Source organism: Typopeltis vanoorti, chromosome 6, assembly GCF_054136105.1.
Source record: "Typopeltis vanoorti isolate ZY-2024b chromosome 6, IOZ_Tvanoo_1.0, whole genome shotgun sequence".
In the NCBI taxonomy this organism is placed as follows: domain Eukaryota; kingdom Metazoa; phylum Arthropoda; class Arachnida; order Uropygi; family Thelyphonidae; genus Typopeltis; species Typopeltis vanoorti.
In genome coordinates this window covers 141,652,513-141,724,601 of record NC_143554.1, presented here as the reverse complement: position 1 = coordinate 141,724,601, position 72,089 = coordinate 141,652,513, and the positions used below count along the sequence as shown (strand labels likewise).

The window sequence follows — 72,089 nt, the reverse complement described above, 5'->3', positions numbered from 1 at the left end:
ATGTGTAATACATGCCATTTTACCTCATTATGGATGACTAACACTTCGGGTGATTATCGCGTTCAATTGTGTGTTGGCGATAATCAAAACAGAATCAAAAGCAATACTTATTTATTCTTTCCCTCCCTCCCTCTCTAACGCCCATCCCTGGATGGTTTGTTGGATTCATCTTCTCTTCATCATAGATCCCATCCAATATTATCTGCTGAGTGATTTTTCTAAGCTGGTACAACTGTATTTTCTAAAATAAAGAGCCAGAAGGCTTCAGTTCGGCGAAGCAAAATAATATCAGTAAAATAGATTTTACATCTAGCATTATTTCCAAGCCGAATGTACGAATTATGAAAGTTTCGTAAAGTAAATTGACCAGATAGCTTACGGTAATACACCCACGGCATTCACGAGTTGCCTTAGCGAGTACTAATTAAAGACATAGGCGAAACCTCAGTGTCTAGATATTCCAGATATTTTTGGAAAGTTTCCATGTTACTTCTCTACATAAATATTAATTTTATGGCTATTTGTTCTATGTTTTGTTTAGGAGTGTCCCTTTTATGATGTCATTGGCTTTTTAATCAATTTTAGGGCATTACTCATGTTGTAAAGATATAGATACATGAAGAATATAGGGAAGAAATAAACAACAAAAATATAAGGAAGGAATCATTTGGACATACACGCCTTTGTGGAATATTCCTGGTTGTCATCTTATTGAACGGCATCGGGCGTATTGGGATATTACTGAAGTATAAATGAAAGGAGTGGGGGTTGGAAATGTGGAAATAGAGAGATGTCGGGGAACTGCAGGTAAGACAAAAGGCATGTGAGATTTGAATACGGGTTTTATTGGTGAGTATGAATTATTTGGTAAGAAGGTGAAAGAAAGTTTTTTTGGGGAAAAGGAGAAGGGTAGAATACGATGAAACAAAATTAAGGATGGAAGTAACGGGCTGTGAGCTGTTTCGACTTTTGTCGTCGTTCGGAACTGGTAGAAAAAGTAGAGAGTGTGCCATGTCAGTTTGGTGTTCTTGGCTTGGGGGTATCTGTGTGGTTTCCTATTGGTCGGAGTCGTGATGTACTTTTTATGTTTTGGAACTTCCAACGCTCGGAGATTACATAGGGAGAGTGAATGTTTATTGCGCTTTTGTCACATTTTATTCCTATCGTTTTCGAAATTCTGAGCGTTGTTTCTTTATCTTGTATATCTATTATTATGGCTTCGTCGATTTGCGCAGTATGCTCTGTTCAAGAGCATACTGCGCCAATATATCAAACTTAAAAAACGTATCTAAAAGCATCATTTGAATGCATATGAAACATAATTAATTACGTTGCAAGTAAGCGATTAAAGGGTACCATCACTGCAAAAGTTTTTATTTTTATTAAACAAATAATGGTGTCAATTTCCGATTTGCTGTGGGCAAATGAAAGGGTATGTCAACGTTCTCCCGCCGATGCGCCCATATATCTGCCCACAGCAACTTTTATATGTCAACGTCTTCCCGCCGATGCGCCCATATATCTGCCCACAGCAACTTTTATATATTATATGCTATCCCCATTCATTAAGCTTACCACACAACAACGTTTTCAGCGCTGTTGGTACCATAGGCAAATGAATGGAAAGTTAGCGCTGTCCCACTGAAATCCTCATTCATCTGTCCTCAACGATGTTTATCTTTAATCCGCATTCATCTACTGACAGCAACTTTCATATTTTATATGAAATCCCCATTCATCTGCCCATAGTCATAAAGCTGGTCCCACAGCAACTTTTATCTTCACGCACTCTCTGATTCGATCTGCGATATGTAAACAGTTCGATTCGCTAATTCCGTTGTGAGACGAGAAAAAATGTTGATCTTATCTTACTCCAATCATCACAGTACTGAATACGAACGTGACATCCATGGATATCATCATGGATGATATCTCTTGTCCTGTCCAAACCATCCCTTGCAAATACCCAAAAATTTCACTCAAAACATTCCAAAGCCATTAATGACCCCCATCTATCCATCCATTCACACACACACACACACACACACACACACACACACACACACACACACACACACACACACACACACACACACACGCTTTCGGCCGATATGAATCCCCTTATTTTTCTGTCGAGTTTTTCATGACCAACAAAAACCAATTTAAGACATTGTGTTATGTGAGGTCCTTACTGGTATCTATAATCTATATACAGTCCAACCCGTGTGTCAATCACAAAGTACTATCCACGTGGTCGTGCGCGTTTTATCGCCCGTGAAAGTATGCCGTATATACCGACACATGCAATTTGTACTAATCGTGTTATGATGGTGGTATAATTATATCCGTCCTGTTTTATCCAGAGGCAGAACAGCGCTCATCGTAAATCTGGCAGATTTATTAATGTTGTGGTGGTTTTATTTATGTCCGTCCTGTATACTGCATGTATTCGTTACGTTATGATGTGTGTTTATATATAATCCATGACCGAATGGATGTTGTTTTCTGCATGCAACGGATTCGGTGTGATCATCAGCATATTCCCTCATGTGACTGTACTAGACACAGAACTTCGCCAAACGGGACGCGGGAAGCTATCCTCCTTGCCAACACAGCTGAGCCTCACCTTGACGTCACTTTGCATAACTTTCGTTTCATCCCCGATTTTGTCCGATTTTGGAAATAGATTAATTCCAACACCAGTAATGAGAATAATCGGAAACTGCAGTCCAATTAAATAATACAATATAGTTACGTTACTTTTATTGACATGGATCAGCTTCTCAGCCTTTGCAGAGTTGCTGAACTGGCTCAATATTTGTCAACTTCAGTGGAATATCGGCACACACACTAGGACGATATTTCTGTATTTTGTTTTTATTTGAAGAAGCGATGAAAATCTTTTCTCGAGAAAATAGGTTGCTTCTTCTGATAATTCGGGATATTCACTTCTCACTGAAGGCGAGATCCAGAATCGAGCCAAACCAAGATCACGGAATTGCATTTTAAGCCCACTGTCACTGGAAAGCTCAATTACCTGTGCTTTTTTCGATAACGAAAGGTCATTCTCTAACTAAACGACGGAAATAGATCGCTAACCCACAGACATTTCTTATAAAAGTTATTCGGAAAATATGTTTCAAAATTCTGTTTCACAGTTTTGAGGTGATCACAAACCCTTTCCAGAAACTCAGAATCAAGAAAAAGATCATTTTGCACCAAAAAGGATTCCAATATTGGAAACGGTGCAAATTATCTGTCTTTTATAAACAAATGCAGGACACCATTTTTTTTTTCAAATGTCTTTATTTTGTCGTAGGCGTCAAAAACAGTTAAAGAATTCCCTTAAAGGGGGAGGCTTACTTCATTTAATTTTTAAAAAATGTAATAAAGTGAGGATAGCGTTGATAGCCATGCTTCATCAACAAGGAGTAACATAAAAAGAGAATTTCATTCAATTTCCAAACTTCGTGTCTTAATTGAAATAAACTTATTTGTACTTTGCCCCTGGACATCCAGCGTATTTCGGAATGAAGCAAAAGATTTATATATTCACTACCCATTTCAGCACAAAGTACTGAAAATAACCTGTTAATTAACGGTCGAGCCTTATTAAAATTAAGGAGCTTTACAGCATTGTATAGCAAACGTTTATATTCTGGTGGCATTCCTTTGGAGGCTAACCTTTCCCTATGTATGGAGCAATATTCCGCTTGCCTGTAAGGGCGCGAGCTCCATCCGAACAGAAGCTCATGCATTTTTTCCACTGGATCCCGTTGTGTATTATGTAATTATTAAGAGTGTGAAATATTTCTTCTCCAGTTGTTTTGGATGACAAAGTTCTACAAAACAGAGTATCGTTATGAGTGTTGTTATCATGCGAATATATTACGTTGTATATTAACTGGGCATCATCTGTATCCAATCATTCAGATTCTACATCACCTGCGATATCATTAATTCTGCGACCTACAGTGTCATCGAAAGAGAAGGCAAATCAACATCTTTTAGTATCTTGTTGCGAAAATATTTTTTACCACATCTTTTATAGCTGGAAGTAATACATTTTCCCTGATAGAATGACGTTTCCCTGTTTTTGCTACGCGTAAATTTAAGAGATAAATGCATCCAGTGCCTTGCTATTAATCGAACCCATTGCCGAATAAACTACATCTTTCCCATGATTTAATGTCGCTAAGCGTCTAGCATGAATCCCGCTTTAAAACAGCATTGCCGATTCCTCTATACAGGAATACATTTACACATTTACTACACATTTACATTTACACCTGGAATGTATATAACAAAGGGAGAGAAAGCCACATCTGGGCTCTGCCAAACATTTCTCCTTAATCACGTGTTACCTGTTGCTTCATAGCTAACTCACAGTTAAAATACCAAATATGGCGATAGTTTTATATATATTTGTAATGTCAGTAGTTTGTTATACCCAAACAAATAAGCGATACAAAATTTCTGGAATAATTTCAGATAAAAGTTTATTCAATTACCGTATTATTCTTCAATAATGCAATACGAGATTTAATAAGATGAATGCGAATTGATACACCTGATATCCGTAGCTCCTTTAATAAGAAATATAGTTCATTAATATTCAGTACAAGTACTACACATCTGGAGAGTAAGAGATCACGTGACTCTATGCAAGCTTACCGACATATTCTTATCATTACATGAGATGAACTGATTTCTGTTATTTTACACTTGACATTTATAGTCTATGTATAGCATATTTATAGCATATAGCACATACTGTATATAGCATATTTTTTTAAACACTAATTTCAGCATTTTAATAAAAAATATTTCAAGGAAGACAGACATTTGGAAATTTTATCAAGAAAACTCACTTATTTGTATTTTGCCTTTCTGTACATTCTCTGTACTTTTTGTGAACAAAATATGTTGAAGAGAAAATCAGAATGATTCGGTTTATTAATTTATTCAAAACTGGCATATTGTCTAAACGTTAAGAACGTTACGTCATTGAAATCCGATATATTTCCCGTATTTTAATGCAGCGAAGAAACGAGCAAGCAAAAGAATAACACAGTTAAAAATTACTTCGATATCAGAGGACGCAATTTATGTCAATGTGATCCGTCTGCAAGTACTATTTCAACAGATATATTCTAGGTGGTGCCTTCTTTCCTTTTCGTGAATTGCACTAAAATAATCATTAAATCCAGGAATGCCCTTTAATTACGTAAAGGAGGTAAACAGACCTTTCTTGAAAATGCGATACGAACTGCATTTTCGACAAAAGAGTGATAAACACACGAGTATTTTCAGTAGTACTTCATTGTGGATTTTTCCGAATGGTACATCCCGCACACAAATTATGTCGATTCTTATTTCTTATTCATTGGACAACATTTGTTTGCTATTATATGACGCTTACTAAAACCTGAAATGACGTGATTTTGTTTGAATTTATAACTAATTTTTAATTTTACAACGAATATTGTGGGATGCAATATTTAATTCGGTATCTGAATAAATCATGTTAGCATTATTTGTAATTTATGGGAATAGTATAGATGTTATTCTTTTAAAAGTATTCAATTAAAAGAGACATGTTTTCAATTATAATAAATTGCTCACACAGAAAGGTGCAATACGTGATATGAAAATAGAAGAAACACCAAAATAGTCAACTGTTCTTCTGTGTCACTGTCAGGCACATCTGAACAAATTCTAAATATATTCTACCATGGGACAGTTATAAAACCCCTTACTATATAAAAGTAAATCTGTAGAGAACAGAGATAAATATTGAATCGTTGTTGTAAAAAATAAATTCTGCAAATTGAGAGGAACATCGGCAGAGCAATCCCTTAAGATCGCAATTAATATAATTGATCACTTTTTTTTTGAGGTATTTGTTTATTTTCACTTCAGATTTAGCAAACAAGTAGCATTTTTCTTCTTTTCATAAAAAATATTATGTTTTATTCATGTCACTTAATTTTTTTAAAGAAATCCGGCATGCATCCTACGTATCTCAGTCGGATTTGACGAAACTGTTCGAATGGACAGAACTGGGTTCGAATTACGAAGTCTCAAGGAACCGTTCTATGGTCTTTTCCACTGAAGGAGAGTTAGGGCTACCCTCTTAAGGAAGTGAAAGCACTTATCTTTCAGCAAACGTAGGTTTTTCTTCTGACAACAAGGGAAAGTTCACAGTCCGTGTGGGACTGTAGCTTCTTCTTCTTCTTCCTATTATTATTATTATTATTATTATTATTATTATTATTATTATTATTATTATTATTATATCTACACAAGACATGACTGCACTTATAGAAAAGTCCTATTATTATGTATTAAATCATTCATCCTTTGCACGAAGAAGAAGAAATTAGAAACCACTCAGTAAAAGAAACTGTACCTAACTGAATGAAGTGTCAGGTTCAGCTTTATGACAGATGAGCTTCCTGGAATGATCGAAATTTAGCATTATATTTTAGATCACGTCTAATTTTTCAGTAATAACGGTTCATTTTTTTCAAATAAAGTGAACAGTTTATTACCAGGTTAGTCCATAGTAATTAAGGCATTTCCTAATTTGATTGAGGATTGATCCCACAAAGGAGCAATTCATAACTGAAAAGACAAAGTAGATTATGCGGTGTTTCAGAAAGGATGATGGTATCTACCCTAAATAAATGGCAGTTTCTCATTCCCAGATTAACCTTATTCTTTTCTTTTTTTTTAGGCCAAGTCTTTTTAGGATGATGCGCTGTTGTTCAAATCTTCAGCTTAACGAAGAAAAGATTAGCAAAATTATTTAATAGGGAAGTGATACACAAACAAAATGCTGAGAGATTATTCACTCGACAACCTTTATGTAATAGGAGGGAAAAAATCCAATTTGCTTCAAAGACTGTCTGAATCTCGAAATATTTTTTCTGGAATCATCATATGCTCGGCGGAGTACTCCTAATTTAAAGAAGTATTTAATTCATATGAAATCATGTTTATAAACCCTTAGAAGACATTCTGATAAAATATTTAAAATACTAAATATTTCATTATTATTAATCGATTTTATTATTATTGATATCAATCTAATCCTAGAAAAATTTATAGCCTACATTGCATGTTTTAGGTAACCTGTACCGATATGAAATCACATTTTGTTGAAAGAAAATACTGCAATAATTCAAATACTGAAACTTATTCCTAATAAACCTTAATGTCTGTTTGAAAGTAAGATTCGGATTTTTGTTTTATTCTAGAAGTATTTACACTTATTATCGTGATCAATAAAATTTTGGAGATAACAAAACTGATCACAGTTGAAGAGCTACTTATTGGATGACATCAGTCATGTTTAGTGGATTTCTCTGAAAGAATGGCGAAATATTTAGGTTAGTGAGGTCAAGCAGTGAATTATATCCGCAAACTGATTATTTTCTTCTGTCAATGTGTACATTTTCTTCAAAGAAATACGAAGTTTATTCAAGGAAAATCTTTGCTATCTTAGTATAAGGCATATTGAATATCTGCCTAATAATAAGAGAGAAAGAGTAAAAAAAGGAAGACTGAAAGAGTAAGACTTTTTCAGTCTTCCTAAACAACATTTGAATCTTGGCTTATAGAAATTAATAATTCTTTTCTGTTCAGTATATTAGAAGATTATTCTCAAGAATATATTGAATTGAAGAATAAAACCATGTCCGATTTCAGTAATAAAGAATATCTATTTAATTAATAGTTATAGTTATATGAATTGCTGATTTCATCTCAAAATCATTAAATATTAAAAACAAATTCACTTATGTTATTTAGGGACATTCTAATATACAAATATAAAAATTTTACTAATTTAAATATCAATTATAATCACATAAATAGTTTTACATTTAAAATAAAGAAAATTACTAAAAATATACATATAAGATATAAAATACTAAATTTAGTTTAAATCTAAAATACTAAATAGCTTTAAGTATAAAACTAAAGTAGTTTATTTATTTTGGTATTTTTGGTCTTTAGAAGAAATTTTACATTTCACTAAAAGGATTCTAATTTAGAAAAAATTGATCGGAAGTTTCTGAAATGTTAGCTGTAAGTTATTTCATATTTACATAATGGGATGAAAACATTTTTTAATATTTATTACAAAAATATATTTTTTTATATTTTAAAAAATTAAACTTGACGGAAAGCGTATGATAAAAGGAGTTCGTGATTTATCTAAAGGCATGTATTTGTCTTGTAAACAGTATTGTACACATTAGATATTTAACTGCTTTATTATCAATAAAGCCTCGTAATATGGTGTAGTATGAAGGACCGTCATAATGAGCATTATGTTTGAAAAATATCATCGAATATTTATGTACTTTGCTCTTTTATACTGTGTAAATATTCTAATATCGAGAAAAAAAAAGTTTTTTTTAAATTTTTTAGCTGTAATTTAAAATTTATCTAAATTATGTAATAAATCCATTTACAGAATTTATTCAAACATAGCTTTTATTAAATAATTTACATATTAACGCAAACTGACAGTACAAATTTTAAAAAGTTTCTGACACCAATATGTATTTTTAATAATTTTCAAAACCTCTATTTCCATGATAAAAAATTGGTACCAGAACAACGAAACATTTTGCTACCGATACCCATCCTGGGAGGGTAATGGATTGCAATGCTGTAGCCAATGAACTTCTAACTGAGTCTCGGCTATTGCTGTTAACCTCCTGCGTGATCAGAGCTTTATATTGCTCAATGACACTTTATCCCTACACTGACCTCTACAGATGACGGGGAATATGAAAAGCATTCTTGCTTCTTCCCATTAAACCAGTCCTTTTAAGGACGAAACATTTTCAACTGTGCTATCTGTTCTTGATTCAGAATACATCTTCTTGTGTTACCTGCTATTAAACGATGTTACTCACGTTGAGTGAGTTTATATGTGGGTAGTAAGTACAGTTAAGTTATTACTTCTTTTAATTTTTTTACTGATTGCCAATCTCTTGAGGATGCTAGAATTTTGTAAATAAGCAAAATCCATTGAAGTATCAACATCTGCCGTTAAGTGAAAAACATTACTGAATTTCAGAATGGCGATGTCATATATCATAGGAAAGGTATTCTTCGAATCCAAGATCTCGTCCTTGGGTCTAAATTCCAGTATAAGGTGTGCACTATAAAGAAAACAAAATCTTAAATAAAAATAAAACAATAGAAAACTTAAACAGGTTTCAGATTTTTTTAACATCGGGTAAAATATAATGTAAAATGTATCCCAGGAGGAGACACTTCATCTCCTCTACATATATAAAACATATATAAAGCTCCCTTCTGCAAAGTCCAACGCAGAATTATTTCATGGACTCAGCGTTTTCTCATCATAGACTGATCGCATCCAACATTATCTGCTTGGTGATTTTTTTCAAGCTTAGAATTGTATTTGTTTATTCTTATTAATCTGATTACAATATTTAAATTATTATATATTTATTAAAGATGTGGATTAAAATTTCCTGTAGGCCACTAATAAATTTATAAAAGGTTTACAACTGAATATGAGCTAGCCGATCCTATACGAAGTGAGTGGGATCAATTTCTGGGTTTATCCCACACGCTATACAAACAACGTGTCAAAGAATATTCGCAGTTGAGACGCATAGCAGACGATGGAGATCGCATTCATCACTTTACTGAATGCTGTCGTTGTGTACATTAAGTGTCAAACAACTAAGTTATGAAGTGAATAACATATCTGAAAGGGTTAGATATGTGGTTTTGATTATTCATAATCGATCCTGTAACAGGATACACAAGACTGAGAAAAGTATGTCAAACCTCGGAGTACTCATAAACGACCCTTCGAACAATTTCCACTCATGTGCTTACCATTTTTCCAATCCTTTAGCTACTTTACTTACTTTCACGTGTATCTTCTTCTGTAGGTTAATTATTACCTCGTTAATTATCACATGTATTCTCTCAAGACTTATTTATCAAAGAAAAAAAAGTGAGCCGAATTGTAATAATCCATCTATTGCCTCGTTCAGGTTATGTATTCTGAAGTGGATATCCATTACATTGCCAATGAAATTAATGCGGTCTCTATATTTTATTCGATTAATCTTCATCGATGAGGCTAACTATAATAGTTCAGTGTTGTTGTTGTTGTTTTTGTTTGTTTGTTTGCTTGTGTAGGTACAGCACTCTGTGCTAACAAGCGTTCACCAGGCAGCCTCCAAACCCACTCCATGCCAACAGACTGAAAACAGCTGAATCTTGATTCAGTGCCCCAGATAACAGCTTACCCCAATCAAGTTCACACGATCATTTTACCTGGCCAGACGAACTGTCTTGATCGATGTTGTGTTCGGCTTGTATGCCGCTGCGTTTCTGTGGAAACCCACTAAATGGAGTTGTTTTCGTAGAATTCAGTAGTTTCAACCCCCTCCTGTCCCTGTCAGTCATTTTCGGCGGCAACGCTGGATGTTTTCCTGTACTACTGAGGTCAGAACTGGATGCCCCAGTTAAGCATCCGGTTCTCAAATCATTTGATTCCTGATGCTCCAGTTGAGTGACAACGCACGTAGGGACATTCTAAAAATGCAACAGACCACGATGATGCCTCTCTAAAAGTCATTGAATTCGTGTCGTGTCGCCATACCGGCTGTATTAAACTGTTACGATTTCATCATGGCAGTTGCCAAATTCAAGTTGAAATCTGCTTCCTACTATCTGAATACAGTTTTTATGTTATTAACAAACCTGAACTGTTCCATAATTTTAAATAACAGGGGTGACCAGACAATTATTGGTAGATATTGTATTCATTATTTTGACTTCCTACCATAACAGGTTTACTAATTCTATTGTCTATTTCCATATTTAATTTACCATCGTCACTAAAAATTCTGCCAAAGTAGCTGAAACGTTTTATTTGCTCTAAGGGTTCTCTCTTCAGGATACCGTTGAAGTTTTCAATGTAACTGCCTATTTTCATTGTCTTTGTAGTTTTATTCATACGGTATTTCTTGCGATAATTATGGAATTTTGTCAGAGAATCTTGCAGTCTGGTAATGAATTTATTTAGAAGTATAACAACATCTGCATAAAGAATAGACATGACATTAATAATCCCAATTTTGATATCAGGTTTAATACCACTTCCTTAAACACTATGGAGACCGTATAAATAGTCAATTAAAGTGAAGATAATGTGCAACCTTGTAGTACACCTGATACATCATCAAACTGTCGTCCTCCACCTATTTCAATTCTAACTTCTGAATTGCAACCTCTAATAGACTACGCTTTGTGTGATATAAAGTTCCATTTACTCTTTGCTTCTGTAGTGTTTTGAACTGCTGTTCTATTGGCACCTTGCCGTATGCCTTTTAAAATCGATGAAACTTAATAGACGTGATTGCGATATTGCCAAGATTTCTCAACTAAGAAAGCAGATAAGAAAGTTTTCATCAACAAGACAGTCAATCTGATTCTGTGAACATGACTGAATATTGGAAAGAGGATAGATTGGATGTGCCCTATGCTGACCTTTACGTAGTATATACTTACGACTGAAATTCAAATTCGATTAAAAACGGACATTTTGAGGCTAATTTAAAATTTCATTAGGGAGCATTATTCGTCAACACACACATACTCGTAACGTCTCTTTACTCTACAATATCCCTTAAGTGACATAAATATGACATCAGTAACAGAGCCACAGAACTAAACACTGCCATTTCAGTGTTTATTAACCTCAAATCCTTCCAAAATAATGAAAACTTATCAGATTATTTTTATTTGACTTAGAAGCATCTTCTATCGATTCGCCTCAAGCGAAATATACCCTACTTGTGATTTTGTTTGAGAGCTACGGAACACAGAATTAGTAAGAGTATGGGAAATAGGTAGCTGAATCTACATTGCTGGCTCGTTACGTCATACTCACCTCCCCACAGGATTTTTTCATCCCCGCACGCAGGTGTGTGTGTGTGTGTGTGTGTGTGTGTGTTTGAGAGAGAGAGAGAGAGAGAGAGAGAAAGGAATAAAAAATGAAAATAAAACTACAAAAAGAATGATATAATCACGTAATCACAAGAAAGATATTTATTTAACCAAATATTTCGGTCTGGAAATAGCAGACCATCGTCAGTGGTATTACAAGAGCAGTTTAAAAAAAATAAATATCTTTCTTGTGATTACGTGATTATATCATTCAGTCTTATGTCGCAAGTATCCTTAAAACAACAAAACTACAAAAAGAAACGAAAAACATTAAAGGAGAATGAAGTCTATTTGCGTATCATTACCATATTTAGAAAATAAATGGTTTATTGTGTCAGTGAAGTGAAATAAGAAACTATTCAAACAAAAGGATTAATACAAATGAATATTCCATGAAATTATACAACATCCGAGTAAGTGCAGAAATAATTTTAAAAAATATATCACTAAGGACTTAAAAAAACTTGAATAACATTATATCATACGTAAGAGAAAAATATATATGTAAATGAATAATAATAATAACATCAACAACAATAATAATAATAATAAAAATATTAATAATAATAAAAATAATAATAATAATAATAAATACATAAATTATAAAACACTACAAATTAACAGAGAACAGCGAACACAATAAATTAAACTAAATAATAACATAAAAAATAACTGAACAAAATGAATTCACAGTTAAGTTACGATATATATGTAAATTAATAATAATCACAATAAATACATAAATTATAAAAACCAATAAATTAATCAAAGAGATTTCTTTCAGTTTAAAGAATAGAAAATTTGGTTTGCTTTTTCCTGAAGCACTTCAGTCAGCTTTCTTACAACTCAAGTTTCTGGAGGTGTCATCGTTAGGGGCTTGTTTTTTCCTACAGATCGGGTACCATGATATTGGAGGAAGGCGTCGTATCTTCCTGAGAATATCTGAACATTGTTGCCGATCAAGTTCATCCTGCAAAGTTGACTTTTTAGCAGGCAGGTAGGTGACAAATCTTTTATCGACGACAACGCTACTACCCATGGCTCTGAACAGGGATTTCAACAAGCATGATATTGACTTCCATCATCTTCCTTGGCCACCACAAAGCCTGAATCTGAACCCCATTGAGAAATTATGGCACGTGTTAGAAAATAGATGCGGAAGCTATATAACTGCGAGGAGACCTACACATGGGCTTTAAATGAATGCGGAGAACCGACGCAGACTTCTGACCTAATTTCCAATCCTCACCTTCTCGTGGTGATCTCTGTTAGGAATCCACCTGGATAGTGAACGAAAGAGGATTGACTGGGAATTTGGGATTCAGCCGACAAAACTGTATTCTTATTAGCTTAAAGCAAAATAAAAAATGAAGGTACACCATTACAGAATTTACTTTAAGCTGACATTCAAACTCACGCTGAATGATTTTATTTCTGTTTTATTTATTTATTTATTATTTATTTTTGGAAAAACATCATTATGTTTCAGAAAGGCGATATCATAACAAAGGAAACGTACTCATCGATTCCAAGATTCTCACCTCTGCCCTCTGAAATTCCAGTATAATGCATGCACTTTAAAGAAAATTCTTAAACAAAAATCAAAAGCAAAACGAAAGAAACCTTAAATAGGACTACCGAATTTTTTTTTTTTAAACATCGGGTAAAATGTATTCCAGGAGCGGTAATCTATGCAACGTGCGAGAGTTGTTTCCCTAAATAAATATTTTACCGTCTTCTCCTAAATACATTAATGGAAGGAATATATCTCTTACGATTGTAAGAGATTTGAGCGTATAAAACGTGAATGTATAATGCATGCCATTTTACCTCATTATGAATGACTAACACTTCCGGTGATTATCGCGTTCAATTGCGATAATCAAAACAGAATCAAAAGCAATATTTTTTTATTCTTTCCCTCGCCCCCTCTCCAAATCCCACACCTGGATGGTTTGTTGGATTCATCTTCTCTTCATCATAGACCTTATCGAATATTATCTGCTGAGTGATTTTTTCTAAGCTGGTACAAATGTATTTAATAAAATAAAGAGCCAGAAAGCTTCAGTTCGGCGAAACGAAATTATATCAGTAAAATGGATACTAAATCTAGCATTATTTCAAAGCCGAATGTAGAAATTATTAAAGTTTCGTAAAGTAAGTTCACAAGAGAGCTTACCGGAATACACTCGCCTGCATTCACGAGTTTCCTTAGCGAGGATTAATAAAAGACATAGGCACCACCCAAGCGTCTACATAGTCTAGATATTATTTTTGGAAAGTTTCCATGTTACGTCTCTACATAAATATTAATTTTATGGCTATTTTTTCTATGTTTTGTTTAGGAGTGTCCCTTTTATGATGTCATTGGCTTTTTATTCAATTTTAGGGCATTACTCATGTTGTAAAGATATAGATACATGAAAAATACAAGGAAGGAACAATTTTGGACAACAATTCTTTGTGGGATATTCCTGATTTTTATCTTATTTAGCGGCATCAGGCGTATTGGGATATTACTGAAGTATGACCGAAAGGAATGAGGACTGGAAATGTGGAGATAGAGAGACGTGAGCCCTGCAAGTAAGAGACAAAAGGTATTTTAAATTTAAAATCCTGGTTTTAAAGGTAACTAGGAATTCTTTGGGAAAAAGCCGAAAGGAATTTTTTTGGGAAAGGAGAAGGATAGAATATGATGAAACAAGATTAAGGTGGGAGTAACGGGGTGGTACCGATTCGACTGTGTAGTCTTCAGTGCTCGTGGGAAAAGTGGAGGCTGTGCCATGTTGGTTTGATATTTTTGGCTTGGGTGTATTTGTGTTGTTTTCTATTGCTCGGAGTCGTGATCTAATTTTTATGTTTTAGGGCTTCTACTCTCTAAGATAATATAGGGACGGTGAATGTTTATTGAGATTTTATCACATTTTATGGCTATTGTTTTCGTAATTCTAAGCGTTGTTTCATTATCTTGTATATCTATTATGATTGCTTTGTCGATTTGCGGGGTATGATTGTGTTCAAGAGCTTCGACTGCTATTTCAATGTGACCTGTATTTTGTATTATTCTGATTTTCCTTTTGTTGTTGCATTTTTTATTATTTAAATGTTCTGAAATTGGGATGTTGCAGTCTGTTACTGTAGTCTTGCCCATAGAGATTTGATCGAGGAACCTATGTAGGTGACGTCAGAGTCTTATTAGTAAGGAAATTTGTAAACTATATAAACAAAATCTCACACACACAAATATATTTGTGTGTGTGAGATTTTGTCAGTTTTAGAAGTATTGCCAATTTTGGTTCGTGGTGAACACGAGCTTTTCTTTAGTGTGTTTGAAAATGTATTTGTAGGCTTTGTATGTGTTCTGCATGTACGGCGGTTTGAGGATTTTTGTGTTGGGAAGTTTGTTTTGATTGATGGAACGTCTGTTTAAACGTTCAAACGTTTAAACAGACGTTTGATTTTCGCAGTTTTGTTGGCGTAATTTATTAGCTTTGTTGGATAATTTCGGTTTTTAAAAATCGGTGTTAATTTCTTTATTTCTATGTTGAGATAGTTGTGTGTAGTCGGCACTTGTATTCCTTAATAAATTGTACTAGAATGACTGCTTTCTTGATAGAATAAGGATGATATGAGTTATAGTGGAGGTAATTTCCGATATGTGAGTGTTGGTGGCATATTTTTGTGGCTATTTTGTTGTTTCTTCTAATTAATGTTAGTCTTAAGAAATTGGTGGATTTTTCATTCTGTCACCATAGTGAACTATAGCCTGTTTGCTGAAGTCGTTAAAGGATGCTTGTAAATGCATGCTGGTTCTCCAATGCATAGAATATCGTCTATGTATCTGCAGTAAAACGTGACGCTTGGGAGGATGGCATAAGTAGATGTAGGAAATGTTGAAGTAAAGAGCTAATAGTAATAATAATGGCTAAACCTGTTGCATTGCTGCTTAGGTCATGGATTGGTTATTATTAACAGCATGATCGAATTTGTGCACATAAATATGTCCACAAATTAACATGGAGAGAAGAGAAAAGGAATAAGAAAAGTCTCACTGACTATGTTATTGTAGATAATAATGTTTTCTCCCTAGTTGAGGAAATGTGGGTATGGATAGTTTGATACCACTTCAGTGAATTCATATAAATTCAGTTTAGTAAATGTAAAGTCATGTACTTCGGTGAGATTAGATGTCCAATGTCATATTATATTGGTGGAATTATGCTAAAGGAAACTGATCGGGCTTGGGATCTTGGAGATTTAGTAAATAGAAAGGTAAAGTTCAGGGCCATATAGCAAATACAACTCAGAAGATAATTTCAATGCTGAAACGAAATTTAACATGCAAAGATAACGATGTCATTTTTCTCTTTACAAGGTCTTGATAAGACTTTATTTGGACTATTGTGCGCTATAGGTCTATAGAGCAGTGCTTCCCAAACTTAAGGATGCCTAGGCCCCCTTTAAAAAAATTAAAATATTTCACGGTCCCCCATTGGGAAAAAAAAAAACGTAATACAGACATATATTATTTTAATATTTATTGTATTTATATTCAAGATTTTGGTTTGTAATCTTTTTGTGTTGCTTATCAATACCTTTGAAACGAAAGTAATATTAATAAGAATGTGTTTACTAATATTCGTTAATCGCCGAAATACGCAAGAAGCAAAATTTGTGAACCAATGTGTGATTTTTCCATTAAAATATAAAAAAGAACAAAAACAAAATAATAAATAATAAAAATTAAATAAGTTTCTTTTAAGATTAAAAAAATATACTGTGTCTTAAAACATTTTAAATTTGTTTTCATTATTTCACGGGCCCTCTCAACAAAACTTACGGACCCCAATGGGACCGCGGCGCACAGTTTGGGAAGAGTTGCTATAGAGGGCCATAGGTCTGATCTCGTGGTTTCTGTTGTGATTATGATATAGTGGAGAAAGTGCGAAGGAAAGTGTTAAAAATAATATCAGGATTGTGGAGTACTAATTATACAGGGTTTCAGTTGATGGAAGTTTTCAATATATGGAGGGTGGGGAAAGGACAAGAGGACATCCTTTTAAGGTGAAATGAATGAATACAGTAAAGAATGGGTGAGATATAGATTTTTTCTCACGGAGTCGTATGTGATCGGAATGGATTGCATTGGATGTTGCTTGTGCAAGCAGTGTGAAGAATTCAAGAACAAATATGACAGCTAGTGCGTACAGTATGTGGCCTCCTTCGATGAGTCCGTGATTCCCCGGAGTTCTTTATTAATATTAATAACATAATAAAAATTCCTGATAATGCATACTGCATGCCTTTGCTACTAGCAAGAGCTTTAAAAGTGTGTAGATTATAAAGGCCTAAACATCAAATTAAAGTATATCAAAATCTCAAGAAAAGCAGAAATTTTTCAAACTCGTTTGTTTTCTGAACTATTACTATCTGAATTGATTTCTCAAAAAAATAATTCTTCTTCTTGAAAAGAACTGTCTGGTGTTCCGTTGGATTTCTTATAATGAATGCTAGTCATCGTTTGGTTCTGAAGTAGACATATTCAGACATATTCTGAAGTAGATATATTCCTATATATATTATTACTGCGTGACACCTCCAGGGAGTCCAAAGACTCATCGAGGCAGGGCACCTACTCTAAAACTCTGTCTCCAGCACTCAATCCACCAACTACAACAAAACACAACTACAACAATTGCCCCTAAATTACTGAAGGTACTGATGTGTTCTTCTATTTAATTTTCTCTTTATCCATAATATAAGACAATGTAATTACAAGAAGAGCTATAAACACTTCTGTACTTATAAGGTTTCTGTTTTAACTTCATTTCGTTGAGGGGAAAAAATGCACTTTAACTACAGGTGTGAATGCATTACTGATTTTAAGCTTCTTAAGATTGTTTCCTTAGTCGTAATGGAACTGACGTAAAGAGAGTGATATATGCCCTTTGATCTCACAGTTAACATTTATTTTACCATCCTCGTGGATGAGACAGAAGTCTGGAAATATTTCTTTGTTCAGATCGGTAAATATACATATGGAATGTCATACGAAGAATTCGAACTTACTTAAGTCAGTCTGGAGCTGTTTTACCAATCTATCGTGTGGTTAGACGTGCAGAAATGATGTGCTAAGACGGAAGAGATGCTTCTGTTGTGGGTTACATCACCAACATGTTCGTTTTGTCTAATTTCTAAACTTCGTGAAGTTTGTCCGATGTAGGCAAGACCACAGGAGCAGGGAATGTAATATACTCCTGGATATTTGTAGAACGGAACTTTATCTTTTGGAGATACTAAAACTTGTCTGATGTTGGTGGTTGGTTTGAAAACCACTCTGATGTTGGGAGCTCTTAGTATTCTTGCTATTTGATAAGAAATTGACTTGATGAAAGGTATTACTACAGTAGAAATGTGCTGATGGTGGGATTCTTCTTATCTGGGGTTGTCATTGTATAGATATTTTTTGATGATGTTTTGTGTTGGCTATTAGTGAGAGTTCATTCTGTGTATCCTCCTCTTCTGATATAAACCTTTTGGCTCTATGTTTCAACATGTGGATAATACTCAGTTTGTGTGTCTTGTGATGGTGTGAAGTATAGTCAAGATATCTTCCAGTATCTGTGGGCTTTCTGTAAATGGATAAAGTGACACTGTTAGGTTGTTGTTTTATCAAAATATCTAAAAAATGCAGTTGGTTGTTGTTTTCTATTTCCAGAGTGAATTTTATCTTGCTATGTATTGAGTTTATTTTATCCACAAACGATTTTAGGTTGTCTAAGCTGTCTTGCCATATGATGAATATATCATCCACATATCACCACCATGTAGATGGTCTCGGAGAGATTGCAGAGAGAATTTCTTTTTCGAGTTTTTCCATGAAAAGGTCTGCACAAGATGGTGATAGTGGGCTTTCAATTGCTAGGCCTTCTAATTTAAATAGTTTAATGAAACACAAAGTTCGGTGCCTGGAAAGAGAAAAATGCAGAAAGGCCACATTTTTGAACCACTTAACGTTCCTTAAACGTTGCAGGGAATTTTCCATCATTCCTAAGTTCCTCATAGTCAGAGGTCATATCAACTCTATATCAGCTAATAAAATTTATCTACGCACTTCATTGGCGCTTGTTAGAGAAAGGATTCAACACACGAGATACGAACTTAATAAAAGTGATATTAATTGACTCAAGTTCTTTGATGAAATTTCCAACAGCTTAGAATACACCATATGGAATCAGTTAGATCATATGATACAACGCAGTTACGAAAAAACTTTCAAACTTTATAAGGATAAACAAATTAGGAAATTCAATGAACTTTACAAGAAAAAATATCGCACACAAAACAACATCCCGGATGACAAAGTCATTTTCAATTTGTCAAATCATAGCCTCACAAGAAATGAATCGGATATTCTCAAAAAAGGTTTTAATTTCGCGATTACGCCCAAACACATTACCAAAATGGATTTTATGTGTGGAATTGAAAAAGGCCTATATCCACTACCAAAAAACGTTGCCGACACTATTAGATTCAAAAGTACAATAATCCTAGCCAAAGCCAAACAACCTGTTCTCAACACGTCTCCTTATGATAGAAAGGCAATTCTCAACTTGAAGAAAAATAAAGATATCATTATTACAAAAGCTGATAAAGGACATTCTACAGTTCTACAGTTATCCTCAATTCTAAAGATTATTATGATAAGTTAAACGTATTACTATCAGACACCTCAACTTATAAAATCCTAGACAGAGACCCCACAATAAAAAACCAACTAATCAGAAATTGTAACAATTGGCAAGAAGAAGTGAAGAGAACACTAAAATCCTCACATCCTATCACTCCAAGACAATATGGGACGCCTAAAATACATAAACAGCATATACCTCTCCGACCATTAGTTCATGGAAGATCATCACCAACCAACCTTTTGGCAAAGCATCTTGCAAACTTATTAAATAATAAAATATGGTCAACAGAATCCTATATCAAGAATAGTCAACATTTTGTAAATAAACTACAAGCCATTAAGATTGCACCAACAGACATGCTTGCCAGTCTAGATGTTGTATCCCTTTTCACCAATGTTCCAGTAGAAGAGGTAATAAACATCATCCAAGACATCTTTCCTCTAGACATCACACAGATGTTTAGACACTGCCTTCAATCTAATTTCTTCAAGGTTAACAACACCATATATCAACAATTAGAAGGCCTAACAATGGGAAGCCCACTATCACCAGCTTGTGCAAACCTTTTCATAGAAAAACTCGAAAAAGAAATTCTCTCTGCAATCTCTCCGAGACCATCTACATGGTGGTGATATGTGGATGATATATTCATCATATGGCAAGACAGCTTAGACAACCTAAAATCGTTTGTGGATAAAATCAACTCAATACATAGCAAGATAAAATTCACTCTGGAAGTAGAAAGCAACAACCAACTGCATTTTTTAGATATTTTGATAAAAAAACAACCTAACAGTGTCACTTTATCCATTTACAGAAAGCCCAGAGATACTGGAAGATATCTTGACTATACTTCAAACCATCACAAGACACACAAACTGAGTATTACCCACATGTTGAAACATAGAGCCAAAAGGTTTATATCAGAAGAGGAGGATACACAGAATGAACTCTCACTAATAGCCAACACATTATCACAAAATGGATATCCTCAAAACATCATCAAAAAAATCTATACAATGACAACCCCAGACAAGAAGAATCCCACCATCAGCACAATTCTACTGTAGTGATACCTTTCTTCAAGTCAATTTCTTATCAAATAGCAAGAATACTAAGAGCTCCCAACATCAGAGTGGTTTTCAAACCAACCACCAACATCAGACAAGTTTTAGGATCTCCAAAAGATAACGTTCTGTTCTACAAATATCCAGGAGTATATTACATTCCCTGCTCCTGTGGTCTTGCCTACATCGGATAAACTTCACGATGTTTAGAAATTCGACAAAAAGAACATGTTGGTGATGTAAACCACAACAGAAGCATCTCTTCCGGCTTAGCACATCATTTCTGCACGTCTAACCACACGATAGATTGGCAAAACAGCTACATGCCATATCTCGATGACGACTACAGACATCATGTATTTAAGGAAGCCACAATACTACTAATAACCGGCGGAAACCTCAACAGAAATCAGGGTGTAATTCTAAACAGTTCGTGGAATAACTTGATCCTCTCTCTCAAGCAATCTGAACTACAGCTAGCCAGTAATCACATTACAAGTCTACAACAAACATGCATGCGTGATAATGAATAAGAAAAATAAGTCATCTCTGTCACGCGAAACGTGTAGCCATAGCTACTAGTTTGGTTTACAACGTTTTTTATGTTCCTTTTAATTTGCATTTACTAACATTCATATCTCAGCAATCCCTTGAAAAAACCAGTCAATTTGCTGGCGAAACTGGTAGGTTTGAATAAATGTGTTATATTGTAATCTGGTCTGTATTAATAAAATTGTAATCCTATACATAAACCTTATTAAAGAAAAGATGAAAGAGTTTGAGAACAGGAACTAAACCTTGGAGATTTAGCGGCAACACCTGAAGAAAACACTGACTGATTTAGCCAGAGAAGCATCTGGTGAGGGTGTCTGCAAGGATAGAAAATAAGAACTCCATGCTGGACACAGGACGTTAACGAGACAGTGAAGGAAAAGAAGAAATCATAGCAAACGTTTCTGGCAAACAAGACAGCTTCTGCTCTTAGATAATACAGAGACAAATGTAAGAATGCTAAACACTGTGTAAAACTAGCTAAAGAAAAGACATGGGAGTGCTTTTGTAAGAACATGGAAAATAAATACCAAGAATGGGGCAAAATATTCTGGAAGATGTTGAAAAAGCTCCGATTTGTAGGAAAGAGTGATGAAAGAGGATTTAGAGATGATATAGCCGACATGAAAACAAGAGTAAAAGAGATCCTTTATGTATGGAGTAGTTACTTCGAATAATTGCTAAATGAAACAATCAGTGACAGCACAGTAGTAAAATAAAAACCGAGCAGTCAGGCAATCAGGAATACACAACCATACTTGAAGTAGAAAAAGTCATCAATAGCCTGACGTGTGGAAAGGCAGCTGGAATAAATGATATGCTACCAGAAATGTATACGTATGGAGGTATAAAAGTCTTACAGTCGCTGCACTGCATAATTCAGAATGCCTGAACAGAGGGAGGAATTCCAGATGATTGGAGTAGAGCTCACATAGTACTTACATATAAAATGGAAAATAAAACTGAATGTGAGAATTAGAGAGGTATTTCTATACTGAGTGTTAATGGCAAGATTTACGCAATACACTCGAGGAACGGTTGAGAAGGATTTTTGAAGAAAAGCTTGATTCAGAAGTGACTCAGTTAAGAACAAATTGATTCAGGTCAAATAGAGGCTGTCAGGATCAGATTTTCACTTTACGACAAATAATTGAGAAATCGTGGGAATACAACTAAGATCTATATCTTAATTTCAGTTTTGCAAACCTGCAAAAGGTAAATGACAACTTTCCAAGAGATTAAAACGCTACAGTTATATGGTTCAATAGGGCATTATATCAAACAACACTTAGTCTTTATTTGAGCTGTAAGTCAGCAGTTAGAACTGAAAGAAGTAAAGGAAGATGGTTTAAAATTATATCTGGTGTCAGATAGGATGCACATTTTCCACTCTGTTAGTAATTATGTATACGGACCACATTATGAAGGAAAGTGTACTAAACCTGATATCATAATTGGAGAAGTTAATCTCAGCTCTTTGCTTTATTTAGATGATGTTATAATTCTAAATAAATCCGGTACAAGTCTGCAAGATTACCTGACTAAATTGCATAACTGCTGTAATAGATATGGTATGAAGGTCAGCAATAAAAATACAAAGAGAATGAATATGGGCAGAAGCATTGAAAATATCAACTGTATTGTGAATGCTGAACCTACACAACGAGTAAAATATTTCAGCTATTTAGATACGATTTTCAGTGAAGATGGTAAACTAAATGGAAATAGACAACAGAATCAACAAAGCTGGTATGGTAGGAAGTCAACTGAGTAAATTTATTGTTTGTAGATAGGAAGTTAGTAATGGTGTAAGTGTTTCATATAGTTCTATCATAATACTCTGTACATCCCTTCAGGTTACATGCCAGGAATTTAATGACGATGATGATGAGATACATTTGATGGGGGATGTAAATCATAAGAAGGCCCATTAATTTTTTTCGTGCACCCTACACAAGCGTTTGAAAAACTTGAAAGAATATTTATATAAGTTACTTATCAGAATTCTATTCCACCTCTGTCTCTCTCTCTCTCCCGAATGAGATTGTATTTAAAAAAAATCAATAAAATAAATTACATGTTTAATTGTAGTTCTGCAAATTAGATCTCCCACGATTTATGTACTAATAGCTAATTGCTCCTAATTTTTTTCTTTTTAAACCTTCGTTCAATTTTTCAACTCCTTGAATTCTCTGTTGTGGAGATTATTCCCCATCCCCAAGAAATGCCTTGATAGTTAGAGATACTAAATACTCGGTAAGTATAATAAAATATTGTTTCAAAATGAAGTATTTTCTTCATTTTGTAAACTTTCTCTAAGCTGAAGTGACGAAATTAAGAGGATGTGACCAATTTTGTTTTATACTTATCTATCTAAAGTATTTCTCATTAGGTATTCAAAAGAAGCTTCTTTCCATGTACTAATAATGTGCGAATTAAGATCTGCTTTCAATAATAAAATATTAAACGCAATTCTTTAAAAATTAATTTTAATTAAATTTTATATTAAAAAAATTAAAGACTTCAAGGTGTCGAAATATTCTTTAGCGTAATACTTGTAATACTTTGAAATTCAGAATGTGGATCTTTAATGAAATCAGAAAATAAAGGAATAAAATGTATGAATAAGGTATTTATTGTATTTTGTACAGTTTAATATAATAATGAGTATGTGCATCGAATGTAAAGATATCATTCAGATAATGCTGATGATAATAATGATAAGAGAAGAAGCAAATTATGTAATATAATTTCAATTTTTATTAATCAGACTGTAGAATTATAGCGACGCAGAAGGCAATACAAAATAATATTCTGTTTATGTTTGCTTATTTTATTTTATGCATTAAAATCTTTTCTTATCTCTTCCCATAATTCCTTGTTCATTGAATTCCATTCTTCTTAAGTAGTGTCAGTTCGCTTACAACGGACTCCAGGACTAACTGTCGAACTGCAATAATAAACGCAACAACAGTAGCAACAAAAATCGCCTTGTTCGCATCCATTGCTGCATAAATTTCTTGTGCTACTGCAAAGAATGTCGAAGTTTGGACATTCCTTGCATGGTTCTGAAAGAAAATAAGAAATTATTACCATTGTAATAAAAAATGTAAACCGTGTTTTCTAATATGAGTAAAATATTTTCAGCTGGGAAATTACTTCTATCAACTTACGATGATGAATGAAATCAGACCTTTTTGTCTGCTGCGGTTGTTCATTGGTTGACTTAATTGGACTTGTTAAAGCTACATTTCCTCGCTTACAGACGGGCTACTCTAAGGCTATCTAACTCTTAGTCCGAAGTACTACTATGCTGCAGTGGTTCAGAATTTTGTTGGTTGGATTATCATAAAAAAATCAGCCAATGAAAAAGCAACCCTTCATCAATATTTTCTGAATTTTATGATAATAACTTTTTAAAATAAATTCATTATGAGGAATTAAAGCGCATATTAGGTGAAAATGTAAATGAAAAGCATGTGGTGCGTTTTGCGAAATTGACCAGGCCATGAAGTCACAGTGCATTAGTTTTGTGTAATTTCTCTATTGGACGAATCTACCACCTCCACGTACGAGATCAGCTGAAGTCTTTCAACCAAAACAAACCGTGTAAAGAAAACCAGAAATTAAATTACAGATTGCTTCCTGGAAATTAAAACAATAAATAAGGATATCAAATACTGCCGACCATGAAATTAAAAAAAAAAAAAACTTCAAAGTTCCGATTTAGTAACCGAAGAAGGTGATATGAGAAAGCAACAGAAGAAGAAAAACCAACTAATGCTGAAGGTTCACGTGTAGGGGAAGTGGACATAAATCGTACATCCAGAAGTAAACAAAAATACACTTGGAGAAGTGATCTCACAATAAGAGCATTAAATACTGCGTAAATGTGTGTTGAGAAAATAGAAACAAAGCTTTGCATGTCCGTACCAAGAATAAGCTTAACGTCAACTATAAAGCAATTCATCTCTTAATAAGGAATAATACAGTATTTATAATTGATTGTTGGAATTGTACTCACCAGGAAAGTAGCAATAAGGACTTCCTGAGAATCCTTCGCAGCACATTCCTCCTTCACCGCAATCATTGTCTTTAATGCACCCTTTTAATGGCTTTTCACTACTCACCTGAGTGCAATTTAGTTGGGGACATTGCACTCTAATGGCTGTATTAAGGAGATAATAGTTTTCGCATTAAATATTTTAGTATAATCTGCACAAACCAGAGCTCCTGATTGAAGACATTAATATTATATGACAAATGAAAATTGACCATGCAACCGCTTCAGATAAAATGAGAACGTAATATATTTCTATATTTAGAAGAAGGCGAACTTACTTTTCAAGGATATAGTTTATTATACACACACACAGATTGATTCCGTCTATTCCTGGCCCATTGTTACGGCTTTAATGTTGAGTGTTTTTCTGTCATTGCTTTCCTTGTATTAGAATCGTTTCTGATAATACCGTGTTGAGCACTCGGACAGATAGTTTGGTAGATGTTCATAGTTCAATTTAGATTCGTGGCTACTGTTTCATTTTTTTTTATCCTGCTGCATAAAATAAAGGAAAAAGGGGTATATCCTACTGGATATTCCCCTTTTTCCTTTTTGAATTACTGAAACTATATATATATATATATATATATATATATAGAGAGAGAGAGAGAGAGAGAGAGAGAGAGAGAGAGAGAGATAAGAAATTATAATAATTAAGGATATGATATTATTTAAAATGCGGCAGCACGCACACACATACACACACACAATGGACGATCGCACACAGCTACAGAAAAGTTATTCCCTTTAGTAGTTCTACAAATAACATCCATCTATTTGTCCAGTCCGTAACTGAAAATCAGTAATGCCATAGATTTTGCTGCTCGTAATTTTTCTTGTTATAACCCGCCCAAATTTTGATTTCCACGAGTGCTTCAATCCCTCACTTCCCTAGCAGACGAGCATGAGTAATTGGAGTTACTTAGGTAGTAGTTAATTTAGTAAGTTACTTAATTACTTGATTTGGCAACCACAAAATAGCATTTTAATTATGCTAACAGAGTGAGAAATTCTTTTATATTACCTAAAAGAGGATGTTTTCATAGTTAAACTTTTTTTATAGTTATTATTATATGTTTTTATAGTTAGTTTTGTAATAATTAAAAAACCTCACTTACCACTTCCTATATCTCCAATAATTATTACTTAATTACTTAAAATCTGAAATAAGATCATAGCCAGGAAGTGAATTACGTTTTTATTATTGTCGTAACATTTTTGGTTATATTTTTAGATCTACAGATATTTCAGTAATAAACCTCCGTCATTGTTTTCAAACCAATCTTAAAGGAATACTTGGAAACCTAAAATAGAATTTAATATACTTCGATTATAATCTCTTTTTTTCTGGCTAGATGGGTGAAGCAAATATACTTTCCATATTCCCAGTTATCTGTAGAAGCAAATGTATGGATGGGGTTATATAGCGCTATAAGCTCCGATCATGGCAGTAGGGTAACAGCAATTGCCGAGGCTTCATTGGCACAGCATTGCCATCCACTATCCTCACTGGGTACCAATTTTACTCTAATCCTACGACATGCATGGGCTACCGTGAGGCTGTCATGTAAGTAAATCCCTCTGTAAAAATTAAGACGATCTCTTGGACCACTCCCTACCAGTGGTTGAATGATCGTCCAACTCAGCGTTGGTTGCACTCAGTGACGGCTTCCCCCCTACAACTGAGCATAACTGCTCATATTCCAGGGTAAAGCATCCAGCAACAAGGCCCTTCACGGACAACGCCAGAGAACAATCTCGCCAGAGAATCAAAATGCTCCCTCAGGGCAAATCCCAAAACATCTAAGCTCCTCCCCCCTCATCGGAAACAATGATCCGGAAGAAACCAAAGACACCGAAATTATCAAAGCTCTGCCTCCCATTTTAGTCGCATCTTACGACATGCAGGGCGATTTTTAAGTAAACCCATGTTTAAAAATTAGAACGATCCCTTGACCAATCCATAGTAGCGAAAAGAGCATCGATCTCAGCTTTGACTAACTCCTAAACAGGCTAACCCTACCACCGAGCAGAACCGCTCACATTCCATAGAGACGCCCGAAAACATCCGACCGGGAACTCAAATTGTTCTCTCAGGGCAAACGCCTGAAATCTAAATCCCCTCCTCCCTCATCGCGAGCAAAATTCCGGAAGAAACCTAAAAGAGAGAAACTCTCGAAACTATGCGTCCCATTTCAGTCGCCTCTTACGACATGCATGGCAATTTTTAAGTAAAGCCCTGTTTAAAAATTAAAATGATCCCTAGACCACTCCATTGGCGAAAGATAGTCCAACTCAACGTTGGCCCACTCACTGAGAGGCTCACCCTAACAAAGAGCAGAGTCACTCATATTCCAGAGAAAGGCATCCAGTGAAAGGGCAACCCCCGAAATCTAACCCCCCCTCACCGAGAGCAACATTCCGGAAGAAACCTAAGACAGCGAATTTCTACAAACTCTGCGTCCATTTTAGTCCCCTCTTTCGACATGCATGGGTTACATGCATGGGATGCTATCTTATCCCGGCCACCACACGTGGTCAATTATAATCTTTTTTTTTTTTTTTTGCTAGATGGGGTGAAGCAAAATGCTTTTCATATTCCCCGTTATCTGTAAAGAAAATATATGAATAGAGTAATATAAGGCTATTGGCTCTTATCATGCCAGGAGGGTAACAGCAATAACCGAGCCTTAGTTAAAACTTCATTGGCTACAGCATTTCCATCCATCACCCTCCCTGGGTACCCATTTCAGTCGTCTCGTACGGTATGCATGGGCTACAGTGGAGTTATTCTAATCCCATTCACCACACACCTCCACCTGTCCATATAGCCAGCAAAAGCCTCTGCTACTAATGACTCCCAGAAACTTAAGCAAGTTTGAGCGCGGTTAGTAGTTGGAAGGATTAATAGTTCGATGCTATTGACATACTCTGATATATATATATTCACTGAGAATGATTTACTCGGTTGTTAAACATAATTTTTAAAAATAATTGAATGACATTTACCGAAAATAAAGGAAAAGTATTTAATGGTATCACACAACTAGTTTCGGCTTTTACAGCGGTGTTTTTATAAAAGAAAAGAGAAAACATTAAACATTGAAGATAAAAAACTCTCAACAGTACAGGAAAGTCACTATACATATAAAAACGTTGTAGTTAATGTATTTAAAGCTGTTCCTTCGCATTGTTGGTTGAGTGCGTGCGTATAGCATCACGTGAGCGCCAGTATGTGATCACAGCAGAATTGCAGTCTGGGTTGTTGTAGCTCAAATTATTATTGAAATATATAGGGTTGAGAATGATTTCTCTACATTCTACAATCCTTCTCTCCAATTCGTCATTGCAACGGAAAATGTTGTTAGATCTGTCCCAAAGGACTGTATCACTATATCTTTGATCATCAGAATCGGTAAAAAAAAGGACATGGTTGGATAAAGCACTGGAACGTGTTCTCCTGTAAGTGATGACCCTCCTGTGCTCCTCTATTCGTAACTCAACAGACTTATCCGTCTGGCCAATGTAAGGAATCTCACAGTCCTTATAAGGACTGGCTTAAATCTATATCATCAAAAGCAGTTATTAGAAAAAAAAAAAAATATATATATATATATATATTTTTTTTTAATTTATTCATCATCATCATCATCATCATCAAATTCCTGCCATGTACCCTCAAGGGGTGTACAGGATATGACAGTACTACATGAAAAAATTACATCATTACTAACTTCCTATCTACAATTTTCCTCCAAATCAGTCTGTTACTTGTCAAGACTCCAACATTATCAGATCTTATATTTCTATCGTCTAAGGCACTTTGTACCGTATCAATCCACCTATATCTTGGTCTTCCTCTGGGTCGTTTTCCTGCCAACCTGGCAGAGAACACTTGTTTTGCTAATCTTTCCTCTCCCATTCTATTTAAGTGACCATACCATCTGAGATTAGCTCTGCTAACGCATTCCTGGATGCTGACAATGTCAAGTTCTTTCCTAATATCCTCATTTTTAATATGATATTGCCATTGATGCTATCTGTTCATGCCTCTAATCTTTCTCAGGACTCTCATATCTGCGGTCTCTAGTCTTTGGTCAAGTGTTTTACTTCTGACCCAGCTCTCAGATCCATAAGTTAAAATTGGTTTGAACACAGTCTTGTATACAGCTAATTTAGTGTTCCGACTAATTTCTTTCTTATTCCATATGAATTTATTCAATTGACTTCCCACGATACCAGCTTTGCTGATTCTGTTGTCTATTTCTATATTTAGTTTACCATCTTCAGTAAAAATTGTGCCTAAGTAGCTGAAATGTTTTACTTGTTCCACAGGTTCTCCATTCACAACACAGTTGACATTTTCAATGATTCTGCCTATTTTCATTGTCTTTGTCTTTTTATTGCTGACCTTCATACCATATCTATTACAACAGCTATTCAATTTAGTCAGAGAATCTTGCAGACTTGTAGCGGATTTATTTAGAAGTATAACATCATCCGCATAAAGCAAAGAGCTGACATTAACATCTCCAATTTTGATATCAGGTTTAATACCACATTCCTTCATAATGTGATCCATATAGATAATGAATAACAGAGGGGATAATGTACATCCTTGTCTCACACCAGATTTAACATTAAACCATCTTCCCATACTTCCTTCAATTCTAACTGCTGACTCACAACTCAAATAAAGACTAAGTATTGCTTGATATAATGCCCCATTGACACCATATAACTGCAGCGTATTGAATAGCTTCTCTCTTGGCACCTTGTCATATGCCTTTTCCAAATCGACAAAACTTAAATACAGATCTTTGTTATATTCCCATGCTTTCTCGACTATTTGTCGTAAAGTGAATATCTGATCCTGACAGCCTCTATTTGGCCTGAATCCAGCTTGTTCTTCACCAAGCATTTCTTCCACAATTCTTCTCAACCGTTTCTCAAGTATACTTGCATAGATCTTGCCAGGAACACTCAGTAGGGAAATACCTCTGTAATTCTCACATTCAGTTTTATTTCCCTTTTTATATATGGGTACTATGAGAGCTCTACTCCAATCATCGGGAATTCGTCCCTCTGTCCAGGCTTTCTGAACTATGCAGTGCAGCCACTGTAAGACTCTTATACCACCATACTTCAGCATTTCTGGTCGAATATCATCTACCCCTGCTGCCTTTCCACATTTCAAGCCTTTGATGGCTTTTTCTACTTCAAGTATGGATATGTATTCCTGACTGCATGCCTGGTCAGTGTATTTTATCACTGTGCTGTCATCACCGCTTGTTTCATTTAGCAGTTTTTCAAAGTAATTACTCCATACTTCAAGGATATCTTTTTAATTTATTTTATTATGAAAAACATACATTACTCTTTGAAGAATTTCACTGTTCGTTAATTGTTGTAAACTATTTAATATATATTACAGACAAAAATGGGAATAAGCTATTATATGCATATCATTCGTTTATTCATTTTGATAATTTTTGTAAATATCTGCAGCTTAGAATTTTTTTTTTTTAGCTCTAATATAGCTATGAGAGAAGATACGTATCGGATTTTCCTTGGCATTTAAATTTCACGTTTGGGTATGAATAAAAAAAATCTACATTCAGTGTTCTATTGGTAAGTGAAATCACAGAGAAATAATGTGTTCTAGTAGTAATATTACAAACTATATAAATAATCTTTTAAAATAGAATTTAAGGAAGATTAAACTTTTTATTATACATTACTTTGAAAACCAAATATCATAGAATTCTTGATTAGAAGCAGTTATTTATATTTTATTTATTTTATATAATTGAATCATTTAGAAACACCTTTTTAATTTAAAATGATTTCGACGTTGACTGAAAACGCCCTTTCATCCTGCCATGATCAGAGCTTTATAGCTCAATAACACCTTATCCCTACACTGTCCTCTACAAATAACGGGGAATATGAAAAGCATTCTTGCTTCGTCCGTTTAAGCTAGTCCTTTAAGGATTTTGTTGTATTTCTTCTATGTATATATTCGTACTTCCAACTCTGTTTTTCAAGGGCTGAGCACAAAAAATAAGTTAATAATAATGATTTATTAATTTTATATTCCTATTAATGACATTTATATTACTAATTTCATATTCGGATTAATGGCATTTATATTAATAATTTTATATTTATATGAATTTATGTTAATTATAAAAATTAAATTCGTTATCATCTTCATGATTACTCGGCATTCAGATATACACACCTCATTTTTAATCCTTTAAGGATAATCATGAAACTAAAACTTCGTTCTCCATGGGCACCAGTTTCACTAGACAGTTCCTAGTTTAATTAAATTAAACTAGGAACTGTCTAGTTAACTGTAACACAATTAAAAAAATAGCAGTTCTTTGCTTATTTTCGATAAATCCTTAATTCACATAAGAAATTTTAAATATTTTTTCATCTTTGCCTAAAGGGAATTAAAAATTATTTAAAAATATCACAAAATAAACAAACTAGTCGTGTAAAAATAAATATATTTTTAAAAAATTTTCTAAGCCTACCGTCTTGTAAATTTCCTTAATTATAAATAAATAGTGAATGTTTTACTGTAGCAAAACATTCCGTACACTATTCTCTAATTACTGATATAAATCCAATTGCCAACATATTTTTGTGGATTGGCCTGTTTAATTGTATCCGAATATCAAATGTTATAAGACACAATAACTTAGAACATTTTACGAAAAATCAGGAGAAAAATTCTTACCGTAAACTTCAACTTGGAACGAAAGCACTTTATGAAAACAACGACAAACTGAAATGAATCTTGCTTTAAAATGGGGTTGCGAGAGAGAGACATCTGGTGTCTAACACACGTTTCCTGTTGCTTCATAGCTGACTCATCGTTTAAATCTGAAAAAAAAAAAAAAAAAACTATATTTTTATATAAATTTGGAATGTCCACAGTTTGTTATACTCCAAAGCATAAAAGATATAATAGTTCAGAACTAATTGACGGTAATCTTTTAATTATTTACTGTATTATTTTTAAATGCAGGTATGAGATTTAAGCAAATAATGCCAGTTGTTATCACAAGATATCTGAAGCTCGCTTTAATATGTCATATTATTCATTTTATTCCGTACAAGTACTACACTTGTGTAGAGTGTCAGGCCACGTGCCCTTCTGCTAGTTTACTGATACATTCCTATAATTACGAAACATGAACTGATTTCTACCGTTTCTCCATTCACATTTATTATACTTTTTTTTTTCAAAAGAAACAACTTCAGACATATGCTAATATAAGTCTATTTCCAACGAATGCGTATAAAAATTTATCTAAATTTAAAATTCATCCTACCTGCACTGTCATAAACGCTAGATTATAACGTGCAGTTCTGAATGAAATCACTACGGAGATAATGTAAACAGTTTGTCGATTTTGACCAGGCAAGGAGGGATTTTTCTTACGAAAACAACACAGACTCATAACCTCTCAGAAAACTGGAGCTTACAGGTTACAGTATTTTAGACAAAAACTCCATTCAGGATTTACTAATTGATTCTGAGATATCAGAAGAGTGAAATATTTCCCCCCCCCCCTCGCTCCACACTAATGTCTCCAAATCATTGAAACCTATTACAGTTGTCCTTAATACGAAGGAACCAGGCTAAATTATTTCAAACGTTTCTTAGGATATAAAGGATTTTTCTTAGTCGCTTTAGAGAACTAAATGCATACATCCATACAGATCATCTCTCTCTCTCTCTCTCTCTTCTCTCTCTCTCTCTCTCTCTCTCTCTCTCTCTCTCTCTCTCTCTCTCTTACACACACACACACACACACACACACACAAACTAATTTCAGCATTTTATACACAAATTAATACATAGAAGACCTACATAGGGAGATCTCATCCTAAAAACTCACTTATTTGCATCTTTCGCTTCTCTTCCTTCTCTGTAACATTCCAAACGGATATCTTTCCCGTATTTCGATGAAGCGCAGAAACGCAGACAAGAATTTATATTAGAGGTAAAAGCTATTTCGATGTCAGATGACAAAATGTATGACACAATGATCCATCTCCAAGTATTTCAACAGACTTTGTTGTAAGTGGAGCCTTATTTCCTTTTCGGGAATTCCACTTACTTAATGACTGAATCCAGTAATCCTTTTCCTTACCAATGGAGTAAGCAGAAAATTTCTGGAAATGCAGCACAAAAGTCCGTTAATACTTCGACTTAAGAATAATAAACACACGAGTTCTGTAGTATTCTTCTAAGTGGATTTTTATTCATTTCCAATTTAATGGGGTTCGTTCCAAACTTACTTTGAATGATTTTATTTCTGCTTTTTTTTTTTTTTTTTTTTTTTTGGAAAACATCATTATTTTTCAAAAATGCGATGTCATAACAAAGAAAATATATTCATTGGATCCAAGATTCTCGTCTCTGCGCTCTGAAATTCCAGTATAATGCGTGCAATTTAAAGAAACTTCTTAAACAAAAATCAAAATCAAAACGAAAGAAACCATAATATAACCAGCGATTTTTTTTTTAACATCTGGTAAAATGTATTCCAGGAGCGGTAATCAATGCAACGTGCTAGAGTTGTTTCCCTAAATTAATTGTAACTATGCAGCTTTCTAGATATTTTACCGTCTTCTCCTAAATACATCAACGGAAGGTAAATCTTTCACGATTGCAACAGATTTCGGTGTATAAAACATGAATGTGTAATGCATGCCATTTTACCTCATTATGAATGGCTAACACTTCGGGTGATTATCGCGTTCAATTGTGTGTTTGCGATAATCAGAACAGAATCCAAAGCAATACTTAATCTTCTTTCCCTCCCTCCCTCTCTAATGCCCATCCCTGGATGGTTTGTTGGATTCATCTTCTCTTCGTCATAGACCCTATCCAATATTATCTGCTGAGTGATTTTTCTAAGCTGTATTTTCTAAAATAAAGAGCCAGAAGGCTTCAGTTCGGCGAAGCAAAATTATATCAGTAAAATAGATTTTACATTTAGCATTATTTCCAAGCCGAATGTAAGAATTATGAAAGTTTCGTAAAGTAAATTGACCAGATAGCTTACGGTAATAAACCCACCGGCATTCATTTTTAAACGGCGCAAATTATCTGTCTTTTACAAACAAATGCAGGACACTATTTTTTTCAAATGTCTTTATTTTGTCGTAGGCCTCAAGAACAGTTAAAGACTTCCCTTTAAGGGGGAGGCTTAGTTCATTTAATTTTAAAAAAATGTCATAAAGTGAGAATAGCATTGATAACCATGCTTCATCAATAAGTAGTAATATAAAAAGAGAATTACATTCAATTACCAAACTTCGTGCCTTAATTGAAATAAATTTATTTGTACTTTGCCGCTGGATATCCAACGTATTTCAGAATGAAGCAAAAGTTTTATATATTCACTGCCCATTTCAGCACAGAGTACTGAAAATAACCTGTTAATTAACGGTCGAGCCTTATTAAAATTAAGGAGCTTTACAGAGTTGTGTTGCAAACTTTTATATTCTGGTGGCATTCCTTTGGAGATCAACCTTTCCCTATGTATGGAGCAATATACCGCTTGCCTGTAAGGTGCGCGAGCTCCATCCGAACAGAAGCTCATGCCTTTTTTCCACTGGATGCCTTTGTGTATTATGTCATTACTGAGATTGTGAAATATTTCTTCTCCGGTTGTTTAAGGTGACTAAGTTCTACAAAACAGAGTATCGTTATGAATGTTGTTATCATGCGAATATCTTGCGTTGTATATTAACTGCGCATCATCTGTAACCCACTAGTCTCGTCGATTTGTAACGCATAACAACGGCTCTTCTTAACTCTCTCGATTATTTGCGATTCTATGTCACCTGCCATATCATTAATTCTGCGACCTACAGTATCATCGAAAGAGGAGTCAAATCAACATCTTTTATTATCTTATTGCGAAACATTTTTTTACACATCTTCTATAGCTGGAAGTAGTATATTTTCTCTCATATAATGACGTTTCCCTATTTTTGCTATGCGTAAAATTAAGAGATAGATGCATCCAGTGCCTTCCTATTAATCGACCCCCAGGGCCGAATAAACTACATCTTTCCCATTATTTAATGTCGCTAAGCATCTAGCATGAATCCCGCTTTAAAACAGCATTGCCGATTCAACTACACAGGAATACATTTACATTTACACCTGGAATGTATATAGCAAAGGGAGAGAAAGCCACATCTGGGCTCTGCCAAACATTTCTCCTTAATCACGTTGCTTCATAGGTAACTCACAGTTAAAATACCAAATATAGCGATAGTTTTATATAAATTTGTAATGTCAGTAGTTTGTTATACCCAAATAAATAAGCGATACAAAATTTCTGGATTAATTTCAGATAAAAGTTTATTAAATTACCGTATTATTCTTTAATAATGCAGTACGAGGTTTAAGCACATGAATGCGAATTGATATCACCTGATACCCGTAGCTCGTTTAATAAGAAATATAGTTCATTAATATTCAGTACAAGTACTAGACATCTGGAGAGTAAGAGATCACGTGACTCTATGCAAGATTACCGATATATTCCTATCATTACATGAGATGAACTGATTTCTGTTATTTTACACTTGACATTTATAGCGTATTTATAGTATATAGCACATTTATAGCGTATTTATAGTATATAGCACATTTATAGCACGTGCATAGCATATTTTTTAAACACTAATTTCAGCATTTTAGTAAACAAAATATTTCAAGGAAGACAGACATCTGGAAATTTTATCAAGAAAACTCACTTATTTGTATTTTGACTTTCTCTACATTCTCTGTAATTTTTGTGAACAAAATATATTGAAGAGAAAATCAGAATGATTCGGTTTATTAATTTATTCAAAACTGGCATATTGTCTAAACGTTAAGAATGTTACGTCATTCAAATCTGAGATATTTCCCGTATTTTAATGAAGCGAAGAAACGAGCAAGCAAAAGAATAACACAGTTAAAAATTACTTCGATGTCAGAGGACACAATTTATATCAAAGCCATCTTTCTGCAAGTATTTCAACAGATATATTCTAGGTGGTGCCTTATTTCCTTTTCGTGAATTGCACTAAAATAATCATTAAATCCAGGAATGCTCTTTAATTACGTGAAGTAATTAAGTAGAGACCTTTCTTGAAAATGCGGTACAAACGGCATTTTCGACAAAAGAGTGAAAAACACACGAGTATTTTGTAGTACTTGATTGTGGATTTTTCCGAATGGTACATCCGCACATAAATTATGTCGATTCTTATTTCTTATTCATTTGGCAACATTTGTTTACTATTATAAGATGCTTACTAAAACCTAAAACGACGTGATTTTGTTTGAATTTATAACTAATTTTTAATTTGACAACGAATACTGTGGGATGCAATATTTAATTCGGCATCTGAATAAATCATGTTAGCATTATTTGTAATTTAGGGGAATAGTATAGATGTTATTCTTTTAAAAATATTGAATTAAAAGTCACATATTTTCAATTATAATAAAGTGCTGTGTTTGACACAGAAAGGTGCAATACGTGATATGAAAATAGAAGAAACCCCAATCTAGTCCACTGTTCTTCTGTGTCACTGTCAGGCACATCTGAACAAATTCTAACTGTATTCTATAATGGGACAGTTATAAAACCCCTTACTATATAAAAGGAAACCTGTAGAGAACAGAGATAAATATTGAATCGTTGTTGTAAAAATTAAATTCTGCAACTTGAGGGGAACATCCGCAGAGCAATCCGTGAAGATCGCAATTAATATAATTGATCACTTTTTTTTTGAGCTGGGTGGGGGGGGGGGGGGGTGGGGGGGGGGGGGGGTGGGGGGGGGGGGGGGTGGGGGGGGGGGGGGGTGGGGGGGGGGGGGGGTGGGGGGGGGGGGGGGTGGGGGGGGGGGGGGGTGGGGGGGGGGGGGGGTGGGGGGGGGGGGGGGTGGGGGGGGGGGGGGGTGGGGGGGGGGGGGGGTGGGGGGGGGGGGGGGTGGGGGGGGGGGGGGGTGGGGGGGGGGGGGGGTGGGGGGGGGGGGGGGTGGGGGGGGGGGGGGGTGGGGGGGGGGGGGGGTGGGGGGGGGGGGGGGTGGGGGGGGGGGGGGGTGGGGGGGGGGGGGGGTGGGGGGGGGGGGGGGTGGGGGGGGGGGGGGGTGGGGGGGGGGGGGGGTGGGGGGGGGGGGGGGTGGGGGGGGGGGGGGGTGGGGGGGGGGGGGGGTGGGGGGGGGGGGGGGTGGGGGGGGGGGGGGGTGGGGGGGGGGGGGGGTGGGGGGGGGGGGGGGTGGGGGGGGGGGGGGGTGCTTTCTGGGAATTAAAACAATAAATAAGGATATCAACTATTTTCGACCATGAAATTAAAAACAAAAAACTTCAAAATTCGAATTAGTAACCGAAGAAGTTGCTATGAGAAAGCACCAGAAGAAGAAAAACCAACTAATGCTGAAGCTCACGTGCTAGAAGAAGTGGATATAATTCGTAAATCCAGAAGTAAACAAAAATACCCGTGGAGAAGTGATCTCACAACAAGAGGATTAAATACCGGAGTAGATGTGTGTTGAGAAAATAGAAACAAAGCTTTGCATGTCCGTACCAAGAATAAGCTTAGCGTCAACTATAATGCAATCCATCTCTTAACAAGGAATTATACAGTATTTATAAGTGATTACTGGAATTGTACTCACTAGGAAAGTAGCAATAAGAACTTCCTGAGCATCCTTTGCAGCACGTTCCTCCTTCAAAGCAATCTTCGTCTTTAATGCAACCTTCAATTGGCTTTGATGGCTTTTCAGTACTCATCAGAGTGCAAATTAGTTCTGGACATGCTGCATTAAGGAAATAATAGTTTTCACATTAATATTATATTTTAGTATTATCTGCACAAACCAGAGCTCATGACTGAAGACATTAATATTATATGACAAATGAAAATTGACCATGCTACCGTTTTAGACAAATAGATAAAATGAAAAAGCATATATATTTCTATATTTAGAAGAAGGCGAACTTTCTTTTCAAGGATATAGTTTAATATTCACACACACACACACACACACACACACACACACACACACACACACACACACACACACACACACACACACACACACACACACACACACACACACACACACACACACACACACACACACAGTTTGATTCCGTCTATTCCTGGCCCTTTTTACGGTTTTAATGTTGCAGCTTGTTCTAAGGAATTTAAAGACTTTATGTAAAGGATGTGCCTTTTTAAGGAATTTCTTGCTGTCTCTTCCTGATATAAACGGCAGTGTTTTTCTGTTCTTAATTTCCTTGTGTTAGAATCGCTTCTGATAATACCGTATTGAGCATTCGGAGAGATAGTTTTGTAGATGTTCATGAGTTCCATGTAGATTCGTGGCTGGTGTATTTTTTTTTTTTTTGTTGTTGTTGTTGTTTTTTTTTATCCTGCTGCATAACATTTTTTTTATGCAGCAGGATAAAATTTTTATTATAATTTATTATGTATATATATATATAATAAATTATAATAATTAACGAAAATGATATTGTTTAAAATGCGCCAGCACGCACACGCACCACACAGGCACGCATGCACGCACGCACGCACACACACACACACACACACACACACACACACACACACACACACACACACACACACACAATGGACGATCGCACACAGCTATAGAAAACATATTCGCTTTAATAGTTCTACGAATAACATCCGTCTATTTGTCCAGTCCGTAACTGAAAATCAGTAATGCCATAGATTTTGCTGCGCGTTATTTTTCTTGTTATAAACCGCCGATATTTTGATTTCCACGAGTGCTTCAATCCCTCACTCTCCTCGTAGACGAGCATGAGTAATTGGAGTTACTTAGGTAGTAGTTAATTTAGTAAGTTAGTTAATTACTTGATTTGGCAACCACAAAATAGCATTTTTATTATGCTAACACAATGAGAAAATCTTTTATATTATTCAGAAGAGCATGTTTTTATAGTTAAACTTCTGTTATAATTATTATTATAAGTTTTTATACTTAGTATTTTAATAATTAAAAAACCTTACTTACCACATCCTATATCTCCAATAATTATTACAGCAATACAAATCACGGCCAACTTCCATACTATTCCTTGCATAATTACTTAAAATCTGAAATAAGATCATAGCCAGGAAGGGAATTACATTTTTATTATTGTCGTAACATTTTGGTTATATTTTTAGATCTACAGATATTTCAGTAATAAACCCTAGTCATTGTTTTAAAATCAATCTTAAAGTAATGTTTTGAAACGTAAAATAGAATTTACTATACTTCAATTATAATATCTTTTTTTTTCTGGCTAGATGGCTGAAGCAAGTATACTTTCCATATTCTCCGTTATCTGTAGAATAAAATGTATGGATGGGGTTATATAGCGCTATAAGCTCTGATCATGGTAGGAGGGTAAGAGCAATTGCGGAGCCTTAGTTTAGGCTTCATTGGCCACAGCATTGCCATCCATTATCCTTCCTGGTTACCCATTTTATTCGCCTCCTTCGACATGCATGGGCTACCGTGAGGCTGTCATGTAAGTAAATCCCTCTCTAAAAATTAAAACGATCTCGCGGACCACTCCCTACCAGTGGTTGAAAGATCGTCCAACTCAGCGTTGGCTGCACTCATTGACAGCTTCCACCCAACACCGAGCATAACCAGTCATATTCCAGTGTAAAGCATCCACTGACAAGGCCCCTCACGGACCACACCAGAGAACATCCTCACCAGAGATTAAAAATGCTCTCTCAGGACAAATCTCCTGAAATTTAAGCCCCCCCCATCGGAAGCAATATTCCGGAAGAAACCAAAGACAGCGAAATTATCGAAACTCTGCGTCCCATTTTAGTCGCCTATTACGACATGCAAGGCGATTTTTAATTAAACACCTGTTTAAAAATTAGAACGATCCTTAGACCACTCCATAATAGCGAAAAGATCATCCAACACTCAGCTTTGACCCACTCAGAAACAGGCTCACTCTAACACCGAGCAGAGCCGCTCATGTTCCATAGAGACCCCTGAAAACCCCGGACTCTCAAATTTTTCTCTCAGGGCAAACGCCAGAAATTTAAACTCCCCCCCCCCCCCAACCCTCACCGGAAGCAAAATTCCAAAAGAGACCTAAGAGAGAGAAACTCTCGAAACTATGCGTCCCATTTCAGTCGCCTCTTATGACATGAATGTCAATTTTTAAGTAAAGCCCTGTTTAAAAATTAGAACCATACCTAGTCCACTTCATAGAGGCCGAAAGTTAGTCCAACTCAGCGTTGGCCCACTCAGTGAGAGGCTCACCCTACCACCGAGCAGAGTCGCTCATATTCCAGGGAAAGGCATCCACTGACAAGATCCCACATGGACAACGCCAGAAACCACCCTTCCCGGACTCTCAAAATGATCTTTAAGGGCAACCCCCAGAAATCTAAGCCCCTCACAGGGAGCATAATTCCGGAACAAACCTAAGACAGCGAAATTCTACAAACTCTGCATACATTTTAGTCCCCTCTTTCGACATGCATGGGTTACAGTGATGCTATCTTATCCCGGCCACCACACGTGGTCAATTATAACTTTTTTTTATTTTGCTAGATGGGGTGAAGCAAAAATTCTTTTCATATTCCCCGTTATCTGTAAAGAAAATATATGGATAGAGTAATATAATGCTATAGGCTCTGGTCATGCCAGGAGAGTAATAGCAATAACCGAGACTCAGTTAAAACTTTATTGGATACAGCATTTCCATCTATACCCTCCCTGTGTAACTATTTTAGTCGCCTCGTACGATATGCATGGGCTACAGTGGAGCTATTCTAATCCCGTCCACCACACAGCTCCACCTGTCCATATAGACAGCAAAAGCCTCTGCTACTAATGGCCACCAGAAACTTAAGCAAGTTTGAGCGCCGTTAGAAGTTGGAAGGTATCAATCGTTTCATGCTGTTGACACACTCTCTCTATATATATATGCACGGAGATTGATTTACTCGGTTGTTAAACATAATTTTTAAAAATAATTGAATGACATAAATCGAGAGTAAAGAAAAAGTGATTAATGGTATCACACAACTAGTTTCGGCTTTTACAGCCTTCTTCAGGTTGTAAGACCTGAAGAAGGCTGTAAAAGCCGAAAGAAGAAGCATTAAATATTGAAGATAAAAAAACTGTGATCAATACAGGAAAGTCACTACACATATGAAAACGTTGCAGTTAACGTATTTAAAGCTGTTCCTTCGCATTGTCGGTTGAGTGCTTGCGTACAGCATCACGTGAGCGCCAGTATGTGATCACAGTAGAATGGCAATCTGGGAGGTTGTAGCTCAAATTATTATTAAAATGTACAGGGTTGAGGATGATTTCTCTATATTCCGCAATACTTCTCTCCAATTCGTCATTGCAACGGAAAATGTTGTTAGATCTGTCTCAAAGGACTGTATGACTATACCTTTTTGATCATCAGAATCGGAAGAAAAAAGGACATGGTTGGATAAAGCACTGGCATGTGTTCACCTGTAAATGGTGTCCCTCCTGTGCTCCTCCATACGTAACTCAACAGACTTATCCATCTGGCAAAAGTAAGGAAATTCACAGTCCTTGTAAGAACTAGATAAAAGGGGCGAAGCAAGAATGCTTTTCATCTTCCCCGTTATCTGTAGAGGACAGTGTAGGGATAACGTGTTATTGAACTATTAAAGCTCTGATCATGGCAGGAGGGTAACAGCAATAGTACTCGAGCGTCAGTTAGAACTTCATTGGCTACAGCATTGCCAACCATTATCTTCCAAGGGTATTAATCATCGCATACCTCTCACAATCACACCATATCTTCTTTACACCTGGAATATCCCGATAACCTTTTTTGAGGTCTCCTCAGTGAGACCTCAAAAAAGGTTATTACTATAACCTTGGTATTTATGGTCTAGCTACTCACTCAGGAGACCTCAAAAAATGTTGAACCCGTTCTGGGTAGTGACCCCACCCATAATGCATTGCAGTATACATCTTCTAGTGAGATGTGCTTTACATTATGGGAAAATACTAAGAATAGTGATCAGATCTTTACCCACTTTGCAATGAGTTGCCCCGGTGTTGTGCCATCTTTAGACTTGAACTTTGTTACAGGCGTAAACTTAATGTTTGCATACTTGGGATTAGGAGTCAAAATAACCAAGTTTATAAAATAACTTGGTTATCCAAATATATATATATATATATATATATATATATATATATATATAAATATATATATATATATATATATATATATATATATATTAGTTTTTTTTATTATTATTATTAACAACAAACATTAGTATTTGAAGAATTTCACTGTTCTGTAATCGTGGTCAACTATTTAATATATATTACAGACAAAAATGGGAATAAGCTATTATATAATGTATATAATTTTTTTTATTAATTTTGATAATTTTTGTCAATTACTGCTGCTTAAAGTTTTTTTCGCTCTAATATAATTATAAGTGATACGTATTGGATTTTCCTTAGCATCTAAATTTCACGATTGTGTATGAATAAAAAAAATCTACATTCAGTGTACTATTCGTAAGTCAAATGACAGAGAAATAATGTGTACAGGAAGTAATATTACAAACTATATAAATAATAAAGCACTTTTAAAATAGAATTTAAGGAAAATTAAACCTTTTATTATAAATTACTTTGAAAACCAAATATCATAGAATTCATGATTTGAAGCAGTTGTTTATATTTTACTTTTTTTTAAATGAAGCTTTATATAATTGTAGGATTTCGAAACACATTTTTGATTTAAAATGATTTCGAAGTTAATTGAAAACGTCCTTTCCTCCTGCCATGATCAGAACTTTATAGCTCAATAACACCGTATAACTGTACTGTACTCTAAAGATAATGGATAAAATGAAAAGCATTCTTGCTTCGTCCGTTTAAGCTACTCCTTTAAGGACTTTGTTGTATTTCTTGTATGTATATATTCGTACTTCCAACTCTGATTTTCACGGGCTGAGCCCAAAAAATAAATTAATAAAACTCACGTTATTGATTTCATATTCGTATTAATGCCATTTATATTAATAATTTCATATTTTTCATCTTTGCCTAATGGGAACTGCAAATTATTTTATAACATCACAAAATAAACAAACTAGTCCTTTAAAATAAATTCATCTTTAGAAAAATTTCTAAGCCTACAGACTTGTAAATTTACCTAAATATAAATAAATAGTGAATTCTTTACTGAAGCAAAACATACAGTAAAATATGCTCTAATTAGAAATATAAATCCAATTGCCAACATATTATTCCTGGATTGGCCTGTTTAATTTTATCCGAATATCAAATGTTTATATTAATAATTTCATATTTATATGAAATCATTAGATACAATAACTTAGAACATTTTAGGAATAATCAGGAGAAAAATTCTTACGGTAAACTTCAACTTGGAACGAAAGCACTTTCTGAAAACAACGACAAACTGAAATGAATCGTGCTTTAAAATGGGGTTGCCGATGGTTATATACACTCCACAGGAACCTTTTACACCTGGAAAGCATATAAACAAAGAGAGAGACATCCGGTCTCTAACACGTGTTGTCTGTTGCTTCATAGCTGACTCATCGTTTAAATATGAAAAAAAAAAAGCTTATATTTTTATATAAATTTGGAATGTCCAGAGTTTGTAATACTCCAAAGCATAAAAGACACAATAGTTCAAAACTAATTGACGATAACCTTTTAGTTATCTAATGTATTATTCTTAAATGTAGGTATGAGATTTAAGCAAATGAATGCCAGTTGTTATCACAAGATTGCTCAATAATGTTCCGTACAAGTATTTCGCCTGTGTGGAGTGACAGGCCACGTATCCTTGTGCGAGTTTACCGATACATTCTATAATTGCGAAATATGAACTGATTTCTGCCGTTTCTCCAGTCACATTTATTGCACTTTTTTTTCAAAAGAAACAACTTCAGATATATATCTTTGATTTACGCCAATTTCTAATGCATGCGTACACAAATTTATCTAAATTTAAAATTCATCCCACCTGCACTGTCGTAAACGCTAGATTATAATGTACACTTCCGAATGAAATCACTACGGAGATAATGGAAATAGTTTGTCGATTTTTGACCAGGCAAGTAGTGAATTTTCTTACGAATATAGGTATTATTAACATAGAATCACAACATATCAGAAAACTGGAGCATATGGATTACAGTATTTTAGACAAAAACATACCATGGCAGAAGAGTGAAATATCCCCCTCCCCCGCCCCGCTCCACACCAATGCCTCCAAATCATTGAAACCTATTACAGTTGTCGTTAAGACGCAAGGAACTAGTTTAATTATTCCAGACGTTTCTTAGGATCAAAAGATTTTTTAGTCGCTTTACTGAATTAAATGCATACATTCATTCAGGTCATCTCTCTCTCTCTCTCTCTCTCTCACACACACACACACACACACACACACACACACACACACACACACACACACACACACACACACACACACACACACACACACACACACACACACACACACACACACACAGACTAATTTCCGCTTTTTATACACAAATTAATACATGGAAGACCTACATAGGGAGATCTCATCCTAAAAACTCACTTATTTGCATCTTTCTCTTCTCTTCCTTCTCTATAACATTCCAAACGGATACCTTTCCCGTATTTCGATGAAGCGCAGAAACGCAGAAGAAATTAAAATACAGTTAAAAACTACTTCAATGTCAGAGGACAAAATGTATGACGCAGCGATCCATCTGCAAGTATTTCAATAGACTTTATTCTATGTGGAGCCTCATTTCCTTTTCGGGAATTCGACTTAATCAATGACTAAATCCAATAATCCTTTTCCTTACCAATAGAGTAAGCAGAAATTTTCTGGAAATGCAACACAAACCTCTGACAATATTTCGACTTAAGAATCATAAACACGCGAGTTCTGTAGTATTCTTCTGAGTGGATTTTTATTCATTTCCAATTTAACTGGATTGGTTCCAAACTCACGTTGAATGATTTTATTTCTGTTTTTTTTTTTTTTTTTGAAAAACATCATTATCTCTCAGAAATGCGATGTCATAACAAAGGAAATATATTCATCGAATCCAAGATTCTCGCCTCTGCCCTCTCAAATTCTAGTATAATGCGCGCACTTTAAAGAAAATTCTTAAACAAAAATCAAAAATAAAACGAAAGAAACCTTAAATAGGACTACCGATTTTTTTTATTTTTAACATCGGGTAAAATGTATTACAGGAGCGGTGATCTCAAATGCAACGTGAGAGAGATGTTTACCTAAATTATTGAATCTATGCAGTTTGCTAGATATTTTATTGTCTTCTCCTAAATACATTCATGGAAGATAAATCTTTCACGATTGTAAGAGATTTGAGTGAATAAAACATGAATGTATAATGCATGCCATTTTATCTCATTATGAATGATGAACACTTCCGGTGATTATCGCGTTCAATTGTGTGTTTGCGATAATCAAAACAGAAGCAAAAGCAATATTTTTTCATTCTTTCCCTCCTTCTCTCTCTAACGCCCAACCCTCGATTGTTTGTTGGATTCATCTTCTCTTCATCGTAGATCCTCTCTAATATTATCTGCTGAGTGATTTTTTCTATGCTGGTATAATTGCATTTACTAATATAAAGAGCCAGATGGCTTCAGTTCGGCGAAGTGAAATTATATCAGTTAAAGAGATTTCAAATATAGCATCATTTCTAAGCCGAATGTAGAAATTATGAGTTTCGTAAAATAAGTTGACCAGAGAGCTTACGGGATTACACCCACCGGCATTCACGAGTTGGCTTAGCGAGGAATAATAAAAGACTTAGGCGAAACCCAAGTGTCTAGGCATTCGAGATATTTCTGGAAAGATTCAATGTTACTTTCCTACATAATGATTAATTATATGATTGGATTTGTATTCACTTTTAGGGCATTACTCATGTTGTAAAGATATAGATACGTGAAGAATATAAGGGAGGAATAAGCTTGGACATACACGCCTTTGTGGGATGTTCCTGGTTGTCATCTTATTGAGTGGCATCAGTTGTATTAGGATATTACTGAAGTATAAATGAAAGGAATGGGGGTTGGAAATGTGGAAGTAAAGAGATGTGGTATGTCGGATTTAAAACCCGGGTTTTAATTGTGAGTATGAATTCTATGCTATGAAGGTGAAAGAAAGTTTTTTTTGGGGAAAGGAGAAGGGTAGATTATGATGAAACAAAATTAAGGGAGGAAGTAACGGGCTGTGAGCTGTTTCAAGTTTTGTCGTCGTTCGGAACTCATGGGAAAAGTAGAGACTGTGCCATGCCAGCTTGGTGTTCTTGGGTTGGGGGTATCTGTGTTGTTTTCTATTGGTCGGATTCGTGATATAATATTTATGTTTTGGAGCTTCCAACGCTCGGAGATTACATAGGGAGTGTGGATGTTTATTGCGATTTTTTCACATTTTATGGCTATAGTTTTCGAAATTCTAAGCGTTGTTTCGTTATCTTGTATATCTATTACTATGGCTTTGTCGATTTGTGGAGTATGTTTCTGTTCAAGAGCGTGGACTACTATTCCTGTTTTTCCTGTATTTTATGTTATTCTGTTTTTCTTTTTTTTTTGTTGCGTTTTTTATTGTTTAAATATTCTGGAATTGGGATGTTGCAGTCATGGAATTGTTACTGTAGTCTTACGCATAAAGATCTGATCGTGGAACCTGTGTAGGTGACGTCACAGTCTTGTTAGCAAGGAAATTTGTAAACTACATTGCGGTGTTCAGGTATTTCTTTGTGTGTGTGTGGGAGATTTTGTAAGTTTTAGAATTGTTGCTGCCAATTTTGGTTCGTGATGAACACGATCTAATAATCAGTGTGTTTGAAAATGTATTTGTAGGCTTTGCATGTGTTCTGATTGTGTGAAAGTTTGAGGATTTTTGTGATGGGAAGTTTGCTTTGGTTTTTGGATTCTTCGGACAGTTTTCGAGGTTTTCTTGGCGTAATTTATTAGTTGTGTTGAGTAATTTCGGTGTTTAAAAATCGGTGTTGAGATAGTTATGTGTATGCGTTAATAAACTGTTAAAGATTTAAGGATATGTCACAGAATGCGACAGATTTGAACATGCAAAATGTGAATTTGCAATTGGAAATCCTTCTTAAATCAGTCTATTTCCAATGTGTGTTTGTTTTGGAAAACCTTGGGTTTAAATCCCGTTTAGAATGTCAAGAACATTTATTAGGACGTTTTAATTGGAACATGAGTTAGTCGGTCTGATACGGAGGTGGTGGGGATTTCCTTCCGGAAAGCGGACATTTCCTTCCAATATACTGGCAAATCGGCTACACCAGCCTTTCTTTACATTTCTAAGCCCAAGGACCAGTAAAATGTCTGAACAAATTCTACAGACAACAAAGTTACGTAATTTTTTAATGTATGTAGGGTTTACCAACATTTAAAAAAAACCTGTGTCTTTCATAACATAAAAAATCTAAAAGCATGTTTTGAATACATATGAATCATAATTAATTACGTTTAAAGTAAACGATTAAAGGGTATCATCACTGAAAAGAGGTTTTAATTTTTATTAAACAAATAACTGTGTCAGTTTCCGATTTGCTGTGGGCAAATGAATGGGTATGTCAACGTCGTCCCGCTGATGCACTCATATATCTGCCCACAACAACTTATATATTTTATATGTTATCCCCATTCATACGCCCACACTCATTAAGCTTACCACACAACAACGTTTTAAGCGCTGTTAGTAACATAGGCAAAGGAATGGAAAGTCAGCGCTGTCCCACTGAAATCCTCATTCATCTCTCCTCACCGACGTTTATCTTTAATCCCCATTTATCTACTGACAGCAACTTTCATATTTTATATGAAATCCCGATTGATCTGCCCATACTCATAATGCTGGCCCCCAAACAACTTTTATCTTGATGCACTCTCTGATTCGATCTGCGACATGTAAATTGTTCGATTCGCTAATTCCGTTGAGAGACGAGTAAAAAATGTTGATCTTCTCTTACTCCATTCAACACAGTACTGATACCAAATTGACATTCGTGGATTCCATCATGGATGACATCCCTTGTCATGTCCAAACCATCCCCTGCATATACCCAAAAATTTCACTCAGAACATTCCAAAGTTATTAATGACCCCTATCTATCCATCCATTCACACACACACACACACACACACACACACACACACACACACACACACACACACACACACACACACACACACACACACACACACACACACACACACACACACACACACACACACACACACACACACACTTTCGGCCGATTCGAATCCCCATATTTCATTGACGAGTTTTTCATGACCAACAAAAAACAATTTAAGAGATTGCGTTATGTGAGGTCATTACCGGTATCTATATACAGTCCAAATCACGATGTCAATCGCAAAGTGGTATCCACGTGGTCGGGCACGTTTTACCGCCAGTGACCGTATGCCATATATACCGACATATGTAATTTGTACTAATCGTGTTACGATGGTGGTTTAATTATATCCGTCGTGTTTTATTCAGAGGCCGAAGAGTGCTCATCGTAAATCTGGCAGATTGATTAATCTTGGGGTGGTTTTATTTATGTCCGTCCTGTATGCTGCTTGTATTCGTTACGTTGTGATGTGTGTTTCTGTATAATCCATGACAGAATGGATGTAGTTTTCTGCATGTAACGGATTCGGTGTGATCATCAGCATATTCCCTCAAACGATTGTACTAGATACAGAACTTTGTCAAACGGGACGTGGTTAGCTATCCTCCTTGCCAACAGTGCTGAGCCTCACCTTGACGTCACTTTGCCCGATTTTTTCCGATTTTGGAAATGGATTAATTCCAAAACCAGTAATGAGAATAATCGGAAACTCTAATCCAAATAAATAATACAATCTAATTATGTTACTACTTAATTTTAATGAGATAGTTAAGCGTCTCAGCCTTTGCAGAGTTGCTGGATATCTGGCTCAATATTGGTCAACTTCAGTGGAAGATCGGCACAAACACACTAGGACGATATTTCTGTATTTTGTTTTTATTTGAAGGAGCGATGAAAATCCTTTCTCACGAAAATAGGTTGTTGAAAACTGCATGACTATTTTCAGTGCTTCTTCAGATAATTCGGGAAATTCACTTCTCACTGAAGACGAGATCAAGAATCGAGCCAAACCAAGATGAGCGAGTTGCATTTTAATCCCACTGTCCCTTGAAAGCTCAATTAACAGTTTTTTTTTTCCCGATAAGGAAAGGTGTTTCTGTGACTATAAGCCTGAAATAGATCTCGAACCCACAGATATTTCTTATGAACGTTATTCGGAAAATATGTTTCGAAATTCTCTTTCAGAGTTTTGAGGTGGTCAAAACAGAGCATCGTTATGAATGTTGTTATCATGCGAATATCTTATGTTGCATATTAACTGCGCATCATCTAACACACTAGTCTCGTCTATTGGTAACGTATAACAAAAGCTCTTCCTAACTCTTTCCAGAAACTCAGAATCAAAAAAAAAGATCATTTTCTACTAAAACGGATTCTAATATTGGAAAAGTGAAAATTTTCGGTATTTTACAAATAAATGCACAACACCAGTTTGTTTGTATTTTTCTCGACTACCTTTATTTTGTAGTAGGCATCAAGGACAGTTAAAACATTTCCTTTAAGAGAGACACTTAGGCATTTAATTTTCAGTTTACAGTGATACTACTGGACCTTGCCAATGCCTTTGATAGGATACCATATGTAACCCTAATCAGTAAACTGGAGCAGATGGGGATAGATATAGGGTTGGTGAGATGGATAGGAGGGTGGTTGAAGGAGAGAGACCAGAGAGTGGTTTATTCAGGAGTGGAGTCTAAAAGACGTCTTGTGATTAGTGGAGTGCCGCAGGGCTCTGTTCTTGGACTACTGCTTTTCAATTTGTTCATCAATGATATTGGAAAGGATTTGACGGGAAGTGTTCACTTGTTTGCTGATGACGCAAAGTTGGGTAGAGCAATTGTGAGTGCACAGGATGTCAAAATTTTTCAGGATGATTTGGATAGTTTGGAGGACTGGGCTAGGAAAAATGGATGTCAATTTAATGTGGCAAAGTGTAAGGTTATGCACTTTGGGGTGAAAAGAATAGCAGCAGTATATCGAATTGGTGGAACCGTACTCCAGGAGATTGATGAGGCCAGGGATTTCGGAGTGTTGGTGGATAGGGAGTTGAAGTTTAGGGGGCACATTGCAAAAGTGACTAAAACAGCACACCAAATCACTTGGCTTCTGAAAAATACTTTAACATGCAGAGACAAACAAGTTGTTGTTCCTCTGTATCGAGCCTTGATAATACTCCATCTGGACTTCTGTGCCCAGTTATGGGCACCAGGGTTTCTTCGTGATGGGGAGGAAGTGGAGAGGGTCCAGAGACGAGTGACCAAGATGACAGCAGGTCTGTGGAATGAACCTTATGAGAATAGGTTGAAGATTTGTGGGTTGCAGAAATTGGACGATAGGCGAAGGAGGGGTGATATGATTGAGACATTCAAATTACTGAAGGGTTTTTATAAGATTGATCCAGAAGATATTTTTGAAAATATGACTGCTGGTGGGAGGACTAGGGGCCATGCATGGAAGCTGGGCAAGAGCGTGGTTGACAAGGGTGTTAGAGCTAGGTTTTTTACTTGGAGAGTGCTGAATGAGTGGAATAAGCTTCCAGAGTCTGTTGTGGCTGCTACGACCGTGAATGAGTTCAAGGCAAGGTATGATAGATACTGTGTGAATGTTGAATAGTTGTTTTTGACATGATGTTAGGGCCTCCCTCGATGAGTCTGTCGACTCCTTGGAATTTCCCGGAACAACAACAATAATAATAATAATAATAATAATAATAATAATAATAATAATAATAATAATAATAATAATAATAATTTAAAAAAATGTAATAAAGAGCGGATAGCTTTGATAACCATGCATCATCGACAAGGATGATATAAAAATAGAATTACTTTCATTTACAAAAAATAAAACTTCGTGGCTTAATTGAAATAATCTTGCTTGTAATTTGCCCTTGGATATACAACGAACTTCAGAATCAAGCAAAAGTTTTATATATTCACTGCCCATTTAATCACAGAGTACTGAAAATAACCTGTTAATTAACGATAGATGCATCCAGTGCCTTGCTATTAATCGAATCCATGGCCGAATAAACTACATCTTTCCCGTGATTCAGTGTCGCTAAGCGTCTAAAATGAATCCCGCTTTAAAACAGCGTTGCCTATTTCACTACACAGGAATACCTTTACATTTACACCTGGAATGTATATAACAAAGAGAGAGAGAGAGAGAGAGAGAGAGAGAGAGAGAGAGAGACAGACATTTGGGCTCTGCCAAACATTTACTTAATCACATGTTACCTGTAGACTCATAGCTAACTCACAGTAAAAATACCAAATATGGCGATAGTTTTATATAAATTTGGAATGTCCGCAGTTTGCTATACCCAAACAAATAAGCGATACAAAATTTCTGGATTAATTTCCGATAAAATGTTATTCATTTACCGTATTATTCTTAAATAATGCAGTATGAGGTTTAATCAGATGAATCCGAATTGATATCACGTGATATCCATAGCTCGCTAATATGAAATATTGTTCATTCATATTCAGTACAAGTACTACACATCTGGAGAGTAACGGATCACGTGACTCTATGGTAGCTTACCGACATATTCCTTTCATTACATGAGATGAACTGTTTTCTGTTATTTTACACTTGATATCTGTAGCTTATTTATAGCATATTTATAGTATATACCACATTTATCGTATATTTATAGCAAATTTTTTTAACATTAATTTCAACATTTTCGTAAACAAAATATTTCAAGGAAGACAGACATCTGGAAATTTTATCAAGAAAACTCACTTATTTGTATTTTCCCTTTTTCTACATTCTCTGTAATTTATATTAACGAAATATTGTGAAGCGAAAGACAGAATGATTCACTTCATTAATTTATTCAAAATTGGCATATTGTCTAAACGTTAAGAACGTTACGTCATTCAAATCCGATATCTTTCCCGTATTTCAATGACGCGAAGAAACGAGGACGCAAAAGTATAACACAGTTAAAAATTACTTCGATGTCAGAGGACACAATTTATGTCAAAGTGATCCCTCTGCAAGTATTTCCACAGATATATTCTAGGTGGTGCCTTATTTCCTTTTCGTGAATTCCATTAAAATAATCATTAAATCCAGGAATGTCCTTTAATTACGTAAATGGATTAAGCAGACCTTTCTTGAAAATGCAGTACAAACTGCTGCCATCTCGACATAAGAGTCATAAACACACGAGTATTTTCTGTAGTATTCTTCAAAGTGGATTTTTCCGAATGGTACATCCCGCACATAGATGATGTCGATTATTATTTCTTATTCATTTGGCAATATTTTGTTTGTTGTTACATAACGCTTACTAAAACCTGAAATGACGTGATTTTGTTTGAAATAATTTTTAATTAGACAACGAATATTGTGGGATGCAATATTTAATTCGGTATCTGAATAAATCATGTTAGCGCTATTTGTAGTTTAGGGGAAATAGTATAAATGTTATTCTTTTAAAAATATGGATTTATAAGACACATGTTTTCAATTATAATAAAGTGCTACATTTGACACAGAGTGATGCAATACGTGATATGAAAATAGAAGAAACACCAATCTAGTCCACTGATCTTCTGCGTCACTGTCAGGCACATCTGAACAAATTCTAAATATATTCTAGCATGGGGGCAGTTACAAAAACCTTACTATATAAAAGGAAACCTGTAGATAACAGAGATAAATATTGAATCCTTGTTGTAAAAAATCCATTCTGCAACTTGAGAGGAACATCCGCAGAGCAATCCGTGAAGATCGCAATTAATATAATCGATCACTTTTTTTTGAGGCATTTGTTTATTTTCACTCCAGATTTAGCAAACAAGTAGCATTTTTCTTCTCTTCATGAAAAATATTATGTTTTATTCGCGACACAGTTTTTTTTAAAGAAATCCGTATTTTTATTTTTTTCATTGTCATTCCGGCATACATCCTACGTATCTCAGACGGATTTGACAAAACTGTTTGGATGAACAGAACTGGTTTCGAATACCGCTTAAATCTCAAAGAACCGTTATATGGGCTTTTCCACTGAAGGAGAGTTAGGGCTGACCTATTACCGAGGTGAAATCACTTATCTTTCAGCAAACGTTGGTTTTTCTTCTCACAACATTGGAAAGTACAGTTCGTATGGGATTGTAGCCTCTTCTTCTTCTTCCTATTATTATTATTATTATTATTATTATTATTATTATTATTATTATTATTATTATTATTATTATATCCACACGAGATATGACTGAGCTTATAATAAAGTCTTATTATTATCTATTAAATCATTCATCCTTTGCACGAAGAAAGAAAGAATTACAAACCAATCAGGAAAAAGAAACTGTACCTAATTCAATGAAGTGTTCAAGTTCAGCGTTATGACAGATGAACATTCTGGAATAATGCAAATTTAGCATTATCTTTTAGACCACGTCTAATTTTTTAGTAATAACTGTTCCTTTTTTTTGTTCAAATAAAGTGAATATTTTATTACCAGGTTAGCCTATACTAACTGAGGCATTTCCGAATTTGATTGATGATTGATCCTACAAAGGAGCAATTCATAACTGAAAAGGCAAAGTCGATTATGCGGCGTTTCAGAAGGGATGATAGTATCTACCCCAAATAAATGGCAATTTCATTCTCATGCGAAAGTTCTTTAAATTAAGAGTGTTATGTAGAACATATGTTTATTCCCAGATTAACCTTATTCTTTTCTTTTTTTTAGGCCGAGTCTTTATTAGGATGATGCGTTCTTGTTCAAGTCGTCAACATAACGAAGAAAAGATAAGTAAATTTATTTAATTGGGAAGTGATACACAAACAAAATGCCGGGAGATTATTCACTCGACAACCTTTATGTAATAGGAGGGAAAAAATCCAATTTGCTTTAAAGACTGCCTGAAACTCGAAATATTTTTCCTGGAATAATGAGATGCTCTGAGGAACACTTCTAATTTAAACAAGTATTTAATTCATATGAAATCATGTTTATAAACGCATAGAAGGCATTCTGATAAAATATTTAAAAATATTAAATATTTCATTATTATTAATCTATTTTATTATTATTGTTGTCAATCTAATCCAAGAAAGAATTAAAGCCTATAGTGCATGTTTTGTGTAACCTGTAACGACATGAAACCACATTTTGTTGAAAGAAAATACTGCAATAATTCCAATACTGAGACTTATTCCTAATAAACCTCAATGTCTGTTTGAAAGTAAGATTCGGATTTTTGTTTTATTCTAGAAGTATTTACTTTAATGTTCGTGATCAATAAAATTTTTGAGATAACACAACTGATAACAAAACTGGAAAACCTGCTTATTGGATGACATCAATCTCATTTACAGATGTTTCTGAAAGAATGTCCTAAACATATAGGCTTCTGAGGTCAAGCAGTGAATTATTTCCCCAAACTGCGTATTTTCTTTTGTCAGTGTATACATTTTGTTCGAAGAAACTCAAAATTTATTGAAGTCAAAAGCCAGTAAGACTTTTTCAGTCTTCCTAAACAAGATTTGAATCTTGGCTTATAGCAATATATTAGAAGATTGTTCTCAAGAATATATTGAATCGAAGAACAAAAGCATGGCCGATTTTAGTTATAAAGAATATCTATTTAATTAAAAGCTTTAGGTATATGAATTGCGGATTTCATCTCAAAAGTTATTAAATATTAAAAATGTATATATATATATGTTATTTAGGGACACTCTAATATAAAAATATAAAAATATTACTGGTTTAAATATAAATTATAATTACGTAAATAATCTTAAATTTAAAAAAAAAAGGAAAAATACTAAAAATATACATAAAAGATATAAAATACTAAAATTGTTTTAAATCTAAAATACTAAATAGCTTTATGTATAAAAAACTAAACCGGTTTAATTATTTTGGAATTTTTGGCATTTAGAACAAATTTTACATTTCAATAAAGCATTCTAATTTAGAAAACGTGAATAGAAAGTTTCTGAAATGTTAGCTGTAAGTTATTTCATATTTACATTATGTGATGAAAACATTTTTTAATATTTGTTGCAAAAATATAATATTTTCATATTTTAAAAAAATTGCTATTTAACTGCTTAATTATCTATGAAGCCTCGTGAGTATGGTGTAGTATGAAGCATCATAATAATGAGCATTATATTTGAAAAATATCTCCGAATATTTATGTACGTTTGTTTGTGAACGATTACATTACATTGGCTCTTTTAGACGGTGTTAATATTCTAATACACAGAGCAAAAAGTGTTTTTTTTTATTATTAATTTAAAATTTATCTAAATTATGTAATAATACCATTTATAAAATTTATTCAAACATAGCTTTTATTAAATAATTTACATTTTACAGAAAACTGCTAGTACAAATTTCAAAAAGTTTCTGACACCAGTATCTATTTTTAATAATTTTCAAAACCTCCATTTCGTGAAAAAGGATTGGTACCAGAACAACAAAACATTTTGAACTATAGTATCTGTTCTTGATTTAGAATGCATCTTATAGATATTCAGCGATGTTACTCAAGTTCAGTGAGTTTATATGTGGGAAAAAATTACAGTAAAGCTTTTACTTCTTTTAATTTTTTTACTAATTACCAATCTCTTGAGGATGCTAGAATTTTGTAAATAAGCAAAATCCATTGAAGAATCAACAGCTGCAGTAACGAAACCATTAATGTGTTTCAGAAAGGCGATTTCATATATCATAGGATACATATTCATCGAATCCAAGTTTCTCGTCCTTGCGTCTAAAATTCCAGTATAGGGTGTGCTATAATGAAAACAAAATCTTAATCAAAAACAAAACAAAAGAAAACTTAAACAGGTTAAAGATTTTTTTACATCGGGATAAATGTATCCCAGGAGGAGAGACTCCATCTTCTCTACAAGGCTGTATAAAGCACTAAATAGTTTTTCGTTCTCCCCTCCCCAAAGTCCTACCCAGGATTATTTCATGGATTCATCGTTTTCTCATCATAGACTGATCGTATCCAACATTATCTGCTTGGTGATTTTTTCTAAGCTGTATAATTGCATTTGTTTATCCCTATTGAGCTGATTACAATATTACAAGAATTATATATGTATTAAAGATGTGGATTAAAATTTTCTGTAGGCCACTAATAAATTTATAAAAGGTTTTCAACTGAATAAGAGCTGGCCGATCCTATACGGAGTGAATGGGATCAATATCTGGGTTTATCCCAAACGCTACACAAACAACGTTTCAGAGAATATTCGCAGTTGAGACTCATAGCAGACGTGGAGATCGCATTCATCACCTTACTGAATACTGTCGTAGTGTTTGTTAAGTGTCACATAACTAATTACGAAGTCAATAACACATCTCAAAGGGTGAGACATCTGGTTTCGATTATTCATGAGCGATCCTGTGACAGGCTGCCTCCAAACCCACACCCTACCATCAGACTGGAAACAGGTGAACCTTGATTCATCGCTCCAGAGAACCGCTTTTCTCCATCCAGTTCACACGTTCTTTGTACCAGGCCAGACCAACTGTATTGATCGTAGTGGTGTTTGGCGTGTATGCCGCTGCGCTTCTGTGGAAACCCACTAAACGGAGTTCTTTCCGTAGAATTCAGTAGTTTCAACATCTTCCTGTCCTTGTCAATCATTTTCGGCGGCGACGCTGGGTGTTTTCCTGCACTAATGATGCCAGAAACGGATGCTCAACTTTAGCTTCCAGTTCTGACATCATTTGATTCCTGATGCTCCAGTTGAACGGCAATGGAACGTATGGACATGCACAAATTGTGACAGCCCACGATGTTGCCTCTCTAAAAGTCATTGAATTCGTGTCGTGTCGCCATACCGGCTGTATTCAACTGCTACGATTTCATCGTAGCAGTTGCCAAATTCAAGTTGAAATCTGCTTCCTACTATCTGAATACCTGTTTTTATGTTATTAACAAACCTGAAATATTCCATAACTTTAAATAACACGGGGTGTTCAGACAATTATTGGTAGATATTGTATTCTTCATTTGACTTCCTACCAAAATAGGTTTACTAATGCTGTTGTCTATTTCCATATTTTATTGACCATCTTCACAAAAAATTGTGCCAAAGTAGCTGAAAAGTTTTGCTTGTTATAAGGGTTCTCTCTTCAGGATACCGTTGATGTTTTCAATGTTACTGCATATTTTCATTTTCTTTGTCGTTTTATTCATACCGTATTTCTTGCAACAATTATGGAATGTTGTCAGAGAATCTTGCAGTCTTCTAAATAATGAATGAAAAGGCTTCTAAATAATGAATTTATTTAGAAGCATTAAGACTGAGGAAGCAAATCAAGATATGAAGCATATTATATATATAATATATATAATCTAATATATCTAATATATATTAAGAATTTTTAGTAACTGCTTTCGAATATATAAATTTGCGATTAACAACTTATATTGGTGTTTTGAAGAATTTCACTACTCTGTGATTGTTGTTTACTATTTAATATATATTACAGACAAAACTGAGAATAAAATATTATAGGCATATCATTTTTTTATTCATTTTGATAATATTTTTAAATTACTGCAGCTTAGAATTTTTTTCACTCTAATATACCTATAAGAGTTACGTATTGGATTTTTCTTAGCGTCTAAATTTCACGTTTGGGGATGATTAAAAAAAATCTACATTCAGTGTTCTACTAGTAAGTCAAATCCCAGAGAAATAATGTGAACAGGTAGTAATATTACAAACTATATAAATAATATAGTTCTTTCAAAACAGAATTTAAGGAAATTTAAACCTGTTATTATAAGTAATTATAATTATAAGTTTGCAGAACAAATATCATAGGATTCAAGATTGGAAGTAGCGGTTTATTCTTAAATTCTGTTTTTATAACTGAAGCATTACAAAACATCTTTTTAATTTAAAATTATTCCAAATTTAATTGAAAAAGTCCATTCTGGTATTTCTGTATTTTTTAAAAAGAAATATATTTCTTTTATGCACTCCTGTATTATTTCTTTTATTTACCTTCAACTCTGGTTTTTCATTTATTTTTTGTGCTCACGCCGTGAAGGCGTGAGCACAAAAAATAAATGAATAAAATTCACGTTGTTAATTTCATATTTGTATTAATGACAATCATGTTAATAATTTCATATTCATATGAATTCATGTTAACTATCATAAATAAATTCCTTATTATCTTTATGATTACTTTGCATTCAAATACAAACACAAGTCATTTTTCATGCTTTAAAGTTAATCACGAAACTAAAAGTTCGTTCCCAATGGTCACCACTAACAGTTCCTAAAATAACAAATTATCACACAATTACAAAAATTAGCAGTTCTATCCTACTTTCGAGAAATCCCTAATTCAAGTAAGAAAATTTAAATATTTTTTTCATCTTTGCCTAAAGGGAAAAATCCCTTTAGGCAAAGGGAAAAATACTAAATTATTAGTATTGTTTAATATCAAAAAAAATAAAATTAAATAAACGAACTAGTCCTATAAAAATAAATACATCTTTAGTAAACCTTCTAAGCCTTCTGCCTTGTAAATTTACTTAACTATAAATAAATAGTGAATTCTTTACCGTAGCAGAACATTCCGTAACACTATTCTCTAATTATTAATATAAATCCAATTGTCAACATATTATTTCTGGATTGGCCTGTTTAAATTGTATCCGAATATCAAATGTTATAAGATACAATAATTTAGAATATTTTACGAATAATCAGGAGAAAAATTCTTATCGTAAACTTCAATTTGGAACGAAAGTTCTTTCTGAAAAGAACGACAAACTAAAATAAATCCTGCTTTAAACTGGTGTTGCCAATTCCACTCCACTGGAACACGTTTACACCTAGAAAGCATATAGCAAAGAGAGAGACATTCGGTCTTTAACACATGTTTCCTGTTGCTTCATTGCTGACTCATCGTTTAAATCTCAAAAAAGAAAACAAAAAAAACCCCACTACATTTTTATATAAATTTGTAATATCCACAATTTGTTATACTCCAAAATATAAAAGATACAATAGTTCAGAACTAATATCCGATAACCTTTTAGTTATTTACTGTTTTATTCTTAAATGCAGGTATGAGATTTAAGCAAATGAATGCCAGTTGTTATCACGGGATATCTGAAGCTCGCTTTAATATCTCATATTGTTCATTATTATTCAGTACAAGTACTACACATCTGGAGAGTGCCCTTCTGCTAGTTTACCGATACATTCTATAATTACGAAACATGAACTGATTTCTGCCGTTTCTCCATTCACATTTATTGTGAATGGAGAAAGAACTTCAGATATGTGCTTAACATACGCCAATTTCCAATGCATGCATGCACAAATTTATCTAAATTTAAAATTCATCCCACGTGTACTACCGTCAATGCTAGATTATAATATGCAGTTCCTAATGAAATCACCAGGGAGATAATGGAAACAGTTTGTGGATTTTTGACAAAGTAGGGATTTTTCTTTCGAAGACCGGGGTTATACTCCAGAATCACAACATCTCAGAAATTTTAGACAAAAAGATACCACTCAAAATTTAGTTCTTTCCCCCCCTCCCCCCACACACAAAGCTATTACAGATGTCGGTTAAGACGCAAGGGACCAATCCTAATTATTTAAAACGTTTCTTAGGATCAAAAGAATTTTTCTTAGTCGCTTTATGTAATTAAATGCATACATCCGTGCAGGTCATCTCATGGAAGACCTAAAAACTCACTTATTTGCATTCTTCCATTCTCCGTAATTTATGTAAAAAAATATTCCGAATGGAAAGGCGGATTAAGTGATTAAGTGGTGGGACACTTTAAACCAATTAGGGATAGGGTGAATGGTGGAAGCGAAGTCAATGTCATAGATGTGTGCTGTTGTGAGATGTAGATAAGTGAATGGTTTGCGTATGGAAGTTTGGGTGATGGTTAGCGATAAGATAGAGTATGGAATGTTTGGAATATCGCTGGATGCCTCCAGCTGTCAGTGACATCGTACTATGTGTTTTGGTTCGTGTATGGAATTGTGGGTGATGGTTACAGATAAGGAATCGTGACGTTATGAGTTTTGAATTTTCTGAGAAACATGTCACAGTGACATCACGTAATGTGTTTTTGTTTGCGTATGATATTGTGGGTGATAGTTAGAGATAAGATAGAGTATGGTGTGTTTGGAATTTCGCTGGAGTCCCCCATTTGTCATTGACATCACGTTTTGTCTTTGGTTGTCTACAGTTGGCAGTACGAATTTCCCAACATAGGTTTGTGGTATTTCATTTCAGTTATTGGTATGGGAATTTTCAGTTTAGAGTCAAGAGATGGCGGCAGCATTTAGACATTTTCTGAATAATTAATTATAGACTATCATTGCTGTCCCCCCCTCAAACAGACACATACGTTTTTCTTGTCTATAGATGAGTTTGGGAATTCTTAGTTTAGAGTCAAGAGATGGCGGCAGCATTTAGACATTTTCTGAATAATTAATTATAGACTATCATTGCTGTCCCCTCAGACATACACTTTTTTTCTCATATACATTACACATCCGAATATTTTGGTTGTTTCAAATTTTAATATTTTAAACTTCATTACTTTATCTAATTATTATTATCTTTATTACAAACGTTTTTGGCTATTGGAATTTTTGAGGTTTAGAGTTTAGAGTCAAGAGATGGCGTCATCCTTTAGAGATAAGAATGAGTTCTTTTTTGAATGAAAATCCAAATGGCATTTTTTAAAAATAATAAGCGGAGATTTAAATGGATTACAAGACCTTTTGTATGTATTCTAGAAACATTCTAATGATAATTTAAATTAACTTATATATTTCTCCAGAATGGCTCTTCTGAATGCAAATAGATATGCCAAAATAGTTCAAATATAACCATATATTCACAGTACAATACACACACAAAAAAAAAAAAAAACACAAGGGTTGAAAGTACGATATTTCTGTAAATAACATGAAAATCTAGTTGACTTTTGTTCATTTAGATTTCTGTCCGTTTGGAACTCTTCGTTAATTTCCATCGCACTGGGGGTTAGGTTAGGTCGGATTTCTGTACGTTTAGAACTCTGTCATTAATTTGCATCGCAATGTGGGTCATGCTATGTTTTTCCCACGGTTTCTATCCAAAGTGACATCATACAGTTGAATTGGAAACGGGATTTTGTCGTGCCTATGTGTGACATTCTGTGTTTGGGTTAGGAACTCTTTGTTAACGATTTCTTATATTTCAAATGAATATTAGCTCTTTAGTACACTTTGTTAATTTCCATTTTACATTTTATTTGACTGAAATATTATTTACAATATTGTATTTCTGAATCTAATATACAGAAATTAAATAAAGTGAAGAAGACACTCTATTTTTGTTTCTTACTTTTCTTTTTTAACACTGACGTTCAAAGGGTACCAATTCCCAGGGTTTCTATGATTCCCACAGGTGCGTACGTGGCATTCACATAATTTTCTCCTTGTGTCATTTTAAAACAAGTTTAAGTATGATTTTACTAGAAAGGCCGCAGTTTACCATCAAATATGCACAAATGCATAGAATGAAAGGTGTCAACTCCCTTGTTTGTCTCATTTCCATTAGACCAAATTGAATGTTTTCCTCTCATCCTGGCATTTATTTCACAGTAGTGATATTTATATATATTTTAACTCATTTATTATATTAGGTATTTTTTCCAACACAAATAAATAATTATTTATTCTTATTTCAACTGAATATTAGGTTCGGTACTATAATCTTCAATTTAATTCCTCTGTTACAACTTCCAAAGATTATACTCCAGAGTCCCGTATTTTTCCACTGCTATCCTATTCTGTTAATATTACAATGTATTGTGACATTTTGTACTAAGAATTGGTATTTTCACTTGTAATTGCTTTTTTTTTACTGATTGATTGTTTATCTCTATTTTACTTTTAAAAGTCAATTTAAATACAAGTTCTAACCAGAATAACTGAACAAAATAAAAATAAAAAATAAATAAACTGTGTGAATTCACTGTGACTTAAAAAAAAATAATAAATTAAAAAGAAATTAGCGTAACACACCAACAACACCAAGCTGTTCATTTAAATTTACACATTTTATTTGAGTGAAATGTTATTATGTTATTAAATGAAATTAGTGAAATAAATAAAATGAAAAATACACTCTATTTTTGTTCCTTTATCTTCTTATTCTAAAATCTGAGCTGTTGTTCAAAGGGATAATTTCCCATGCTTGCGGAATTCCCATCACTTGGTTTCCGACAATATGATACTCATCTGAAAGTTTATTCATTTCTAATCGTGGGAATTTGTTACTGTAGTAGAATTAAGAGTTACATTTTTATTATTTTTAAACCAATAGGTATAATTTTGAGTATTGTTATAAGCACAAAAACATATAAAAGTACACCGAATTGTTTCCTGTTTAGGGCAACCCAGATCATTTAAATTGACAACAGGTCTGCCTATTAAATTCGTTAATGTTATTGATTTTACTCTTCCTTTGGCGAGCAATATTTGATAGTTGCATGTTGATTCTATTATCTAATTTCTTAGTTTGTCCAGAGATAGTGAACCAATTTCCCAGTTCAGCTGATGATTATATTTTATTAACCAATAATTCTGTTTTTTAACTCTTTCAGGTAATTCTTTCTAACTACATGGTGATAACTTTGGAACAAAAAAAAACTTGTTTTTTTTCTCCGAAGTTTTCAGTATCAGTTGGAGATGACATCACTAAAAGATATGCAAATAGTGAGCTCACTCATCTCCCTGGTTATCAGTTTGAGGTGACATCACTTAAAGATATCCGCAAATGGGGAGGTCGCTTATCTCCCCTTGGCTGAGCAGATATTTTCTGTAGGAGAGTGAGGTGAAGGTAAAGCATTGTAGGGAAGGCAACTGTCATTTTCTCGAATACCCTTTCACTATCACCACCTGATGCTTTTTTTTTTCATCCCAACAATTTCAGACATATGACTGACAGAACTAGTCACATGCTATTACATCAAAAACGCTTTTTGAGGATAAAGAATTCTTAATATAATAAGGATAAACAATATTGAATACTGTAAATATTATGTCATTTATATTATATCATTGTTTTCTGTGCCATTGTTAAAATTATTTTTACAATTGTTTCATTCCTAATTTTTTATTTCCCTTCAACCTTAACAGTCGCAACTCCGAGTATATTATCTGTTGCTTGAACTAGTTACTTATTCTTAATCCTTACTCATAACCTTTTGACTCTCCCTCTTTCTCAAAGTTGTATCTATGCTATTAATGTGCTCATAATTTTATAACTTGGGAACTTGCCTCAGGTTAGATCCAAATTCGTTTGTTATGAGAGCAAGAATATTTTTCCAATTCTGACTTCTGAAAATTAATTTTTTTTATTTCAACTTCACCATCAGGAGTCTCAGATAAGATTTAAATATCCTTACTAAAGAATAGCATGGAAATACTTCTAATTATTAATTCTCTAACAAGCAAGATAAAATTCAATTCTACAGATGTGGTAATCTATCCCCTTAGATCATACAGGTTCGATTTTTATGAGCAGTGCATTGGTATGCAGTAATCAGGCAAATTATTTAACAAACAAAACAATTTATGCATTCTAATTGAAAGTGCAAAAGGGTCAATACAAAAATCAGAATATCTCTCAGGCTCTATATTTTTCACCAATATTAGCTTGGATTCAAAGTAATCAACCAAGCATCACAATTCCTTTTTAAACAAACTGACTAATGCACTAATTATTCCACTAAATTATTCATACACTAAAACAATTTGAGCATACTACATCGTATTTTTAATTCAGACATTAAATTATATCATGCACTCTAAACCTTCACATATTCTAACTCTATCTTAACACACATAACTCAGCAGGTTATTTCACAAAATTAAACTCACGACCTAGAGTTCTTATTAATGATCTTAACTCCAACAAAATTTTCAATACAATAGCAATCTCTTCCACATGTTTCACTTCTAGATATTTCTAATACAAGGCCTTACTTGATCGTATAGTCAGCAATTGTAGATCCTTCTTTTACTTTCTGTTATAGCTCACTACCGGGCGCATATTACAATATTGAAGATATTTCATCAATGGAAACCTTTAGAAAACTTGGCAGCTGGAATTTCAGAACTGACTGTCGTTACTGCATAATCGAACCTTCTATTACTTCCACATGTCTGTTGGCAGGACATGGATCTGCAACCTTGAGTCAGCAAGACACACTGGAATTCCTTGCATCTAGGGCCAGAATTGAGAGCCAAAACAATGTCTAGGTAAAGGCGATGGCAGAACCAAAAAAAAGTGTGCTCCTCAGTACCACACACCACCAACGAGAAAGAGCCTTCTTACTACCTGCATGAAAAGGAGAGCACCTGAACTCTTGTTCCATCCCCTTTTTATTCTCTTCCTTTTACCTTGAAACTGCTACCAATTTCAATCCTTTGGGTATTTCCTGGGTCTGCATCAGCCACCATTTTTGTCGTTGCATTAAAGCAGGAAACCCCTGCACATACTTGACCTTCACCATAGTAATTGCCTAAGGTCATAATCCTTCTAGAATATTTCTTTGTTTGGAATTCTTTTGTCACAATTAATTCATACGTATCTTTCTTTGTTCTTTACAAAATTTTGGTGGATCCATTTAACAATTCACTAAAAATAATTACCATATTACTAACATTCACAAATTTGCCAATTAACCACAAGTTTTCAGTATGGATTTTCCATTTTTGATTAAAATCACTATATAAGGTATTTTGTATAAAAATCCTTCTCTCCACGATTTTACAATAACATTCGAGCCACAGAGATAAGGCTTGCCCCACGATTTCACAACATAAGATAAAATCACATCAACATCATATCCAAAAGCATACGAAAACATGTCAGTGAGTTATTTTCATGAAAGTTTGATTTTTGAAGGAATGGCCAGGAGGATGTGGTAAACAGTGCTATAAAGAAAAAACTTTCGAGTCAAGTGCCTTTTCAGTTACTGCAAGTGTTTATCCCATGCATCTATCATATTATTTTGTGGTGTTTTGTGTGCAGTAAAGTAAAATAATGATTGATCCACAAAAGTCTTTGAAAATTTCTTTCTTCAAGAAAATAGCATGAGATAAAACTCTTCAAATAGCTCTAAAAGAATGGAAACCGATTATTATTTTAGAAGACACATACATTGTGATGTATTTATCCAGGACCACTTGGGAAAAGTTATGCAGGAAGTGTCCCAATATCCTCAACTACTTGCAAAGAAGAGTTCACTATGAAATGGACCTTGGTGAGTGTTGTATTCTGAAATGCCAAGATGGGGACCTAATACTTGATGATACAGGAGCTGATGAAAGTAAAATTTTCTCTATCAGTTATGAAGAAGCTGAGAGATTTTCAACAAAAATGTATGACATTGATAATCATTTACTATTTTTGGAAACTGAATTAGTGGCTATTCGTATAATGGGGAAAATTTCACTAATCATTTAAATTCATCAATGGTAAAATTAGACTTTCAATATTTGAACCAATTCGATAAAGATTCTTCATTTTGGGACATTTATGGACATTTTATGAAAATGTCTTTTATCGTCAAATATGCTTGGTTGTGCATATTTGATGATAAAAGAATACACAGAAGATTAGGGCAGCATGGTGTCATTTCCAGACTGATGCAATATCAAATGTAATGTAGCTGTTTTACTATGGTATTATCTGCTCTTAAGACTCATTTGCATGACCAACTATTTTGATGTTATGTAACCAAGAGAAATTTGTGAGTAACAAATATTTTCTTTATTGAACTCTTTGGAAAATGTTAAGAGTGTAAACTAAATATTGTGAAATATTAGGTTCACACTCTTAAGACCGCATGGTTATCCTAGTGGCTTTGCGCTTCGCAACCATATGCCTGGGGAAGGAGTGATCCAGGTTAGATTCCCATTGTAGATGTGAGGAATTTGAGGATCTTCCTCAGGCATAGCCAAGTTAGCCAGTCTTGGGAGCGGTCAGTAGGGTTTTTTCTGCCAGTTTATCTGGCATTTTTCATTCCGCAAACAGGCAAACTGGCCCCGTGAACATACGCCTCTACAGTCAAAAATATATCCCCCCACCAGCGGCAGACCAGGCGACAGGCCGGTTGGGAGTAGTACTAACAAGAAGTCGCATCTAAAAGTAACACGTGGACCCTGCATAGGAAGCAGGAATAACGTGTAGAAGAAGATTAGGCTTACACTCTTAACTACATGTTTTGTAATTACATATTTCGAATTTTTGCTCTCTGTAAATAATAATATTTCAGCAAAATAAAATATGCATTTGTAAACCTAAATGAACAAAGATGTGTGTTGTTGTTATTGTGTTTTCCACAGTTAAATTTTTACTCAGTTGATCTTTAGAATTTGATATATATTATTGTGCTAAGTTAAATTAAATGACAGAAAAGGGGAAAAAATGTAAGGAAAACTGATATCCTGTAATTATTATCATTTTAGAAAATTGTCTAATGCTACCTATTGATATTATTTGTGTTATCTGTAAACATTTCATTCACATACATGAAAACCCTAATTAATAATCTAAAAATAGAATGTTTGTGTCATTAGAACACAGAAGGACCGCAAAAAAACATAAAAAGGGAGGATATAAATCATGAAAAGACACTTTGAGTTTTACGCATACCTAAACATATCGTTATTACTACTAAAGATTAAATGTTTGGAACTTTTAAGGAACCTACCAAATAACATAATTGTGGGTTTTGTAATGGATAAAGTGCAAAATGAATTTAATAGTGACAATTTTGTTACCATATTAGATGTATTCATCAATTCAGAAAAAAAAACGAAAAGAATTTTAACCCATCACATTGATAAAACTCTTAAATGTTTGGTGTAGAAAAAACAAAAAAGGTACAGTACTGTGCAGTAACACAAATACAAATTTTGTGGAGTGTGAAGACAGGATAAATAAATGTTTGTACAATATAACAAGAAGACATAGGCAGAAAACTTTTCTGCCTATGTCTTCACAACTTTACAACCCATACTATTCTCATAGTGGAGGTAGTAAAAACAGAGGCCATAGAAAATAACAGAATTGTAATTTTGCGAATAAAGTAGAAATGAACTGAAATGACAATTTTAGATAGCTTCACCACACTAGAAGAAAAAAGTCGCACCAAATTCTAACAGCACGACTGTTGTAATTTGGTTATTTTACAGAGAGAGAGTAGATATTTTAATCTGTCATGTTACTAAAACTCTTAAAAAGTTATGTATAGAAAATAAAATGGTATTGTATTGTGCAGATAACACAAATACAAATTTTGGGGAGAAGAGAGGATAAATTAATGTTCATACAATGTAACAAGAAGAAAGAGAAATAAAACTTTTATGCTGTTTTCAAAATAAAGAGAAGGTACATTTTCTTTTCTTTTGACACATTTCTACATGATAAAAGTTTAAAAATATGCGACTTAATATAATAAGGTTAAATAATATAGAATACCATTCGAGCCACAGAGATAAGATTTGCCCTGTGATGTCACCATGTAAGATAAAAATCACATGAACATTATACACACACAGCATGTGAAAACATATCCATGAGTCATCTGTGCAAAAGTTACATTTTTGAAGAAATTTTCAGAATAAACAGTACTATAAGGAAAAACAATCAAGTCGAGTGAATTTCAGTTACTTCAATTCATTCATCCACTGTGAATATCATATTGTGTTGTGTGTTTGTGTCTGGTAAAATAAAAATAATGGGTGAGCCTCAAAAGTCTTTGAAATTTTCTTTGTGTAAAGTTCTAATTGTTTGGAATTTTGTAACAGAAAGTTAAGATAAAATATAAGATCAGAGCTAATAATCACTGAAAAAGTAATAAATCATTCTGTATGTTTTGTACAAAATGAAGTAACATAAGAAGTTTGAAGAAAAAGAACATGGAAATTCTACTGTGGATGAAAAGTATGAAGTTTGTTTCAGTTATTTGGTATTATTGATGTTCTATTTCTTTTGAATAAGAGTTCAACTTTATATCCTAAAGAAATTTCTATTTCTGATGGAATTATTGTAAGATATGCCTTGAAAAATCACCACATTGTTAGAAAGAATTACCTGAAACAGAATTCTTGGTTAATAAAATACAACCATCAGCTGAACTGGGAAATTGGTTCACTATGTCTGGACAAACTAAGGAATTGGATAGTAGAATCAACATGCAAATATCAAATATTGCTCACCAAAGGAAGAGAAAAATCAAATACATTAATGAATTTAATAGGCAGACCAGTTGTTGATTTAAATTACCTGGGTTGCCCTAAACAGGAAAAAATTCCATGTACTTTTATATGTTTTTGGAGACATAACCAAAGATTTTGTGCTTATAACAATACTCAAAAATATATGTATTGATTTTAAAAAAATAAAAATTTAATCCTTGTAGCTCAGTGGATGTGGCGTTTGCCAACCACGGCGCTTGGCCGCATGATGGAAGACTTGGTTTCGAGTCTAGTCGGTGACTAGAGGAAAATTATTCTAAGCCTTTTTTCGACGGGATCCCGAGTTAGTCGATCTCTGGCATGGGCAAGCAGGTTTTTCCTCCCAGAAACTCGGGTGTTTCGTCCTGTAAACTCAAGAAAATCGACCGTAGAACCCACATTATTTCAGACATTAAATATATTGTGTTAGGGTTAGGGACCACGAGATGGCGGCACATTTGAGCCGTCTCTCTTCACTGAGTACCGCTTAATTAGTGATAGCCTTGGGCCATCTATCTCTGATTGGTACCAGTGGATATTGAACTGCCCACTCAGTCTCCAAAAGTTAGATAGGGCTAAATGGCTTCGCCTACTCCCAGTATACGGGAATAAAAAGGCGTTAGCTGATTTTTTTTTTTTTTTAATTTTACTACAGTAACAAATTCCCACGATCACAAATGAATAAACTTTCAGATGAGTATCATATTGTCGAAAACCATGTGATGGTTTTCCACCATGCCCTACCTATCACGACATGATTCCTTATCTCTAACCATCATCCACAAGTCCGTATGTGAACAAAACAAACAACGTGACGTCCCTGACACATATGTTCCCCAGAGAAATTCCAAACATTCGAAACTCACGTCATGCACTGCAGCACACACATGATCTTATCATCCAATCTCGTCATGATTCCTTATCTTGATCTTGTTCAGAGTGCATTCCATACTACTCACGTTCAATAAGTGTGTTTGCGATAATCAAAACATAATCAAAAGCAATATTTGATTCTGTTTTGCCCAAAAACAGAATCTAATATTGATTCTGTTTTTTCCCAACCCTGAATGGTTTGTTGGATTCATCTTCTTCTCATCATTGACAGACCCTCTCCAATAATATCTGCTTCGTGATTTTTTCTAAGTTGGTACAAAAGTATTTACTAAAATTAAGAGCCAAAAGGCTTGAATTCAGCGAAGCCAAATTATAGTAAAATGAATATTAAATTTAGCATTATTTCAAAGCTGAATGTAGAAATTATGAAAGGTTCGTAAAGCCATGCTAAGGCAACTCGCTGGCATTCACGAGTTGCCTTAGCGAGGACTAATAAAAAACATGGGTGCCACTGAAGCATCTACTTATTATAGGTATTATTTCTGGAAAGTTTCCACGTAACTCCTCGAAATAGTATTAATTTTATGGCTATTTTCCTACTTTTTGTTTAGGGGTGTCCCTTTTCTGATGTCATTGGCTTTTTATTCATGTTGTAAAGATATAGATACACGAAGAATATAAGGAAGGAATAATTTTGGACATATACCCCTTTGTGGGATGTTCCTGATTGTCATGTTATTGAGAAGCATCCGACATATGGGGATGTTACTGAAGTATGATTGAAAGGAATTATGGGGTTGGAAATGTGGAGATAGAGAGATGTCGGAGAACTGCAGGTAAGACAAAATGTATGTGACTTTACACCCTTAAAACACGGGTTTTAAGGGTGACAAGGTTGAATATGAATTCTTGGGAAGAAGGCATAAGAATTTTTTTGGGAAAGGAGAAGGATAAAATATGATGAAACAAGATTAAGGGTGGGAGTAAAGGCATGTGAGTCATTTTGTCTGTGTGTCATCTTCGGAGCTCGTAGGAAAAGTGGAGGCTCTGTCATATCGACTTGGTGTTTTTGTCCTGGGTGTATCTGTGTTGTTTTCTATTGGTCGGAGTCGTGACTTAATTTTTATGTTTTGGAGCTTACAACTCTTGGAGATCATATAGGAACGGTGAATGATTATTGAGCTTTTGTCACAATTTATGGCTATCGTTTTCGAAATTCTAAGAGTTGTTATCTTGTATATTTATTATTATGGCTTTGTCGATTTGCGGAGTATGCTTCTGATCAAGAGCTGGGATCGCTATTTCTATTTTTCCTGTATTTTGTTTATTCTGTTTTTCTTTTTGTTTGCATTTTTATTGATTAAATGTTCTGGAATTGGGATGTTGCAGTCATGGAAATGTTACATGGTCTTGCCCATAAAGATCTAATCATTGAACCTGTGTAGGTGACGTCACAGTCTTGTTAGCAAGGAAATTTGTAAGCTACATTCCAGACTGATGCAATATCAAATGTATGGAGCTGTTTTTACTATGGAATCCTTCCTAAAGACTCTTTTGCGTGACCAGCTATTTTGAGGTAATGTAACCAAGAAACATTTGTGAGTTACGAATATATTTTCTTTATTGAACGCTTTGGAAAATGTTAAGAGTGTAAACAAAATATTGTGAAATATTTTTCACAATATTTTTCAAAAGATGTTGCAGTCATAGAAGTGTTATGTAGTCTTACCCCTAAAGATCTAATCATGGAACCTGTGTAGGTGATGTCACAGTTTTGTTAGCAAGGAAATTTGTAAACTACATTGTAATGTTCTAGTTTTTCTTTGTGTGTGTGTGAGATTTTGTAAGTTTTAGAAGTGTTGCCACTTTTCGTTCGTGGTGAACACCAGCTTATAGTCGTTGTGTTTGAAAATATATTTGTAGGCTTTGTATGTGTTCTGGATGTATGGCAGTTTGATGATTTTTGTGTTGGGAAGTATGTTTTGATTGGAAGTTTGTTGGATTGTTTGGTCGAGTTTTCACAGTTTTTTAGCATAATTTATTTGGTGTGTTGAATACTTTCGGTTTTTAAAAATCGGTGTTAATTTCTTTATTTCTATGTTGAGATAGTTACGTGTAGTCGATAAATTGTATGCGCTAATAAATAGTGCTAGAATGACTGGTTTGTTAATAGAATAAGGATAATATGAGTTAAAGTGGAGGTAATTTCCGATATGTGAGGGTTTGTGGAATATTTTTGTTGGTATTTTGCTGTTTGTTTTAATTA

General features: G+C 34.4%; 1 long non-coding RNA gene across 1 annotated transcript; it reads right to left on the bottom strand.

Moving 5' to 3' along the window:
* Nucleotides 1-38,114: 38,114 nt before the first annotated feature.
* LOC150105993 (uncharacterized) lies at nt 38,115-43,953 on the bottom strand. Its single transcript, XR_016548429.1, has 3 exons — nt 43,891-43,953; nt 39,498-39,580; nt 38,115-38,249 (listed from the first exon to the last, which is right to left on the bottom strand). It is a non-coding gene; the product is annotated as an uncharacterized LOC150105993 (long non-coding RNA).
* Nucleotides 43,954-72,089: the final 28,136 nt, after the last annotated feature.